This window comes from Tauraco erythrolophus, chromosome 9 (assembly GCF_009769465.1).
Source record: "Tauraco erythrolophus isolate bTauEry1 chromosome 9, bTauEry1.pri, whole genome shotgun sequence".
Lineage (NCBI taxonomy): Eukaryota > Metazoa > Chordata > Aves > Musophagiformes > Musophagidae > Tauraco > Tauraco erythrolophus.
In genome coordinates, this window is record NC_141473.1 from 30,877,801 (window position 1) to 30,946,633 (window position 68,833).

Sequence of the window (68,833 nt, forward strand, 5' to 3'; positions counted from 1 at the left end):
AAAAAAAAAAAGGAAGAATTAGAAAAAAGGCAGTATTCATCTCTTTCCTTCTTGCAAGTATGTTGAATTTATATTTCAGCCTGCGTGTTGTTTCATGATATCTTACACTGATGATTAAGAAAATGTACCCACTTAATCCCTGTCCTTGTTTTGCATAAACATGAAGAAAAACTCTCAATAATCATTTTTTCATCAGTGGAGTCCATCAAATAAAGATTCCTATTGCTACACAATTGGATTTTGCAGAACTACTAAATGACCAAAAGCAATAAAAAAAAACCCTGAAAATTTTTGATCAGAGCTAACAGAAATCTTGAATGCATTTTGCCATTTAAAGCTTAATGTCGGAGTTATACTATGCAGTAGCCTTTATAACCCAAGAACGAGCAGAAAGATACATGCAAAATTACCCTCATCTGCAGAGATATTTTTGGTGTGCTATAATGGTCCATGTTTTCATCAGCACAGCAAAGTTGTATGACAGGTACTGATCAAACCTCCAAGAGCTGCAATCTTGTCCATAGGATGAGTGCGGGAAGAGCAGCAGCCCAGTGTGTGTCCCTCCCAGCAGACCTGCCTGGGGATGACTGCTGCAGCCTGGCAAAAGGCAGGTCATTCTTCACCTCCACCAAGGGAAGAACAAGGGATTTTTGAAGGGTTTGTTTTATTATGTTTGGTTTTTTTGGGGGTTTGTTTTGTTTGTTTGTTTTTAAAAACAAAACAAAACAAAACATGCATTTATCTACCATCTCTCACTCAAAGGTTTCCTCACCTTTTTTTCCAAACAAACCGCGAATGTACTTGCACTGCAAGTGGCAGTAATTATACATCCTGAGCAGCTTTTGCCAGTGGCGTGCATCAGAAATCCCCGGCCACACTGTGAGTTTTTCTCTAGGCCTTGAAGTCCTCAGAAGCTCTGACAATAATTCAAAGGACGGTGTTCCCTTCGCCCTGAGGGCAGGGTGAAGCACCCCTACCCAGTTCCCACCAGCCAGGTCTCTTACTCACCTGTAGAAAGCACCAGCAGCCGGGAGCCCACAGCCCCTTTCCCTCCTGAGCCTTTCCCAGCAGCCATCCTCAACCTCCTTCGCCGTAGTTTAACTCCGTAACTCTTGTCCTTCCTACAGCAGAAATGTTGGGCAATGCCCCACAGAGGCCCACCGCTGCAGGTGCCCAGCCGCAGCCCTCCATTCTGGGGAGAGCACAGTGAAGTATTTAGGGGGTGATGCAAAGGAGATGGAGATGGGCCAGCTGGGACCAAACCCTGGGCTTGAACCAGCTAACCACAGGCAGTGTTGGCTTGGCCGTCACCCACCCTCCCCCCCCCCAAGAGGCCAGTCCCATCAGCCATAATTAAGTAGTCACCTGTGCTGGGTAACTCATTAGCCTGGCAGGTGCCCTGGCAGACCCCCACGGCCCAGCTCCAACCTGAGCAGCTGCCTGTAAAAATAAAACATACTGAATTCACCAAACCAACACACAAAGCAATAGCAGACTTTTTCCTCCATCTTTGACCAGACTCGTTAACTTTACAAAGATATTTCATTTGCTTTTAGGGATTTTCTGGCTCTGAATGATTTTTGAGTCAGCCTCTATTTCATGTTTTAAACAATGTTCAAAGTCATCTGTGCCACTGGCAAAAAGCTGACCTGAGCAACAATAGTTTGTGACACCTGTGTAAAGTTAATAGCAATCAAAAATACTGATGTTTTGATAGATGTGTGTGCATGTGTGTGTAGAGCAGAGGTACCCAAGCTTTCATTTTGTTATTATTACAGCAGTGGTTATTCCCAAACCCGTATCAAGGCGGCTGGCCTGCTGTTTGTGCACCAAGGTTCTTCGAAAAAAAAAACAACCCCAAATCCCACAAAACCACGAAAAAGAAACAAACACTACCAACCAACACACACACATTCATCTACTCAGTTCAAACAATGCACACGCATTCCTGCTTCCTGTCTAATCTCATACATTAATTTTCACCTCCTAGAACAAGCAGAATGGTTCCCTTTTCTGGAGAGCAGGTTACTCCTCTGTTCTGGCAGACTGACTCCAACTGTCCCATGGGTAGAGCAAAGGTTTCCACCAAGCACACCCCTGCTGTTAGCGCAGTTCATCGGGTAGCTACTAGGAAACAAAAATAATTCTGTGACAGAAGCTGCTCTGTCTTAGCAAGTCTTTTGCTGTCGTGGGCGTGCATGATGTGGTATCTCACCCGCAAAGACGATGAAGTCAATTGATTCTAGCATTCGCTGTTCCTTCCTTCTGAGTTACAAAGCTGTGATTTCAATTTCAGTGCAGACTACTTGCGGAAGAGGCTTATATGATTCTTCAGCCCTTTTCCAACACTCTACAAAGATTACTTGATTGCTATTTAGTATGTAAAAAGTGTTTAACTTGTCAGCTAGTTCTAACAAAATACTTGTTTTCTGTGAGATCAGAGAGATACCCTTAACCTGGTTTAAAGCTGCCATTACAGAAACTTGCATTCGTTGTTGATAAAGCACCTATTTAACATGCATCAATTTAGGAACTCTCTGTAAGAGTTTTTTATTCAAGGGGCTTCACTGAAGAAAAGCAGCAGAATTCTGCAAATAAATATAATCTATGCATTCAGCAATTTATGATGCTTTAGTAGCTTTTGAATATTTACTATCTGAAAGTGCAGGCAACAGGAAAAGCAACTCAATAGAAATGTATGTTGAACTAACATATTTACAGAAATGAATTCTAGTCTTTAGAAATTAGGTAAGTTAATTCCAGTCTAGTTCCGGTATTTTAAAAATTCTGCTCGAAACAGAAATCTGTTCACTTATTACTTAAAAAATTAGAACAGACTAAACCAAAATATTCTAATATAACCTCAATGCTATTACAACTTTTAACCCAATGGTTTTGAATAATTATCTTTTTCTAGTCCAAACGCTCCCTCTGTCACTACTACTATATTTAAATAAGCTAATATTGGGAAACAAAGAGAAAATGGAAAAATGAGCTGCCCTAGCACTCTTACGAATGGGATGCTAATGCCAGCACTCAAAGGAGAAACTGTCAAAAAGAACAGCCGTAACAGAGAATTGTGTTCTTACATATTTTTATTTTATTGAGTTTTTTACATTCTTTGATGGAATTTTTATGCAATTATTATGCCACAATCGATGATGCACAATGAAAAGGGAAACCTGTCATTTACCACTTACATTTCTATGTTAATTTTGTTTTCTACCTCTGCACATACTGTGGCATAAGTACATTTATCATATTTCATGCAGCACTGACCTGCCTTATGCAAACTGAGAATACAACAAATGGTGCCAGCAATATTTAGCTGCACTCAATTCTTGCCAAAGAAACAAGCGTTCATACAAGCATTCAAACACTTTGGGTGATGGTTACTGCCTACCAGCTTAATGTTTTGAGCTACAGAAATGGACAGGAGACAATCTTTGCTGCTGTCAACTGCAGTACTTTCCAAGTTCATGAGGTTTCAAAAAACTGAATCAGCTTCACTGTTTCGATGAGAGAAAAAGGTACGGCAACCAGCCTGATTTAAAAGGATGCTACTGAGTTTCACGAACATTAGACTGAGTTTGGTTCTGGATGCCATGGTAAGTACCTACCACGTCAATTTGATGCTCTGACAGAAGGATTATTTTTTCACCATCACGTTGTTTCCAGGCCAAATAAAAAGGCAGCATAAGGCACACGTCCCTTTTTGGTAATCACTTGGACAAGTAGTACCTGATCGTAGCTAAAAGTTTTTAATACAATTTTTTTATTTTGATGAGACAAGGAGCTTTCCAGCATCACCTGACTCTGCATCAGGCATAAACTGTCAAGCCATATTATTCACAGCCAATACAGCAGCAGTGGGGTAAAACTTTGTGCTGTTCCCTCCCCTCCAGCACCTGCTGTGCATCAGCCACCTTACACAGAGCCAGCTCTTAGAGGTGGTCCACTTTTATGTCCATACTGAAAGCACATGGCAATTGATATCCTAATTGACAAGGAAACACAAGGGACAAAAAAAATCAATTACTACTTGTACAAAACCACAGCATGTGCCTTTGGTCAATCAGCAACTGTTGCTTGCCCACCTTCCTCTTAACATAAAAAAGGGTGACTAAATCAGGAATTGCCACTTCAGAGTTGAATTAATATCAGCAAGGAGATTTGAGGCAGGGATTAGCACTGGACAAGGCAGAGAGCCCACTACTTGCTGCACAAACACAGATTTCTCATCCAAACGCAATCTTTTTACGGGTCATACCAGGTCAAAGAAAAGCAGATCCTTGTAGTTTGGTGAGGAAAATAGTGCTCATCCACAATGAGGACGTTCACAGGACCCCACAGTTCCCTAATACCACAGAGCATCAAAACAAGCAGTCCAGGGAGTGGGAGCAACTGGTGCTGTCACCTCTTACTTCTGGTGATTTGATGCTGAATTCTCCTGCTGATCACACACTGCTCTGTCAGCTGTGGTCTTGTGTAGACTTCCTCCCTCCTCAGTTACCTCCAAAAACCTTTTCTTGGTCCCTTTTATTTTTATCTTCATCTTCCCTCCTCCACCTTACACCTAAGGGGTCCACACCACTTTTGTTATCACCCATAGATTAGCTACTTTGCAATCTGACTCCCTATTTCCCTATTTCCAGCCCCCTCCTTGCATCACCAGGCTACCCTACCATCTCCTTCTAACAACCACAGCCAGTACACTTCTTTACCAAAGTGATCATCTATCAACCCTTTGCTTTTCGGTTTCATTACTCCTCTCCAATATATCTAGAAATAACTGTCAACCATTTTTCTTGTAACAATGCATGTTGTTTCCTTAGTGGCACCCAAATGTACTCTCTTCTTTTCCAGGGCTGTGCATAACTATCATGCTGTCCATGCCTGCTCTACTTACTTACAGTAATTAGACATTATCCACAGACTGAGATTGAAGCCTCACTGAGCTAGACACTGCATCCTTGGATAGGAGACTCTCCTTGTGCCAAAGAGGTCCCAAACTAAATAGACAAATGACAAAAAGTGGTGGAAAGTAAGTTGGAATCAATTTTTTTTTTCCTTACAAACTAGGGAGCAAGATAATTTTATCTTGTAAAGTGAAAATAAGTAATTTCCAGTATTTTTCCCACTTTGATTTCCTCTTTCGGATGCAGTGATTCGAGTGACTACTAGTCAAGAGATGGGTCAGTGCCCTGCAGTTAGAATGTCTTTCCCTCAAAGGCCTCCAGGTTGAAAGCTGTATCCAAGAACCTTCTGAGCGACACCAGATGCGTATTCTTGTTGCCTGTGGCAGCTGCAGCAGCAGGCTCTCGGCCAACATACCTTTGTGACGAAAAGAATTGGGCAGACAAATGAGGTGAGAAGAGAGACTATTTTGACACTAACAAGCACGAGAACATGCTGCTAAGTAAGTGCATCCAATTCAGCTTGGCAGTTTTGGACATTTAATCATCAATCTTTCTTAAATAAAAATCAATCTAAGTTGCACCATTGGTAATACCTTCTGGTCACCTTCTCCCTCTTCTCCTCCTGTTGTCAATATTAAGCTGTGTCTTCTCCCCTATCCCTCCCAGTAAGCCAGCTACACTGTCTCATAATTAGAAAATTTCCTTTTGGCAATAAAGACTCTCATTGCTCCGACGGCTGCATGGGCAGATCTGAGAGTCAATCATCTAAAATAAATGCAAAGGTGCCTGGACTGAGCCCTTACAACAACTGTTTCCTCCAGAATCCTAGTATTTTGAGTGAAATTCTTAAAAAAGATAGAATCTTACACAACAAGAGAGAAAAATCCAGGAGATCTAAGTGCTGTGCTAAGAGGCAATTAATACAGAGCTAGTTGCTACTGGTTTTCTTTTAGAACTACATGGAGGACCAAGATACACATGATGTATTTGAGAAATAGTAATCTATACTACTCTTCCCTTCTTCACCCAAGAACCCAAACTCAGAGGTTTTTATCTGTGAAGAAACTCACCCACCCATGAATAACAACCTCAAATCAAAAACAAATTTAAAAGCAAAAAAACCCCAAAGCCCAAGCAAGTTTAAAAGCAAAAAAATCAGCCCAGGAAATAGAGTAATTGTTTAAAGTCTCATACCATATAGGTCGAGTGTGGTTCACAATAGTGCGGAAACGAGGTTTGACATAATCATAATATCCACTGTTTTTGTGTTCCTCCTGACACCAAACCAGGTCAGCACCCGGATACTTTTCAAGTTCTTCTTTCAGCAGGTCAAAGGGGAATGGTGAGATCTGGAAAGAGAGAATAATAACTGGCAAAGCTTTCTCTTACATGGTGTTAGCCTATTGGATATTACAACCAAACACTGTAATTAACCATTTAGTACCTAATATAATTGCTACATATTCTTTCAAGTGAGTCATTTTTCTTTAATTGATTTCATGCTGTCAGGAATGAACACACATATATTTTATAGTTGCACTAGTATGAACAGAAGTAGGTCACAGTCCAGATCTCCTGTATTCCTGCAGTTTTTCTAGTGAAGTAGCTGTGACACTGACAGTACAAGTCCTTAATTAGTGAATGACAATATAGCTGCAAAGTGTACTATTTACAACATTTAAACCTAGTAGATTTGATATAGAAATTTAAGGTGCCATCATATTGTAACCTTCACTTTGTCATGTTGTTCTGGAAAAGTAATCAGGCTTTCTGGATCTCATAGTCCACTATACTACTGATGTTTTCCTTCTCTACAAGGACATGAAGGATTAGATAACGTCTTGTAAGATGAAAAGTGCTATAAAAATGCTATCACCATCCTTCCTGGCAAGTGATATCTATTTAAGAGCATAGGAACCCCTCGCTGAAAGTCTCCCCAAGGACTCTGGCTTCTGAGGACCAGGTTGCTCACCTGTTCAAGTCTGGTTATAGCTACTTGTTTCTCCAGGTCTTGATTTTTTCTCTCTTTCACAAGATCATAGTACACTTTTCCTGTGCAGAAAATCACTCGCTTGACTTCATGCGGTGCATGAGCTGCCAGCCCATTCTCAGGAATCACGCGTTGGAAAGTGGTACCTAGTTAGAGCACAAATTAGGTAAGTGCTTCCAGTGGAAAAGACATTGTAATAGAGCAGCCCAAGAAACAGTCCTTTACTGAGCAAGCAGCAGGTTGCAATCCTCATGGGGTTCTGCTGCCTCTCTCTATTCCTACTTTTCAGACTGATAATTCTGCTAAAGTGACTTTCAGCAGTTTAGATTCAAGAAGTTAAAAGATTGTCAATAATCCACTCTTTCACACTTAATAGACAGAAACATAATAACAGTGGATTCTTTTTTAGCTTTGCATTGTACATTACACCTTTAATTTTAAATTGACTGGGTAACTCACCTTTGCTTACTGTTTTTCTCAGAGAATTACCTGAAATACTGTTTCTTCTTTCCAAGATGATCGCAGCCATGTAACATTAATACAGGCTTACAAAATTTTAGGCAATTTTTATATAAATGCATAGCACATACTCATAATGCAACTAAATCTGGCAATTGCAGAAGTATTTACACAAGCACACACATTACTGCCATATATTTACATGATTTAAACCTCTGTTTGAGAGCTAAAATGGCACTAGTCAAAGGACGAATTACCATAGTACTGAGCCATATGTATAAGTGATAAGATACAATTGCAGATGCACATCCTCACTGGTAGATATCCCCTGTGATATCATCTCCCAGGAGAACAATTTGCTTGGAATATATGAAACTGGAAGAGGGACTTGATGGTCTAAGAGATCCTTTTCTTTGTTTTCTTATATGATTGATTAGAACTATTCCCACATTAACCAACTGCAAGGAAACAGACAGTGGCATGACCTCCCAGCCTGAATCAGCACACCCACTTACCAGGAGAATAAGCCTCTGTTTGAATCATTTATCTTGGGGGTAAAAAAGCAGCAGCACAAACATATGAAAGAGGAACTGATTTATGTTAGAATTAGCCTGTCTCACTGAACAGCAGAATTCATCATTAAAAACGACTGAATTTGTGCTTCAGTGGGTCAGCTGGAGTCAACGTTCCTTCTCAGCTATCCATTAAAAATCAGAGCAAAAAGAGTTAGCTGAGAGTCAGCAATACTTTACTACCTGCTGTCCTCTTCAGCAGGAATATGAAAGTTATGTCAGAATTCAATGTTAATTAGGAGCTTGGACAATATTGAGGGTTAGCCTGAAGTAGAGGGGACTCCCAAGGCAAAGTGACAAACCACAATCCCTACAGAATTTCTAATCTGACTCATTCTACAAAGCTTTTAACCAGTAATCAAAACCAGCAAATGCCTTTGCTTGAAAAGCAAACTTTACTCACCTACAAAAAGGAGAGAATACAATATTTAAGCATGTTTCTACACTGTAACTTGCTTTTAAAAAACTGAGAAGTTACTCTTTTCTGACAGCAAAGACGCCTGCTAGAACTGGAGACAGATCACCACACCTATGCACACTGTCTCGCTCTGAACAATCGCTTTAATCACTCACTCACTGCATTTCACTGCATTTCCTCATGCCACTCTACATGTTCTCACTTTACATCACTGGTGTGACATGGCAGCCCCAGAACTGAATACTGTAAGAAGAAACATGCCTGTCATTCTTCTAAATGGGCACAGTGTGATCACAACCCATTCCTCACATCTCGGGTGTGTGTGGGGGTGCGGTACAAAGCACGATTCAATTTTTACATGGAGAAAGAGTGGAGGGACCTAATAGCCTATTGAGGGGAACATCCCTGCAGAGAGGGGAATGCACTTTCCACTGCCTTTAAGATTAATGGTTTGTTACAAGATCAGCCTGTTAAAGTTAAGAATTCATACTTGAAAGCAGACTTTTCCGCAAAAGTCCATGCTAGATCTCACTACAGCAGCTCCACAGAAATTACACTGAAGGAAACGGCAAATTCTCCAGAGCAGATTCTCTTCTTCACAGTCTGACATGCAACTTGGTATAGCTAATTATTTGCTTATAATACTTTAGGGTGGCCTACCAGACACCATTTCATCAAAACTGGATTTAGCTTCTGGATGCCTCAGCAGTGACTTCGGTGTCAGAACAATCAGCTGCAAGACAGAAATTTTTCCAACACTCAGAGGCTGCTTTATCTACATTATTACATGCAACATTTTTAATACTGTTCATACAAAAATACAAACTGAATACGCTACAGATCAAATTAATGTGAATAGCAAACACAGTAAATTATTTTGTCCTGTTTTGAAATCCTAGAAAGTTTCAAAATTACTCAAAAGATTTGGGTAGTCTACTGCCTTTAAAGATTCTCAAAAACCATTGCTTATGCTTCTCTTTGAGAACAAAATTAAACCACAGGCTATGAACCAGTAAAACATCCAACAGATGTATCTTAAGTTCTTGAAGTTCCAGCAACTAGACATGCAGATTATCGTTACATGACTTGTTAGCGACATAGTGTCTTGATGAGCTCATCTGAAGGTCTGCACAGCCAAAAGGAAATAAAGCTGAAAAAATTAAGCTTTAGAATTGCAGTAAGTCAGAGCCGAGTTTCATTCCATCAAATTAGTGACATCAACCTGTGTTCAATTACGGTTTTTCAATGATTCTCATTCTTTTCAGCAGTGTCACATGCAAACAAAGACCCCTCTTTATGTGAGAGTCAGTATACTTAGAATAATCAAGTCCATTATAGTGACTTTACCGGTTTTCTGAATGGCAGCAAGATCTGTCTTCTGAGGACGTGAAAGTAATTGGCTGGAGTTGAACAATTCACCACAATCCAATTGCATTCATACAGCTGGGAAACTTCAAACTGCTCACTGAACTCCTGAGAGACACATTAAGGGCATTAGAAAAATGTCTAAAAGATCAGAAAAAAGGCTTGAAAGTCATCCTTCTATTTCTGACTCTCAGCAACTCCCTTCCTCAAAAAACTTAACTGGTGGATCTCTGCTGAGATTATATTATTAGCTAGGGAAGCATCCCTACAAATCATTCTCTTCTGTTTCTACTTCTTCCTAAAAATGTATTCAAATAAAGGCAAAAAGCTTTCATTACCTTCAGAAAGCTGGGAAGTCCAGGAAGGAAGGATGAGGAGGACTAGGACTTCAGTAGGTGGATGACACAAAAATAGAACCCCTTTGAAAGAATCTTAAAACCATAATTCATTTTTTGAATTTTTGAGTGTATAGCTAGCTATCCCTCTCTCCCCCTCCCATCCCCCTTTTTTTGGTAGGTGCCCTATCCTCTTACTTTATTTTAATACATAAATTTCATATGGTTTATTTTTATGTATTTTACAAATATAGGAGGTTTTTTACTCATATCTATGTACACATATATTAGGTAAGCATATATACAGGCATAGGTACAATAATCTAATTACTGATTGGTACAGCATCTAACATGATTTTCTGCTACATGGTTTGAGCTCCTACCTTCTATGATACAGTGTATACCTTGCTTATTACATGCAACTGACAGTTCTTAAATGTAGTCAATCAGATAGGTCTTTGTTCTGACAGTACACTGACAAAAATCACTTTTAGATGAGGAGGGACATGGCTTTGTTACCCCAAGGGTAACAAACTCGGGGCCGAAACGGAAATATTCATTTTATTTTGCTTTTTTGTTTTAATTGGTGGGCTTTTTGATTGATGTATAGCAATGTTTCTTAGGAAATCTGCAATGGGGAAGTGGATGCCCAGTATCCTGTAGAGCTATATATTTTTATCTGTAGAAATGAATGACCAACATATGAAGATCTTAGCTCAATCAAATTTAGAAGCTGCTTATTTTCATGCTCCCAGCAGTGCAATTTAGCTCCACCGCAAAAAGCCAGGAGTAGTCTCACTTGGCCTCCTTTAGAAATTAGCTAGAGACACCTATTTGCAGTACACACAGCAATATAAACAAGCAGAATCACTGGCCCTGAGGAACAGCCATAAAAAGATCATGCTGCCAGAGATTAATTGTATATGACCTCAGCTTTGAAATGAAGCAGCACATATTGCATACTTCCATTACTCTTACTGGGATCAAGTTAATGTTACACCAACTCTGGAAGCTAAATCTTAACCCACTACACCTAGCTAAAAGGATGCTTCTTACAAAAAAATATCTCTGAGATGCGAAGAGCGAAAAAAGGACACGGCCTTTGACAAATCTACTTACTGGATAAGCATCAGAATCGTCGTTGCTCATCTGCAGAAACCTCTCAGGCCTGGCTGATGAATGCTCTGGACCCTGGTAAAGGTATCATTTAAAACCACATTAAAAAGCCAAACTAGCACTTAGACACCAGTCTAGGTCACTCACTGCATAAGTGCCTCCTGTCACCCCGGCAGCTCTGCACCAGGCTGCACACCTGCCCCGCCAGACAAAGGCATCAACGGCAGCAGCAGTGCGAGAGGAGAGGATGCATCACAGGGTTGGAATTCTTTGTCTTCTGTAAACTCTTTTCATAGGAGAAGATTAGGTTTTACATGGATTTCCCATGCTTTTACCAGCCAAAAGTAATTTCTAGCTGCACAATGAAGATCAGTGAAAGGGCAGAACATCCATGTGGACACAAGAACGACCTTGCTAATGCAGGGCAAAAAGGAGCAAGAGGAACGTCAGGAGGAGAAACACGACGTGCCTCAGTGTACTGCAGTGACTCTCACTATTAGGGCCAAACCACACCTGCATGGTGAACAGGAGCAAACGCAAAGCTAACTGCTGACTATCTTTGCTATATTAGCAACACAACCAGCAGACTCAAGATCTCCTACCATTGTTCACTGTTCAGTGCAGGACAAAATAGCCTAGATCAATGCTTCAGCTAAAACGGATCAAAATACATGTACACGTTATCTGCTAATCTAACCTGTGATTAATTTCTGCCTCCTCAGGAGGTGGTGAGGCACTGGAACAGGTTGCCCAGAGAAGTTGTGGCTGCCCCATCCCTGGAAGTGTTCAAGGCCAGGTTGGATGAGGCTTTGAGCAACCCAGTCTAGTGGAAGACGTCCCTGCCCATGGCAGGGGTGGCGGAAGAAGACGATCTTTGAGGTCCCTTCCAACCCAAACCATTCTATGATTCTATGATTTTACATTCTGTTAAAAGTACTGAACACTCACATCCGCTGTCTCACTAGCAGTACCCAAGGTAATTTCTTTCAGTGCATAAACATGGTCAGATCCATTTTACACTAGCAAAACGTGTGTGCTGATCACAGACAATATCAGGAATAAGGAGTGTAACAATCTATTATCTTCACTCTCATGTTCTTGTTTATAAAGCATGAGAGAAAGCTGTGAGTAGCATGAGAATGCGGGTGCTTTTTTTATTTATTACTAATGCTGGCAGCCTTTGCTTGTTCAAGTGACAGTTACTGTTAGGAAGGACTTTCAATTTGGAGACAGTTGCAAGGTATTTTAACGTGAAGGCAAACTATTACACTTCTCAAATCTCTCCATGGCTCCTAAGGTAACTATCTTCATAAAGAACTTTTTTCTTTATATGGCTGTCTCTCATCATAACTTCCTCTGTGGAAATCATAACGTATGATTTCCAAAATCACTCATTATTTTGACAGCTAGTAGTCCACCTTGACTCAACACATCATCCTCCCTGCTTCCAAGTGCAAGATTCACTCTATTCCATGGACTAAGGGAATTAAAAGGAAAAAACACTCCACTGGTAACAAAAAAGTAATACAAACAGCCATGAACTGTGCTTTGCATAATTACTCTTTTGAAGTCTGTCTCTGCTTTTGAGGTGCCAAATAATCTGGTCATAAACAGGTAAGAGCTTGAGAACAAGAAGCAAAGTCGCGCATAGCTATGGTGCACAGTAACAATTCAATACTGCAGCAGCTCTGCTGAATACATCCATTTGCTGTAAATCACATCCTACACCAAGTACAACCTATACACGTACAAACATAGTGCTTCACAAGCACACTGAATTCACTACACTGGAAACAGAGATGTTACTAGTGAACAATTAGAGGAGAGACACACGAGGCTTCCCTATCAAACACACGTTATCTGCCCAGCAACAACCTCAATCCAGAGCCTCGATGTTCACATCCATCTTTGATTTCTCTGCTGACACCGCCAGTCAGATTGCCAGCAACTGCTGCGTGGGATGGGGCAGGGTTTATTTCTGCTGTGACCACCTACCCAGTGAGACCTATACCGAATCCATTAGCTATTTTTAGATGAGTCCCCAAGGAGCCATTAGGCAGCAGAGTCTTTCAATCACAGCCAACTTGTCTGTGAATGCATGACCTAGAGGTGAAGGGATCCATATCCCATTACGAATCCTTCCCCAAATCATTCTGTCCCCAACACTGTAGTTAGAGAGAGAATAACACTCCTGTAATGGAAAGCTCCTCTGGGAAGATAACGGATTTCAACAGCCTGGTGGGATTCTTAAATGTTTCAAAAACACCTGACACTAGTAGCAAAATAAGCATGTTTCAGAAGATCTGGGCAAATCTTAGCTGCCAAGTGGGTAAGAGAAAAGAAAGATTAACTCTATTGTAAGTAGCAGAGAACCAGCTCCCTTCAGCTGAGTGCTTCCCTGCAGAGGACCACACCTCCTGCTGAGGGCACATTCAGGCTGTCCCTCAGGATTCATTTAAAAAAAAAAAAAAATTTATCAAAATTATTGAAATTCTATGATTCTAAAATTCTATGATTCTAAAATTATTGAAATTCTATGATTCTAAAACTTGTGAACAGCATCAGATCCTTTATTCTTTATGCACAAATGGGTGCGGAAAGCCATTCTTAAGATATGAGTTCACCCCGGTATATCAGGACAGGATTATAATTGAATAGAAATAAACTGAAGTGTTTGTGGGAATGGAAATGATGCAGTTTGTAGTGAAAGGGTCTAGAGCGTTTATACAGATGGAGATTGCCACTGTGGCACATACTATGCTTTTTTTAATAGAAAACTAGAAACATACATGCATCAATTCATGAATGCTAATGCATTTGAAAAGGAGAAAATTAACCTAGCCTGACATGATGTTCGTGTAACCTTTAAAAATAACTTAAAAGATTGGAAGAAGAATTCTACTGCTGACATGGACTTCATAAAACATAATATACAGAGCTTGCCCATGCCCTTTCCCTCTACGACACCACCCAATTCCTCCTGCTAGCCACCAAAGAGAATCAACAGCTAGTGGAAACATTTTCCTTTCCAGAAAGAAGGAAATTTCTTATTATATGAAAGTTACTCAATGTCAATGATTTCTGAAGAAGTTTTAAAGTTGTTCTGTACCATTTCATTGCAAGCGAATTTAGTGCAGAGTTTACACAGACATACTTCATGCAAAATAAAACCAAGCAAGTACTGGTAGACACTAATGATTTCTTTCTTACTATATGCTAAGAATCTGGCTTTCTAGGGAAAGAAGGCAGTGTCTTAGGGAAAGATACGAAAAAAGAGAGAGAAAAAATAAAAAAATGGGGAAAAAGTCGTACATGACACTAAGAAGGACATAAAAATAAGACCTCAGAAATACTTCTCCATTTTCTTTGGTTCTCATCAATCAGTTTATTCACATTCTTTTCTGCAACACTGAAGCAGTCCAACATGCTAAACAGTGCCTTCCTTCCCCAGCTTTGTATCGCCATCGGATCCCCAAGACACCTTTGGCTTTTACAGCCGCAGAGGAAGGTGCAGTAGCCAGCATTTCCCTTCCACACGCATCAGCCAGTGGCCCTCACCATTCCTTCCATTCCGTGTGGCAAGAGCAGGACGATCCCGTTGTGACGAACCCACTTGGCCTGGCCGGAGCTGATGAACTGGTCTATTATACACTGCGCTGTGTTGTGGAAGTCGCCAAACTGGGCCTCCCAGCACACCAGGGCATTGGGACTCGCCATAGCGAAGCCAAGTTCAAAACCTGACAACCAAACAAGCAGGAGAATTAGAAAAGAAACAGACTTGCTGAGAATTCTCCTCATTTCTCATTTAAAAAAAGTAAAAACAAAACCAAAATAAGAGCATGAACCGGATTTTTGTAGCCCTGTACAAATCACACAGTTTTCAGTAGTAACGTTTCTATCAGAAAGATTAGCAAATAATATTTTTCCAATACTGACTCCAACCCCTCAACTTTTTCTCAACCTAGCTAAGTGAAATGTATCTGTCTCAGTTTAATGACCATGCTTAAATTTAAGGCATTTTTCTATAACATGTTCCATAGTGAACACTTAAATGTATCTAACAATATTTTAAAAATATACTTGATCTCTGCTCATATTTTCCTTCGACACTTTGATAGAGCTGACCCTGGAGTGCTGAGCTAATACCTGTGCTCATATTCTACACCTATAGTTTGGAAAGATTAAAAACAAAAAAGTTAAAGCTCTCAGTAAAACACAGTGCTACATAGCACTGCTCTGGATGTAGATGTTTTGACTGAGAGCAAACTGATCCTATACATATAGAGAATAAATATTTGATGCATAAACATGTTTTATGTTGAAGTTTTTAAGTTCCGCACAGAATATAAAGATCTGTTTTCAAATACAGAACTGCAACATGGGAAGACTCTCATTGGAGGCAATCCCAGCAGAGCAACTAGCTTTGCTGTTGTAAAATTTTATTTAAAAAGCTGCAATAATCAGTTGTAACTCTTTCCTGACTGATTGCAAGACTGTAAACAACCTGACTGAGCTAACAGACTGGTACGGATTTCTTACGTCTTTACAGCTCCTTTATTTTAAGATCTGCACATGTAGCATAAGTTGCAGAGAGTCCCACGCCGCTACCATTGATCTACCTTGAACTCAGCTTCATGGTTTTACTATGTACAAGTCACTGTATTTTCCATTTTTGCCTGCTTTTCTTACTGTGACACAGTATCCACTCAAATGCTGTTCTATAACATAGGCTTGAGAGCTAAACCAGCTTAGGCAAAAACGAACGCAGGTTCTGGTAACAAAATCTGGTACTTCTTTATTTGTCCCACTGACTTCTAGCCTCCCCCCACCCCCAAACAGTCAAAGAGTAGTGTATCATAGAATGGCATAGGCTGGAAGGGACCTTAGAGATCATCTAATCCAACCTCCCTGTCATGGGCAGGGATGCCTCTCAACTAGATCAGGATAGAATCATAGAAATGTGCCTAAGACTGGCAGTTGAGATGCAGAGAGAAATCCCCTCATATCCAAGAAGATGGTACATCTATCTAGACACTATGCATTAACTCGGGTTTCTCCTCATTTTTTAACTTGCAGCCATTCTCAGGAGTACGGAACAAAAATATAAATCTGTAAAACCTCATGTTGTGGATAATATTTCCCAGACTCAAAGGTGACTATGAGTCCAAATACAATCATAAGTCAGGTACCTAATATGCCTCCTAAATACTGCATATCAGTAAAATCCAATACTGCTTTCAGACCACCAGTATTTAGTAAACTCCAGTAAACTGTTGCGAAACCATGATAAAACCCAAAGTCATTGGAACTACAGTTTCTGGCTGATCAAATCCACTATAAAACTCTTTTAACTAGAAAATTTTGAAAAACTTCAAAAAACTCAGGCTTCCTGGAAGAGATGAGCTTAGCATCTTGACATTCTCCACACACAGAAGGCTACTGCTGTGGGGTCACCAGCAAGTGATAGCTGACATCTCTCATATACTTATCATTTGTGATTTACACCCTGGTGACTGGAGGCTGCAGTCCCTCTAGGAGAGCCTTTCTTTGTGGAATTCAGTGGCTAAGAGAATTATTTCAAAGAGAACTACAAAACCAAAAAAATATATAAGCAGTAATAGAAAAATACCTAAAATACCTTTAAGATAGCCTGGCATTCCAGGCATTAAAAAAAAAAATTATTATGAGAGAGAAGAGAAGAACACGTGGCACATACAGCATATGAGTTACTTCAATGTTATCAGTGAAAGGTAACTGACTTTGCTTTGGAAGAAGATTTCAGGATCAAGTCAAACCTATTCAAAGCTTCTTTGTCCTTTTTCATTTTTGTTCAACTTCTACCTTACATTCACTATGAGAGATACTCAGAGCTCTCTAAGATAAGACTGGGGTCTTCATGTGCTGGATGCCACAAACGTACACAACTAGTTCCTTCCTTGAAATTTTTATTGTCAAACTAGAGAGAAAAAAAAAGAAGGAGGCAGGGGAAAGGGTGTGGGGGGGAGGGATTAAAAAAAAAAAAAGACAAGCATTTCCACCTTATAAAAGGGAGAACTAATGAATATGTGGTTACAGAAACTCAACACGACTAGTTACATATCAAAGAAGTCCCTCTGTAACACAAACTACAAGAAATCCTTCCAACACTTGACATGAAGTTTTGACACAGGTCATCTATGCATGAAACTGAAATTGCTTTAGCTTAACTCAATGACTACAGCTAAATTGGGACTACAGGATTTCTTCTGCTCCAGGAACAGAGGATGGGTTTTGCTTATCTCCTCATCACTCCTTTGGTCTGACTGCCTGAATGGCTTTTCTTTCAGAACATATTTTAAACCTCTGTCCTTATTTTTGTGATTCTATTGTTTTTAACACAATGCAAACAGTGGAAAAATTTACACAACTCCTTCAATGTATGTTCCCAAAGGTATCCAAAAAACAGATTTCCCTAGATAGGCTTGAATCCCACTCCAATTTTACACAAGCATTAAGAGACCATTTCTACTGATTGGGTGACATGGTTGAGAAAATATGCAATATGTTCAAGACTTATTTGCGCATATGCTGCTCTCTGTAAGGATGGGGCAACCTAGCTTTTAGAGAACAACAAACAGATCTTGACCTCTTGGAGTTATCAATAATCACCTAGTGCTTTTCAAACAGTACGGAGCTCTATACACATTTAAAACTTGGTCAGAGCACACACATAATTTTATTTCATATACCAAAACCATCCCTCAAATTTCATATGGAAAAAAGTGTCATTTCTCATTTCCCATGTTGTTGTTTACTTTGTGTTAATAATCTCCGCAAGGTGGTAATGTCCCAAGTGAAGCTGCATTGAAAGGTTTCAATACGTTTTGCAAGCTTTCTGACACTCATAAAAATATCTGGGAAAATATATCCAAATGTAATCTATACATTCTGATTAATATTTTGAAATTAATTTTGCAAAGACTACCACTACTGGTGGTATACCAGAACTCATTTTCCACCAGGCAAATGATAATGAGAGTTCCTAACATTAAAGCTATTCCACCAGTGACTATAGCAATTGCTAGAGAGTCTGTCAAGAATTACCACTCCTACTTGCATGTGAAGAAAACTATTTAAAGAGCAAGATCTGAACTGTTGATTAAAAAAAAAAAATAAATGAGGTGCTTCTCCTGAAAAGGATTTATTTGGGCACTAGATCAGTCAAGGTCAGGAAAGGTGATCCGAGCTAACAAGTTCTAGAGATGCGACATGAAAACTGCTGGGGAGCAGGTTCCTACTTGGGCCCCTCATTGAGGGATGAATCTCAGACCAGAGTGAAGGGTTAAAAAAAACTGCAGCAGAGACTTTACAAACTTTTATTGTTTTTGTCTGCAGAGACAAGAACTGAACATTTCTTCAGAATGCTGCACAAACTTTGTGAGTTTAAAGCATAAAGAGCTAGAGAGACAGAGAACACGTTTAAACTGTGAGGAAATTCAGTGCCCAGACAACCAGGCTGCAAGGCATAGCTTTCAAAGAATGACAGGTAAAGAATGTGCACACCCAAAGAGAGAGAGTTCCCAGCAGAGAGTCCCCAGCCAGTTCCCGAATGCCCGGCAGCCTCTCAGGGCTCAGAGCACACCAGGGCACAGGGGACCAGGACCCAACACAGCAGTTTGGTAAACTTCCAAACTGAGAGAAGAGAGGAAAAAAAATACACAGCACTTGACTAAGGTTGCAAAACTAATGTTTTAATTGCTGAAGTTCATTAAGGTCCCTAGATGACAGGCATAGCAGAAAATACTTGTTTCTATTAGTCCAGTTCCTGCTGCGCTCCCTTGCTGTTCTTTCGTCACTCTGGCAGAAAAAGAGGTGTTGTCAAGCAAAGTGGCAGCTTACACAGCATATTACGCTGCATTTTCCCCAAAAGCACTTTTCACGGCTGTCACAAGAACTGTAGTTTTTCAATTAACATAACTAAGGCTATAGCTTAATTCAACATGATTTCAAAGTGACTTAAGGCATGAACGTTAACTAACAGTTATAGAGGGCTTATCAGTGCAGGGGTTTGATGTCAGAATGAGGAAAGTTACACAGACAGATTTGTGCTATGTTTAACAGAAAAATCTAAGCACAGGGACTAACAGAGGGACTGCATCCTTTCACAAACCCAAATACAGCCCAGGAGAAAGTCACGTTAATACCCATCTGGTGGCTGATGCTATGAAACAGAAAGACTTACGCCTAAGGCCAGGTTGGATGAGGCTTTGAGCAACCTGGTGTAGTGGAGGGTGCCCCTGACCCTGGCAAGGGGGTTGGAACTAGATGATCTTTGAGATTTCTTCCAACCCTAACCATTCTATGATTCTTTGAGCTCCATGCAGATGACATTGAGAACCTTGTCCTTGGTTACTACAGCCTGTCCTATTTCCTAACACAATTTCTGATAGGTAATTGTATTTGCTACTCCTAATCTTAAAAATATGTTGTTCTGAATGAGTAGTAATACTACGTATTTCATCCTAGGGGTGTATTGCAAAAAGAAAAAAAAAGTTTAAATCAATACCTGCCCTTTTCCCTTTGTCTTTTGCTTTAAACATGACCTTCCTCCTTGAAAAAGCTGTACTCTACGTCTCACAGTTCAGGACTTTGCTAAGCTACACACTAGTTCCAAGTCTATCTTGCCTGGATGTTCCCTGGAAGTTCCCAGTACGGGATGCTACAGCCCAAGACCTCTCAAAGCCAGTACTGAACCTGACAGAGATAATCACACCTCCTGGATGGAGAATCGACACTACACAAGTCATTCTGAGAGCAGAAAAGACAGACGTGAATCCTTCCAAGTATTTAAAATATGCTAAAGAGGCAGCATGGAGTGCCTGTAAGTTACTGGTGCTTTTCTCTTCTATTTTGATCAGCAAATAAACTCAAAACTTCTTTGCTTATATAACTTCATACAGCCATCACTTATACTCCCAGACACTCAGTTTCAGTAAAAGGGAAAATTTGTGGCTAGATTACAACTAAATTGAAATGATCTGGATATGCCTAAAAATAGTAGACATAGATGTCAAACAAAATTATCAGAAGTTGTTAAATACTCTGATTTAATGCCCCAGTACACACACTCCACAGCATCCTGTATACAAAACATAAGCAATTGTTTGAACTAAAAGTTAACAAGACTGCCTTAGTTTTATTTCTAAGTGAAATCAATCTTGTCAGAGTATCATTTTAATGGAGCAGTTACACCCCAGGGGTTCCTAACCAGCTCAACAATGACTTGGTGCAAAGCTCACAGCTCTGAACAGATGTCAGCTCTTGGCTTATGTACCTGCCAAGGAAATAATCTGTAGTTTTATCATGCTGGGCTGTTCAATCCATTTTTATTTAGCTCTAATTCACAGAAACTAAGGGAATTCCCAAACCGTTCCTTGTAACAGGCTTATATAGTAGAAATAGTAGTTAGAGAAAATAATTTATTGAGGGTTTTTGCTACTTCTGAAGAATTGACTCCTCGAACAGCGAAAGTTCACTTGTTCTTCTGTGTAGTAAAAAGGAGACTCAGTGATGTTACCAGCCAAACAGGTAACAATTCTAATAGCTCCTCTTTGACTGAGATACTTAACTAGAAGAGACATGTTCACACACTGCTGCTTATCCCAACACTGTCTCTCTATGGATACAGAACACAAGAGTAAACATGTTGGAGAAGGCCGATAAGTAAAAGCTAGCAAGGGAGAGGAAACTTAATTATAAAATCACTTCAACATAGAAATATGGCATTTCTAGTTAAAAAAAAAAAATCATCACTCATCAACTATTTCTATCAATTTAATCTCCTTTACTGTTAGAAAATCTCAGACACCAGGGATTTAAAGTTCTTGACAAATTGTTAGTTTTGAAGAATGTCTCATCATTCTGCTGAAGCAGAACTGCACAGAAACAGTACTTGTTTTCAGTGTATGAACAAACTCATATTTTGCCCTATTGCTTGTATTCCAGGAAAGTTATTAAATCAACTTTCACATTTCTGCTTCTGGGGAAGGGGGAAGAGCAATAGTGAGCAGGATGAGATCAAGAAAGAGAAAGAAAGAGAGCCCACTTGGATAATTTTTTGAAGAACAGAACTGTGGCAATAAGAATTGCCTTTCACACCATATCAACACTAGGCTTCCTAGACCTACTGAGATGTAATTTTTGGAACGAAATCAGATTTCAACCATATTTAGACAGTTGTGACTTTCATATTTTGATACATTATTTGAATACAAAAAAAACCCAAACTCAGACACTTATGACCCACTTACCCATAAAATTTGCAGCAACATTGTAAATAGACTGAAGTTAAGAAACCCCAGACAAAACCGTGAGAAACAACAAGAAACTGGAAACAAACAAACAAAATCATTCTCTGAAATTAAATTCTTGGGGTTTTTTATCTATGTTAATTATTTTTCTTACGTTTATACACCTCTTTTGCACTCTCCTACTTAGAGTTTACATTTACATCTTACTATATTAGCTTATAGAGATACAAACTTCTGTTTACATCAATTCTGCCACAGAGCTAACAAAAATACCTAAAAAAATCTCAGCTCTTCAGCCCATGCTCTAGCTATACAGTTTTACACCATTTGAATTTTAATCTTATTAACAACAGGTAATAAATAGCATATGTTGTGCTGGTTTTGGCTGGGACAGAGTTAAATTTCTTCATAGTAGAAGGGCTGTGTTTTGGATTTGTGCTGAAAACAGTGTTGATAACACAGAGATGTTTTCCTTACTGCTAAGCAGTGCTTACACAGTCAAGTCTTTTCTGCTTCTCACACCACCCCACCAGCAAGTAGGCTGGGGGTGCACGAAGAGTTGGGAGGGAATACAGCTGGGACAGACCAAAGCGATACTTCATACCATACGACATCATGCTCAGCAATAAAAGCTGAGGAGAAGAAGGAATGGAGGATGCTTGGAGTGATGGCATTCGTCTTCAAGTCACCATTATACGCGATGGAGCCTTGCTTTCCTAGAGATGGCTGAACACCTGTGTGCCCATGGGAATCAGTGAGTTAATTCCTTATTTTGCTTTACTTGTGTGCATGGCTTTTGCTTTACCTATTATATTGTCTTTATCTCAACCCATGAGTTTTCTCACTTTTATCCTTCTGATTCTCTTCCCTATCCCACCAGGGGGTAGAGAGCAAGTGGCCGTGTGGTGCTTACTTGCTGGCTGGGGTTAAACCATGACATATGTAAAAATGACTACATGATCAAATAGTTCAGGAACTTTGAAGCAAGCAGCTATCAATTACCCTCTTTATCTACTACGATGTTTCATCTTTTTCCTTCACACTAGCTCTGAAATGGATATGAAACAATATTTCATTATTTACCCATACAATCAATAACATTTTTGATAAATTATTAGATGTATTTGTTTTGTGCTCCACATTCCTCTTGCCACCCTCCTCGTGTCCGAGTGAGGTTATCCATTCTCTGCGGCTGAAGGTAAAATGTCTGTTCAGTACCAAAAATATAATTCACTATGATTAATACTATCACTAACAAGAATTTGTTTTCTTGAAATAGCACCATTCAGAGTAGCAGTTCAGATAAGGCTAGAATGGATTTTTGTATCTGTATTACAAAGTGTCCCTGATTTTGTTGACAGTTCCTCCCCTTTTGAGAAAGCGTTAAGTGTATGTTCCAGCATTGCTAAGACCAACCACAACAGATGGACACTTTCAGGTGAATCCCATAATTATAAAATGTAGGGATGCTTGTTTAAGAGATGTCAAAACCTGTCAGTGAGAGCTTTGATATCTGTTTTATATAAGTTTTACAACTTTTTTCCACATTCTCTTTCTTGCTGAGCTTTGCTTCTCATATAGCTACGTTATTCTCTGAAATTCATCTTCTGTCATTACTATGTAATTTCCTGTTGAATACTAATGAAATCAATGCTAGCATACCCTGTGACTTCTGTCAAAAGCTGCTTAAGTCTCCCAGTTTATAGTTTTGAAGTACAAGCATGTTCTAAGCAGCCTAAACAAATAGGTGTACCATTTGAAGAGTGCAGAAAGTTTTGCACTGCAAGTACACTGAAAAATGTAAATTCATATGTCTGATACCACAGGCAACACACTCAATAATTAAAGAAAGCAAAAAAAGAAGAAACAAACCTACAAACGAACATCTGGTTGAAGTTTTCCCCTCTAATTTTTAATTTATGCTAAAATGTTAAAACTGAAATACACATTAACACTGAAACCCATCATAGCACGCTGTAGAAAAAACACAAGAGATTGGCTTAAAGTTTATACTACAATGAGTTTCTAAAACCCTTCAAGATAAGAAGGCAAGAAGGGACAAATCTTACAATTAACAGGGTAAATTTACTGAATCTCTTGGTAGAACTGCTTTTTTCAGGGGGTGAGGTGGAGGGGAAGTCAGTTAAGGCATTTTGATTGGATTTTAGGCCCCTGTTCCACAATTCCTAGTTCTCATCTGATACAAAACTGCTATGAATGTCATAATGGCAAAATACAACGAAGGCAGAGTTTGTTTATTTTTAAACCCACTATCAGAAGGAGACTTTTATTTGTTTGTTTTGATGCTTGGCAAACTCAAGTAACAAAGTAAAATTTTGTAGCCAGGAAGCTTAACCACATTAAAGTAAAACCGGAAGAAAATTCCTCTTAATTACCAGTCACCAGTTCCTACATCTTGTTTGAGACCTATTAAAACATAAGCAGATCTGTCAGATAGTTACCCCGAGACATACCTAAGACACCATATTCGGAGAGGGAGCTGTTGCACACAGTATAGGGGGCCTGCTGCTCCCAAAGGTGATTCATGGGAACACACGTTCTCTTGTCAACTTCTTGATCATGAAGCACATGATGACGATGGCTGCAAATAGGTGTTGAAGTAAATTTATTAGCTAAGAATAACTTTAGGCTTTAACAGAGTTATTTTCAAAGATAAACTATCAAAGCTATGTTCTAGAAAGCATGCAAACAACACTTCGCTTTACACAATACCATGGTTTGATTGAAACCTAGCGATACCTTCACATGTCTAAATAGTTGCTGCATTCTAAGGACTTTCACTGACTATCCTGGCTTGTTCTCAAGCCCTGATAGAAACACCTCATCACTAGTAGAACTCCAAGAGTGGTGGGGGGGTGGGGCTGGCGGCAGGGGAAGGGGTGGTGAGGCAGATGCTGTAAAACAGATTGATTAAATTATAAAAAAAAAACCCCACACACAGAAAAATAAATTGTTATTAAAAACATTTCACTCTGCCTCCCTGGCAAATTCTATTAATCTTTTCCTTTAAACAACTGTTGTTTGTCTTTTATGCAAAATTTAATCTAATCTAATCTCAGCACCAAGACTTGAAGCAGTTGTATCCTCCTTCCTGCTATTTACACTCCCATGCACCATTTACAGCTCTCTAGAACGTCATTAATCAGCATTAGAATGGGGCACTGAGGAACACTATGAAAACAGAGATGACTGAAGTAATTACTGTAATCCATTAACTCCCTGAGCAGACTAACTGAGTGAATCACACCAATATGTCCAGCTGTACAACTGCTAACATAAGGACAGTTACTATACTGGTAACAACTACTGTGTGTTGTATAGCTGTCAAAATTGAACTGAAGACTGAATCTTTTAGTACTTCCCTTTGCTATAAATGAATGCTAGCAAAAGAGCTCTGAAATTTATTTAGAATTCAACAATATAAGCCCAGGAAAAGACAGAATCTTTGAAGAACAGCACAAGGAGGGAAGTAGATAGGGGAAAACACATAAACCAGACAGCCATTAGGCAGAAATAATTTTTGCCACTGTCATTTTATTTTTGTTATTCAGCAAAAAATAGAAGGTCTAGCTAGGCAATAAGCTTCTTGAGCACCAAGTTTTGTATTTCCCCAGCAAAAGCTGATTACAAGGAGCACAGATGGACAGCCGGAAATACAGACATGCAAGTCAGATTTTGCTGTTGTGCAATTGTCTGTATACTGACATCAAACCAGTACAGAATCAAGTGTACACTCCTCCTCCTTTCCTTCCCTTCTCCAGAGCATGTCTCCAAGATGAGAACGGGCCCAGTCCTTCTATCTACAGCTTTATCTGGCTTCTGTCTATTGATAATGTTGAGTACTGAAACAGGAAGAAAGCAAGTCATCACACTGAATACTGACATGAAGTACTATTTTCTACACAGCACTTCAGAAGCTCAAAAACAATGAAAGCATTCCCATCATGTTGTTTTCATTAAGGCAATGCAGTATCTTCAGTTGTTCCCAAATTCTAGCTGATACTCCCTCTTCAGTTAGTCCCAGAGATGTGATGCATCACGTACTTCAAGAATTTTTTGGGGTGAAGAAGGGTCTTCTCAGTACAGAGAGAGGATGAAACGACATATACTTTCTACATGTTTGCAATGTGTCTTTTCCAATAAAAACACACCAGCATTTGCAGACGTCTGCAGTTGGTAGGGAAGTTGCTCACCTTTCTTATAAGTGAGAAAGAAACCAAACTACAGCTAAAAAAGAGCAGCTTCACTGAGAACTGCAGTATCTCTTCGATGTGCTTATACCACAAGTTAACTTTTCTACCTACTCCTCTGATGAAACGAGCTTGAATACAGTATAACAGGCTACATCTTACACATTTTATAGTGTTCTCTTCTGTTTAACAGAGTGGTTGAATACTCTCTGACTTCCTCAGGTCCAAGGCATTTTTCAAATCTCACCCCTTATTGTTCAGCTGCCCTATTACATTCATAACAGAAATTCGTAATCGCACCATAGGCTACTATTTTGTACATCCCACTACCCCTCAGGCAAACTCAAAACCCAGCAGGAAAGCAGAACCAGGTTATGATAAATCAAACATCTGCAGTATCAGCTTCAGTCCTGCGCTTCACAAGAATTTATTTGAATGCCTTTTTACTCCTTTTCTAAAAGACTGGATAATAAAATCCAGATGGCACAGGGATCCTTAGCTAGTCTTCACCAGTCCGAATAGCTTTTTATTTGAACACATTTTTTCTTTCTTCCCCTACATTTCTGTGAGCACAACAATTATTTTTATCTCAAACAAACATCAGGAAATTCTGGACAACAGTTCTGGAAAATCCTTTTCCACCAGTGAGAGATCTGGGAATACAATCAGTATTCTCAAGACAAGCCTATAGGTGTGTGCTAAACATGACTAAGCACTCACCTGAAATAGGCGGGTAGGTTGCTAAACAATAAACACGTGTGTTCCTCTCCCAGGAGATGCTCACCACTTTACAAGACCATGGTACTGACATCAAGGGGGGTGGAGGGAGATATCCCCATTTTTGGTTTTGTTTTCAGGTCTTGTCCAAATGATTTTGTTAAACTGCCATTAAAGGGGTGCAAAAAGAAGAAAACCCGAAAGACTAGGTAGCAAATGAAGCTCAGCTCAGCAACAGAGGACTGCACCAGAGAAGACAGGCGCCAAGATTTATCTCTCTTTTCTGCAAGCATTCACAATGAAGCACAGTGCAGCTGCTAGTTCATTCACCTCCAGCAATGGGCTCCGCATCAAAGGCTTCAATTAAATACATCATTAACATTTAACTCCATGGAGAATCAGGTAAGGCAGCAGAACCGTACGTATTTTTACCAAGTGATCAGATTCTGCATTCATTCATGCTCCACAGTCATTAAAAGTCTCGGTACAAAGGATCGCGCTTCACTTAAAAAAGCCTTGCCAACTGGCAATGTGTTTATTCACAGGATACTCAAGTTCCACGCAGCCACCACTGGAATAGTATTGAAAAGACTTCAGAATCTGCAGCAAATACCCTTCTTTTACTTCTCTGCAATTACATGGATTGCAGCTGAATTTTTAGATAAAAAGTAGGAAAAAAAATTATTTCTGCTTTTCAGCGAGAGAAGGAAGAAAGTACCTAAGAATGTTTCTTCTGCCTTAAATACAATTATTTGAAATGCTGTTTACAGAGACACAGGAGACTTGATTATTCTTGACTGTCAGAATCTGTAACATCCAGATGATGCTGAATAGCCTCAACTTCTCCTTCCCCACAGAAGACCATATTGTTTAAAAAACGTCAAGGTGTTTCTTTAAGCATGGGATAGCACTTAACGGTTATCTCAGTACTCACCTAAAAGTACCCCTCTCCACATCCTGTCCACTGAGTCGGACATGGATCCCTTCTTTCAGAAAAGAGCCAAAAGCCATGTATTCTGCTAAGGCCCAGTCAACAACCCTGTTCTTGGTCATTTCCAAGCGGGCTCTCAAAATCCGAGAGAGTCCTACATTGGAATAAAGATCAGAAATCAATGGACCTATTTCAGAGAAATTTTATATTCACATTACATTCACCATTCTCCTTCTCCACTGGCCAAGTTAAACACAGATCCTAATAGGGTCTACAAAACCTTCTTCCAGAACTGAACTACTAGCAAAGTAAAATAACTTGTTTCCCAGGCAAAGGGTTGCATAATGTTCATACTTTGTTTTAGTGGAAGAACGTAAGATTGGCTGAGTCAGAAACTACTGAGGACAACTAAAAAGACTCATGGTGAATTACTTCTTAAAGATTTATCTTCGCATCTCTAACATCAAGTACTGTTTTATAAGAGACTGAAAATATCAGTTAGCAGGTTCCCGATTTTTTCTTCTTTTTCTCTCTCTCACTTTTTCTTGGCATTTGTCTTATTTGGCTTCTGGAGACGTTACAAAGAGAAATAGGCTGGATTAATCAATACTATGAAAGTCATATAAATAGGAAATCATAGCAGCTGCCAATGGATTTTCAGTTGGCAACCAAAAGCTTTTTTTTTTTTTTTTAAGTTAAGATTTTATAACTTGGTAAGCCAAAACACAAGTTGCAAAATTGTGACTTTTAAAGGGAATAGAGCTTCAAAGCTGCACACAGGTGGTTCCAGCTTTGAGGCTATAAGCTTTATGAATTCAATGTCCCTTGACACCATCTTACTTTCGCATCTGCCTGATGCTTTTGGTAAGGAGTCCTATTTGTTATTTTCCCATACTTCACTTTGTTACTTTCTCCATTTTTTACAAAAATTGTCTTGCTTTTTTTCCCCATATAATAATTTTCTCATTGAAGTTATTGCATTTTAAGTAAAAAAAATATATTGAAAATTTTCTAGTTAATCAATGGTTAACCACTTTCAATGGTTAATCAAGTTACTAAAGGCAGACTGTCTTACTTTTTTAATTAGAATGTCTAATATTAAACTTTATTTACTGACTATAATTTCAAATTTATCAGTGTCACAACAAAGTGCACAAACGTGTAGAAGAGCTTTAAAGTTTATCTATTAATTGTATCTGCTCAACAAGCTTGCAATTGATAACTGGGAATGCCCTATCATCATTACTTGCAATACTGTTTAATTGTCCCAAAGGAACATAAACAGATAGAACAAGTACACCTGACACACTTTATTCCTTGATGGATGACTCAGGAGAAGAAAGAGCTAGAGATTTTACTCAAGAAAAAAAAGCTCTTTCTCTTGATCTTAAGTACATTCCCTACCAGCCAGCAAAATCAAAAAAGATCCCTTAACAAAGTGTTTCCATGTTTCCCCATGGAATGAACATGTTATTACTCCCTGTAGAGCCGTTAGACTTCAGCCTGACCAGGGAGTAAAGAATTAACTCAGAACTTCGACACAGTGCCAGGCGCTCCCCAGTGAGACTGGCACACTTAACTTCTTACCATAACAGACACCAAATTCAGAATTGAATCTCCTCAGACGAAAAGCTAAGACTTTTTGAGAAAACGATAGATTTGTGCTATCATTGACTCTAAATAGTAAGCTGAAAGAAAAACTGTGTCTGAATTTACCCATACAGAGTCCATTCAGCTGTACTAAAATTAGGCTCACAGTGTATCAGCAATGTTGCCAGGTCTGAAAAGACCAAGCTATATTCCTGAGTAGAAAGTTATATAACTACAAGAAAAGTGTCTTAAGTGGATCTCAAATTACCACTGGTTTTAGCATTTAAAAACAACATTATTAGTGCTGCCAGAGATGGGTGCCTTACTTTCCAGTAAGTCCCACAAACGTGCTGCATAGAGGACTCAAAGAACGAAAGAAGGCGGCATTAACTTAATGTTACAAAGAGACTTTTACCTCCCTCAGAGGAAAATCTATTTTAATGAGGTAGGGAACAGAAGTGGTGTGATACAGAAAGAACATTATGCTGAGAACAAGCAGCAGGACCTTAGCCGTCACATTCTCCTTGCCACAAGGTAGAGGAGTTAAATAAAAGTCACAGGCATTTTCCTCTTTGCGAAATGGCGCAACAGCAACTCGTGTGCAGAAATATAAAATCTGAGCAAGAAATGTAGCCACTAGGAGAAACAAAGACTCCAGCTGACCTGCATGTATTTTGAAGTCTTTGACTGGCACTGAGCTAGCTACATTGCCAATGTGAGTCAGCAGGTCTTCTGAAATGCCAGTTGGAGGACAAGACATGCTCTTTGGTTCTCCATCCACGTTAAAGAATCCTGGAAGTAAAAGATTTGGTGAGATGTTCAAGGACTGATTAAGAGATATCTACAATTTATTTAAAAACTCACAACTCTTAGCAGCACCCTAAACCTAGTTCTTCACCTTTCACTGGAAGACACAATCATTTTGATTGTCTGCATGACAAGAGAACTTGATCTTACAGGCACACAATGATCTGTTTTGTTTCTGCTTTCACTCACTGTGAAGTCCAATCGTGTGGGCAGAGGCAGCCAATAAAAGGCACATGGCACCTCAATCTCTCCAAAAAAAAAAAAAAAAGAGCATGAGACGTACTCCTTCTTCCTGAGGGGACAGAAGGGACAGACAGCTAACATTACAGGAAAGATACTTCTCTGCTAAACTGAAAAGACATCTTTTTCAAAGTCACATCTCATCTTTTTTAAGAAAAACAACTCTTTCAAGTTGATCTGGCAGAATGTTTTTTTTAACTATTAACAGAGACAAACCAAAGGTCACATATTTTATTTTAAAGGAACGCTGTCTGATAAAAAGCATTAAATAGTACTAATATGGACCCAAAATAAAAGCACAATAATATTAACAAACACTAGGATAAGCAAAAGGACATTTCTTACCAGGCCAAGGTGAATCAAGCCAGTGCTTTATATGTAGGATCTTGTTATCCTTAGATCTAGTATATGCTTCTTCACATATTCTATCATACTTCGCAATTTCTTCCTGTAGAACAAAAACTTTCTTTTTGAAACAGATAAGCATAACACCTTTGTATCTTACAGATGACAGCTACCATTCAGCGAGACAAAACCAGTTATTTAACTCCACAAGAAAACTTAGTTACAATTATGCAAACAAACAATTTCATTTTATCCAGGATCAAACTGCCTTCTAGAAACACACTTACTCACATTTCTCTAAATATATTATCTAGTTTATTGGACAGGTATTACAGAGGAAAGTGCCAAGAGCTGAAGCTGCAAGCAGTACTCTAGAATGAGACAGAACAGAAGTATCAAATATAATTTACGGTCATACTTCTAAGATTGGCATTATCCAGCGCTCATACTTCAGGATACAGAAGCCACTAAAGGCTAGAAAAGATAGAGAACTAGTCTGGCTAGGAGATTTTAGCTAAGAATCTGCTGGCCACACCTATCAATGGCAACAGATACAAAGCCATATTCTGTAGAGGCATTTTGCCCCTACAATATCTATGTTTCAATCCAAAACCACACTCAAGTTACTGAGCTAGTTAATCTTTAAAGTAATTAACTGCAATATTGCGCTCAGCCTGTACAGCAAAACATCCATCCAGGATCCTGGATCCAGTCACCAGAGCCCACGCCTCTACTAGCACATTCTTAACACAATTCAGGATAGCTAGTTCTGCATGAGCTGTGATCGTTCTTGCGGATAACAGAGTGCACCCACACAAACCACTTTTTTGTTGATCTGCAATACTGTGTCACTACGTAGTTAGCCGCACCTTCTCAGAAGGTCCTTTGCTGCATCTGCAATCCACACGTCCACTTTCAAAAAGATTAAGGTAAAGACCTAACAGTTTAATACAGGCACCAGACTCTACACTTCATCCTTCTGGAATATTTCAAATGATATCAAGAAAATGAAAAGGTTAAATTGATTTTATTGCATTATTGCTGGATACAAGTCTGCCAAGGTTATCAATATGAAGCTACAGTTATACCTATGAGCATACAAATACAGTCTTACTGCTGAATCGAGATGCTAGACATGAAGAGGTGACAAATGCCCCCAACTCCAACATTCTCATCTGATCACCTTTTACAAATCTCAGAACTGAAGCAAATTTTTTTCCTGTGCAATATGTATTAATTACTTCATTGCACTTTCAGTCCTTTTGTTACAACAATGCTATCTGTTTTACATGAAAATCCAAACCGAATCGAATCAGAAAGTGTCAAAGGGTGAAGATATCACAGTAATGAAAGGAAGGTTTTTAAGCAGACAACATACAGTGACAGCTGTGTCTTCCTACTGACAGCTTCTTAAGCGCCTTTTAACTCTGTTGACGTGTACCTCAAATTCCTGCAGTGTTACAGTCCCATCTGCAATCAGTTTGTCAGCATACTTCTTCAGCACCGGCACCTGCTTATGAATCTGCTTGTACATTAGAGGCTGGGTGAACATTGGTTCATCCATTTCATTGTGCCCTCTCCTACGGTAACAAACCTACAAAGGGAAAGATTGTTCCTGTTGGTAAGGAAAAACGTAAAATGAAATCTTTCAATTTCATAGTTTTACAGAGATTTTAGGAGGTTTATGGCATAAAAACACTTATGGATTCTTGTGGAGTGGGTTAGTTTGTTTTGTTTTTTTTTTTAAATGAAGAAACTAAAGGCCATTAAAATCAAAATATGTTTCTTGACTGGATCTTCTAAGCCACAGGAAAAAAAGAGAAAAGTACATAACACATAGAACGAAAAGTTAAGAAAACTAAGACTTACCAAGTCAACCACCACATCTTTATTGAATGTGTTTCGCCATTCTGCAGCTACACTGCACACATACATCACTGCTTCAGGGTCATCAGCATTCACATGAAAAATGGGAGCATTGACCACACGAGCAACATCAGTAGGATATGGAGATGAACGGGCCATACGGGGGTCTGTGGTGAAGCCAATCTAAAAATCCAGAAACTTTCATTAAAATGTGGGCATCTCCCTCTACTTTGTTTTGAACGCACGAGGTTTTCATTTAATAGTCATTTACACAGCAGTAGTATCAGCTTTTCATTCTGGCTATCTAGCTTCTTTTTGCTCCCTTCAAAGCAAAACAAAGCAAACTGTATCCAATTAAGTGTTATAAATTGAATGAAAAAAATGTAAGCGATAAAATATTATCCACTCAAAATTGCTAGATATTATCATAATTTTCAGAAACATCCTAACCATTCTAATGAACAGAGGGGACACTGCACCCAGCTAACAACAAACAAGAATAAAACCAAATACACTAGCAACTATTCAGCAGACAAATTGATTGGAAAATGCTCTACTTGTTACCTGGTTGTTGACCACAACATGAATAGTGCCATTTGTGGTGTAGGATGGGAGGTCACTAAGATGAAACGTCTCATAAACCACTCCTTGTCCTGCAAAGGCAGCATCTCCATGTAATAATATGGACATAACCTAAGAGGGAGGATTATACACACATATCCACACATAACATTAGAAAGTAAAACTGCAAAAATTTCAGCAGGATTGCTTTGCTCCATATTTCTGCAGTGCTTATAAAACTGAACTGTATTTTTATAATAAACCACGGACTTGTCAGCATTCTGCTGCCTTTGCTTGGATTGCAAATGAAAGAAAGTTTAAAGCCTACTTCCTGAAGTTACCCTTGAGGTATCATGTCAAAAACCTTATCTAGTTCAACAGGTGATACATCCCTTTTGTGAAGGGGGGGAGAGGAAAACTCTCTGATACAAAACTACCGGTAAACTATTTTTATTAAAAATAATATGAAAAACAATGAGTAAGAGTGACCATATTAAAAAAATCTTTACCTTTTTCCCTGCTGTATCCCCTCGATAAAACTGTTCAGCTTTTGTCTTCCCTTGCACAACTGGATCAACTGCTTCCAAGTGAGAAGGGTTAGCCATCAGGGACAGAGTGATTTTCTTGTTTGTTGCTCGGTTGATCCTCTCATGGTACATTCCCAGATGATATTTTACATCCCCAGATCCCTAACACGCCAGATGCAGTAAAAATTAAGCAATGTCATCCACATCAGCTGCATCCAATTGACTACAACTAAAATTTGTGCTTCAGTCTGAAAAATGCATCTAGCTAATTGTACATCAGTATGCGCTATGAGTTTGACACTACAATTTCTAATTGGAACACTGTTCCTGTTTTATTATCCTAGTGTCACTATCCAATATCGGATAAATATTCACAGAACGTCAATACTCATTTCATTTATACAAAACAAAGATGCTTAGAGATTACAAACTCAGTCATATGACCTGGAATTTACTTATCTACAGCCATTCCTAAGACACCTTCTGCACATTAGAGATACAGTACAGTCTTTAAATTTGTTAAGAAATTTCACCGAATCATATTCCTCAAACTAGAAGAGATGACAATACATTTCAGCAGCTATTAATGCTATTTTCATAATAACCATGACCAAAAATGACTAAAAACTACCTTGAATATTGACCTTTCTATGTAGATTTATTGAAGAAGCATCTTACCTCATCAGCTGCTTCAAGTTTGGGATCAAACTGACAGAAGATCTGCTCCAACTCTTTTCGGATTACATTAGCCAACACATTCAGCCTACCTCTAAAAAAATTCCAAACATAGTTATATCCTAAAAACGGTAATAACAGAGTTAACGGCATAAAACTTCTACAATTAGCAAGCCATCTCTGTCAGAAATTTCCAAGAACTTCACTTCAAACTTTTGAACTTGAAACCTTCTACCCTACTTGAAAATTCTACCCTTCTCCCCTCATTGCAAAGTTCCTCCAATGCATTCCCACAGACGTTTTGTAATACCTAGTTATCCAAGTACAAGCAATGAATTTTCTATCTATCCAGCAGTTTTAAAACGACACTAATAGTTAATTAAGGCAGACTGCAAAAGTAAGTTTGATACTATGTCGCCAAGCTTTGTCAGTTGTAGACTATGCAATGGGATAGATACCACCATGGCTGCTGCCACATTTGCTTGCAGCTTCAAAGTACACTGAAGAGAGTTTTGCTAGCTTTTGCCTGTGAAGCCTGTAGCCTCTCACTGACAGTATCTGTTACAGTTCTGTGTTCCCATTATTTGCTACGACTGACTCTTGCTACTCTAGCTTCTCTAATATCAACCTCGTTAGTAAAATTCTAGAACTCAAAACTTGTCTAAGACTATAAGCCCATTTGTTGGAGAGTTTCCATTGACATTACCTATGAGGCATTCCCATTATAACATATTCAATTCCCATTTCACTGGATTTATCAATGATGGTCTTAAGTGCAGGAATCATTACTTCACATCCTTCCAAACCAAATCTCTTTTCGGAAGACCACTTGCGAGCAAGGAAGTCTTCAAATCTTTGTCAAAAAGAAACAAACAAAAAAAAGAGTGTTTGTATTAAGATAATGTAGAAAATACTAATTGTCAAACATCTTTTAGCAAATAAAATTACATTACACTGTTTTAAAACATCTGCAAATACATGTTTTTAGGCTGCTGGAAGTAAGCCACATGTACGTAGGGAGACATAGGAGAGAATTAAGTCTTCTTTCTCCTCCATCTGAGAAGTATTTACCAGGACTTTGAAATAATTCAGACGGGAAGAACAGTCTCCACCTCAGACAAAATTCACTTCCCAAGTTAAACTCTGCTCCTTCCCATGTATACAAAATGCATACCGACCACTAGGAAGGTAAAGTAACAGCAATGAAGTCTCTTCTACAGATTGAAGATGACATGACAGAGAACCTGTATTTTCTGAAAGTAAGGATTAAAAACTTGTAGAAATACAGTCAAAAGCACACCTATTTCATAGGTCCTACTCAATGGCAGGGCTCCTCAGACTGTGTGATGTAACAGTTGGTAACATGCCAAGAAATAGGACACTGCAGCAGCAGAAAGATGTCAATCCTTGACAGCTCTAAATTCTTTCATTCTTTAATGCGTTTGGGCCAGAGGCAATGTGAGTGGTTAAAAAGTACCTTTCAACAAACGCTGAAAGGATTATATGTTGTAAAGCTTGGAGATACAAAAGGCAAAGAGAATACATCTTCATGAAAATAACTGTATTGGTTACATCATCTGTGCAATGTCTCGACTCAGAACACTGCCATAATCCATTAATACTCAGCTTATTCCTCACTTCGAATGGTGACATTTACCTCTTTAGATTGAAGTCCTAAAAGCAGTGAAATGAAGAGTTGCCAAAACACTCTCCTTAGCTCACCCATCAATACCCTTACAATCCAGGCATCTAAGCAACAAGCAAGACCCTCAACTGAGTTATGCTGCCAGAATTCCTCAGGGAAGTCTGTGGGGCTATGCCAGCTTATGTAAACTGAAAGCGAGGTCCCATGCGAACAGCAAGTCCTACAGGGCAAATCAAAGCAGTGGTTGTACGTGCGGTTTTCCTCCTCTTTGCAGTTGCAAGTTAAGCCAGTATTAGACAAGCAGAAAGTTCCTTATTTGAGGTAAACTGCCACTGTGTAGAACTACAGTATTTCACAGTCACACCTTGCAAATCCCCCACATGCCACTGTGAGTTCACACAGGCTGGCAGCTCATCTGCTGTCACTGCACGTGTTCAGTATACAACGTAGGGCAAGTCTTACAAGGACGGTTACTCTCAGAAGGGATAATTTAGAAATGCTGGACCCTGCACAGGCTTAAGAAGATGCCTACATCAGAGTACAGGGTCTAACATGTTTACTAATGCATACACAAAGTAGCTCAAAGATATACAATGAATAATTTACAGGAGGAAGAGTGAAAAATGACTCTTTGTTCAATAACCTATCAGGGAACACCACAAAGGATGAGAAATCCTACTTTAAAATTCAGTTTCAAGTACTTGAAGTAGGTAGTACTTGGAATAAACATTTTTGAAAATGGTATTCTTGGGTAAAACAATAACTATCTGCTTTACAAAGCCACAAATCTCAAGAGCACAACCAGTTTTCTCCAAATCGGATTTTTTTTTGATCATTTTCAGACAAAAATAAAAGTATGCTAGAGACAGCTGAATAGAAATCTATGTAAAAAAAATTTTTCTTCCATTTTCAGCAGACGATTAATTTGGCAGGTGAACATTCAGCTCCTTCGTGCTACTAGAAACCCCAGATCTTTCCACAGCTTAGACAGACAGGAATAAACACACAAATCCTTGTCTCAAGATAAATGGAGATGCTTCATACTGAGGGCTTGTTAAATAAACTTACTCAAGTGTAGTATTCATTTGACCATTAAGAGACTTCTTTATTTCTGTTTAAATGAAACTTTTAACCAAACAGTCTTGCTATAATACTGGCAAACAAAACCTGGCAAAAATATCTTTCAACACCTCCAATGAGCATTTTTAAGTCTTTGAATACAGAAGCTTAATAAAAACCCATGTCTTTATAAATGTCTAACTCTTGCATTTATCAAAGGGTATGCAAACTGTTTCACATTGTAAGAACTGTAATAAATCTTGTGCCTGAGAAGACAGTCTTGTTCTAGGGGTGAGAGTCTCTGGGATCACAGTATTTCCATACAGAGAGCCACAATGGGAGCAATCAAGAAGCTGTTTCCAAATATGCTTTCCTATATTGCAGAAACCAAAACTCCCGCTGCCAGGTCACGCAACATTACAGCACATCTAGGCATACCTCAAAAGGAAAAGGGCAAAAACAGGACTTGAAATCATATTACACCTCTCAAATCTAGTCTGATCTTGACACAGCTTTCCAAAGAGACTATCCCAGCGACTCAACACACTTGTCAACATCTCACCTATCTAAAAATTCTCCTTAAGCTGACTGCTAGGATGGCTTCCTTTGATTATGTGCTACTAGAAAGATACACAGTAGACAGAATATAGCAGAAGATCAATATCCAATGTTGTTCTGACACCTATTTTCTGAAACAAGTTATGCATCTTTAACACAGATGCATATTACTAGTCTGTTGAAACAATTTTTTCCCAGTTTATCTCCACCAGCCAATGAAAACATTGCCAGATATGCCACTAAAGGCTATGTTCATTCGTGCAATCTGTCTTTTAAGAAAACAGAACACTAGAAGTCACTACACAGACCCTGACATATCTCTCAGCACAAGCTTTCCTTTGATATCACAGCCAGGTTAACTACACCCACTTGTACTCCAGATTTCACTTAGACTGTTCACCTTCACCTCAGCAGTTTACAGACCACACCAGCTTACACCCAGCAGTCACAGAGTAGTTTCCCAGAACCACCCCAGCGTACCTCATGGAGCGCACGAGCCTTGCCAACAAAGTCCTCTTTTCCTCGTTAGTAAACTTCATAACTCCCGGTGTCTCAAACTTCTGCCGGATCCACTGGCACTGCTCCACATCATTGATGAACATAAACTCCAAGCCAATGTGTTGGCAGTAGGTATTCTAGGATGTGAAAACACCAACACAGAAGCTTTAGGAATTTACAGGCCATGAGGAAACAAGTATGTTTTTTAAATTTTATTTTCTGTATACATTACTCTTCTGAAACCTAGCTTGTCCTCTTCCTCTTGCACTACATCTTCCCCACAGCAATCCTACAAGTGAACAAATTATTTTACTGAATCTAGTTTTGCGCCAGAAAGCTTTCTCCACAAAGTAAGATTTCAGAATTTTGATTCTGGAAGATTCTTATTTGGGAATACATTCAAAACAGGCCAATAAACCTGCCTTACACCAACTGGCATATTTCACCTAACTCGCTACTCTTCTTACAGGCACAATAGAGTCTTTTTTGAGATGTACCAGCAAAGATTTCAAGTCATTTATGAAATTTTACCCTGTCTTTTTTAAATGTCACCTGAAATCAAGCACTAAAGACAATGAGAAGATAGCTATGAAACCTCATGCAAATTATCTGGTAACTGTCAAGTCTCAGAAGGCTGGAAATGTGAAAAAGGATCCAAGCAGTTGAGAGCAAAAAAAAGGACAAAAAAAAATAAAAAGTCACTTCAAAAATGTTATGTCCTTGTTGCGGTTTTTAATTTTCTTTTTCACACCTTAAAAAGAATGTTTCATCAGAAAAATGCGTCCAAAACATAAGTCAAGAAAATAAGACCTATTTTTAGTTTTAATTCGAGATAAAACCACTCTGAACACATAGTATGTGCTCTCTACTGCCTCTAAAAAGGAATTTAATGTTAGCTTCAATGAAAAAAATAAATCCAAAGCTCTGGAAAGAGAGAAACCAGAGGGTTAATTCTCTTCAGCACAAATCAGTTCCTTGAGGCTTTTAGATTTTGTTATTGATTTTGTCCATTTATTTGCACATTACAATTTTAAGGATTATCTCTTAAAAATTACTGCACAGACATGCTAGAAGTGCAAATATCAAAAAGCAAACATAGAGCTCAAGTGCACAAGAGAGATGTTGTGGCTTAATAACTTACCATGCTTCTGCTAAGCCAATGTAATAATCAAATGTGCAAGTCAACACATTCTCTCACACTCACAACAGGTTAAAGCCATGAACTCTTATATGCTCAGTAATTATTTTACTTTTCTTTTTACATTCCTGTAACTCAGTTCTGTATTTAATCCTTTAAAATATTTCCTCACCCCTAGCCCTTTTTACTCCAAAGGATGTCATTATGTTGTAACAGAAATTTCTACAGCTTCAGTACTCCAAAATTCTGGAAAAAGCACAATCAGCAATATCCAATACTTACTAACTCAATAGTTTACAAATTCATTACCATTCCTACTTGCTGTTTTGCTATTTGGAGTTCCCTTCTAATTATATTTATTCTTGTAAATTATTTTTGCTTAAAATTACTTCAGCTTTGGTGACTTCACATGGCATAACCATTATCACCTGTCAGATAATGAAACTCTAGAAAAAGGATTGGGGATAGCAAACAAGAATCATCACTATCTACAAGCTACAGCTGGGTTTTCGTGAATTTGGTAACCAATCCTCATATTTTTACTCAAGTAGAAGTCTGACTAAACACATGGCTCACAGCAACTCTTGCATGTCCCGACTACTGTGTGCAAAGGTGGTTTATTTGTGGCAGGACACTTAAAAAACAAGTTCTAAAGGCTCTGCTCCTTTCAAACAACATGAGATCTTTATAGAACTAGGTCCTGAATCAGTATTCTACCATATTCATCTCTTTTACACTCATCCTTAATCTATGTATTTCAGATATTCTGGCAATGAAACAATGGTGTTGCCATCTCTAGAAACAGTAAAAGGGTTACTTTTAATGTCATTTGAATTCTTTACATTATCTATTAACAACTGACAAATGATAACTTTTTTGACTGACAATTGGAAAAAGTTCACTTCTGTTTAGATGAATACAATCACAAATCAAAAAACACCCCACTGACCTCCAGCCGTTTGATGATCTCTCTTAAAGAAAGACTGTTCTCCTTTCCTCCTATGAAGGTGGTTGTAGGCAGTTGAAAGACTTTGTCCAAATCTGATTCATGCAAACCATAAAACCCTACAACAGGTCCATTATCAATTTGCGAAGCAGGGCAGGAGACAAAAAGGAAACTAGCATTGTTTTTCAAACCAACATTAATTAAATTTAATAAAGCAATATTAAGAAAGAAGGTATCAGATTAAAAACTGAAAGTGTGAGTATTTTGGAGGCATCTATTAGTACAATGCACTTTAGTCTGGATTTTTAAAAGATATGTTTCAATTAAATAGTTATTGTTTTATTAGAAGTATCAAACCATTTTTCTTAAATGTTCAGACAGAACAACTGAAATTAAAATCACCTAAACCTTCTTATATTTTAGCATATATGCCATCAATTCTCCATGTTATATCTTGCATTTCACACAACTAACTGTAACAACTGGGATTTCTTCCTTGCACTATCATGAGCAACAAAGACAAAAAGAACCACTTTTCACAGACAGAACCAGTTGGTAGGAAGCATTCTAGATTAATTTATACAACATTAATAGATAGACTAAGAGAAAATACAGAACACGTTCAATGTAACGCTGTGCAAACACTCTGGTAGAGCTTCCAAGGTATCACTATTCACCCTCGTGCTCTTTATAGGGAAGTTAGTTTGAAATAGCCATGTAACGACCTGTACAGCTCTATTTCCCAATTTGTGACTTCTTATAAAAGACTTCCACACAAACGCACCCCAACTAAAACAAGGGCTTGGTTAAGCATACTGTGCCATCTTGATTTAGACATATCTAAACTTGTTCTGGCTGAGAATATGGTTTAAGAAAATATTTGACTTAACTATTATGCAGTTTTAAAATACAAAGTACACAGCTGACAACGCCAAAAGACTGGTATCAATACGAGTTAAAGGCTTTGCATTATTAATCTAGATCTGTTAAACGAAGAAAGGAAAAACAGCTTCTTACAATTGTAAGAAGCAAATGTATAAAACTTATAGTATGTATTACATACAGTTATAGAAACATATATACATAAAAATTCTATAAGTGTGTAAATGTGCACATGTAAAAATATTTTTAAAACTAAAAACAGTTTGTCTATTTCTAATTTTGAACTCTTTATCTTGGTTCCAGAAAAGCTGCAGGCATCCACCTCAACACTGATACGACAACCTGCACATAACTCTGAAATCAATACTGAATAGTGCTCAGTATTCCCTGTTACATGAATTTTCTGAAGATGAAAGTAAGGAAGCAATTTAAAGATGAAATAATAACGGAACTTAGCATATAGAGTTGAAGTCAGGCCATAGGACTGCATTGCCACCACTTTTACCATACAGCATTGTCAGTAAGCGTTGTATTTTAAAATATTTTGACTTTAATAATATATTAAAACGGCAAATCTGGAGTGACAAAAAAAAGTGGTTGTGTACCACTATTTCTCGTTTTTGATTCTGTAATAGTTTTTTCCAGCATCAAACTAAATTTGGTTTTCTATAAATGCTAAAAAAAAAGAAAGAAAAAAAGGAGGGACACAGGGGATGACAGGGGCTTTAGTGTAATTTGAAACAAAGGAGTGTCAACGTCCTTTTTCTTTTTTCTTTTTTCCCTTTTCTGACTTTCAGACATCACAGGCTCTTCATGTTCTGTCATGCAAAAAACAGAACCTACAGGAGTGATATGGGCACACAGAACATCTGTGCTTTGTACTGCAGCACTGCATATTTACTGAAGCATCATCTCATGTTTAAAGAGATACAACCTTACTGAAATCCAAGAGTTTCTGAAAGCAATTCTGTAACTTGAATCGTGCAGTAGGTACACCTGTAACCAACTGCATTTTTAGAAGCAACTCCCAGAATAAACTTCCTACCAGAAGGTTTCTCAAAAAAAGAAACCAGAAGACAGGACAAATCAAATGCACAGAAAAATCAAAACATTAAAATATTTTCTGTACTACCAGAGACCTTTCGTAACTTCCCTGCCTGGAACATTCAATGATAGGCAACATTTGGGATCCTTCTCTTTTTTTGCTGTGCCAAGACTAGGTTAGAAATTGTGTTTCCTCTCAGAAACTGAAATATCACCTCAGTTACAACCTCAGACATATCCCCCCCATCTCATTCAGAGGTCTAGCATGTTTTTCCTATGCTCATGAGGGCTTCAGTATGATGTCTTCTCATCAGGCACAACACTCTGCACTAAACTATCTGTAGAGTTTAAAGAAATTTGTACTGACGTGCTAGCAATCACCCAGGCTCCAAAGAAATCATATGAACTCTGTAAATGTCTAATGTTTTTTCTATTAGGTACTTTCTTTTAATCAGAGCTGACAAACATCAAAGAGAACCTCTGATTTGTCTAAGCACCTCCCTATTTACAGTCTTAAGCACTCTGCTGCCTTTACATGGATCAAGGATCAGAGCTGCTTCTTTTCCTACGACCAGAAATAGAAAACACAACAGCAAAGAGTCAGTAGGTGTACTTACAGTAAAATTAAGCAGAATGTGCTTTATCTACTACTTACACTACGTTTTACATCTGGTTCAAAAAGCTTCCCTACACATCGAAGGCCAATTGATTCTCAGGATCTCTATCAAGTAGTAAACCACCTTTTAGATGTACCAGGCAGATTGAAGAGTAGAGAAAAATCAATCAGATGTTTTTTTATTCAAGCAGAGAGGATCAGGGAAATTGATCAGTGCAATTTCTTGAAGACATACTCTCTTAGCAACCAGAACCACCTTTGCAAAGCAAACCCTAGTGTATTACAGTCTTCCAGCAGTAAACTAAAATGATCACCATCGGATTACATACACAAATAAAGAATTCCACACATTCCACACTTTCTGTGTTTTCTTCTGATAACTTCAAACAGACTTCTTCAAGTTATAGAAGAAATAAGTATCAGAGGCTAGAATTCAAATTTGGTAGGAAATTCACCCTAAATTCCTCTATCCAGCATCTTGTTTATTGCTTGTTTTTCCAATTGACTAGGCTTCAGGTGCACCCAGTCAAAACAAGTATCAAGCATAATGGTATAAAAGCAATTAAATTACCAGAATCTTGGCCTAGTGTATTGATTAATACCAATTTCTGGTGTGGTTGAAAACCATAAGATTCAGGGGGTTTATGAAGTGTTTATAAGCATCATTCATCAGAAAGTGAATTCACAGGAACCTCACCTGTGATCTCAGAGTAGAAATTCCATTGGCCTGAAATCTGAGCCTCCTTACAGATGCTCAAACAAACTATTTCATGATACCAGCAAGGAGAAGAGATAGAAGCTTTCCCGAAACATCTTATGAAATCACCTCAGCCCAATGAGACAAAAGAGACAAATGACCGTTTGCCAGTAACAAAGCACACTGTACACACCAAGTTTATCGATTGTAGTGATTAAGTCAGATGGAATAAATGAATCCAAGTCTGCATCCAGTATTCCAAGGGGATCCAGCTGAGCCACATGATGACCGCGGATCTGAAAAAAAGAGGAAAGTGAGAGAAAAATGAAGTCGCACTAACAAAAGTCAGACAAAGGGAAAAAGCCACAGATATCTCTCCATAGTATGTATATCAGCTGTGAAGTCAAATAAGCAAACACCATTAATCACAGAATCCTAGAACAGTTTGGGTTGGAATGGACCTTAAAGATAATCTAATTCCAACTGCCCTGCCGTGGTGGGGGGGTTTAAGGGATCACTCTTCACAAGCTCTGCTCCACATCAGATAGCATTTATTTTCATTTGTGAAATTTCGGGAATCTCATCTGTAAAAAAATTCACATTCAAGACACCAAAGTACACAAATTCAACAGGGAATGTAGCCAGCTTCCAGTTATCAGTATGTCCGGTGTTAACACCTGCCACAAGTTGCCCTAAACTAGTGCCTCATATTAACATACAACATTACTACAGAAGAAATAACTAATTGATTCAATAGAGTTACAAACAAAAAGCAATTTTTTTTAATATAATGTCTCTCAGATACCAAATTAGCTCAGTAAAAGTTTTTTTATAGATGAAGGTATTTTCTCCTTAATATTTTTCTTTTTAAGGACAAATTCAGATCACTTGGGTAGAATTTCATTCACACTACTAGTATCCTAATTGTCTCTGGAAAAAAAAATTAAAAACTGCAATATCAGTAACAAATAACACCACACAGTAATAGAATGTGATTAAAGTGTGGTTCATCAAGAAGTGACTTGTAAAAACACTATTCAAATGTTCTGTATTTGCAGAAGAGTTCACAACAAAATGCTTTCCGGTCATAAGCAAACAGAAAGATGGCACCTTTTTAGAACCACCAGCCCTGTAAATCCAGCCTGGCCTCCAAGATTCTTTGCTTCTCATGAATCACCAGCAATAAAACTCTGACAGGCCAAATGATGCCCACGGCAACATCTGTGCCACCTCATTGTTTACAGCGGCACAAAGCCTATCTGACTGGAACTAAGCAAACAATTCTGTCTCAAGCATCATCAACAGGAAAGAATTCACCTCCCTAAGCTAAGTCTTCTCTGCAGTATTAGTAGGAAGAGGATTACCAAGAACACCAAAACCCAGAAGAGCAAATCAGTAAAGCACTGTGCCATATTACACTCCAGGAGCAGTTTGGTCTTTAACTAAAAGACAGTATTTTTCTCTATATCGAGTTGTTTTTTAATAACTTCCACTTCTTTCACTGGATACAGAAAACAGTAACAACTGCAAAAAAATCAGAGATCAACCTTGTGAAAATACACGCATGGAAAATTTTCATCAATTGCCATAAATTTGACTAAATGCCAGTACAGGCTACCTGAAACGACTTTAAAATCGTATTTTCTAGACACAGATACAAAAACCACCAATCTATACTAAAAAAGAAGATTCAAGAAATTAATTTATCTAGACTCATTTTTGTTAAGCACACGGGAAATTCTTCTTCCAGTGTTTCTGGTGCCCAGCATTAGAAAAAGCAATGGATTAACTGCCTTTTCAGAAGACCAGCTCAACAGACCACAAAGCAGTTTACCACAAAAACCATAAAATACTGACAGGTTTGAGAAATGAAAATTCTGTATCCTTCTCCATTTCATTTCATTATCAAGCAACGGAAGGTCACAAATTGATTGCATCCCTTCAACACTGAATTTAGGGGGTATTAAATACGTTTTAAAAACAGACAGTTGCCTTAGGCAATCCTCTTTCACTGTTTGTCACAGACACAGGAGTGCCTGCCATTTATACAGACGTTTCTGTCCCATCACCTCAGTCAGACAGCACCCTCTTTCAAACACAGGAAACAAAACAGCAATCCCTGAACTATTTTCAAGTGACTGGTGTCAAAGGACCCTAACATTCTCCAATTTTCTCCAATTCTTCAACAAATTTTTACTGCAAGCAAGTGTGAATGGGCTGAAGTGGTTGTCTCCTACATAGCCATTTCTAAGCAAATTTCATATATTCTTTATATTCGCAAACCTTTCTACTCTTTCACAACACTTTTCCAACAGCTGGATTAACATGGTTGATATCTGAATCAATGATGACAATGCAATGTGTACAGAAAAAAAGTTTTAAAAATGTTCCTCTTCTATTCCTCTGATGATAGCAAACAGGAGTTAAAATTCTCAGTACAGGGCAGAAAAGATCTTCTCAAGTCAAACTGTAGCAAACTTCCTTGAAGTTACATACTTATTTAAAATAAAAGCAAAAAACCACCCCCAATTTAAAAATCAAACTGGACTATTATGCTCAACACCGATTTACATGTTTAGCACAGTTTTTAAGCCTTTTATTGAAATTAAGATATTAAACACAAGTCTAAATAAAAATGTTCAAACTTGTTTTACATTTAGAAAACATCTAACCAAAACCAGTGCTATTTCCAAAATCCTCCTTATTTTAGAGGAAAAAAACGAAATTAGACTTAATTTCTTAATTTAATAAAAGGATTAAAAAAATCTGACTGTGAAGCAAAGTCAACTTTGATGAGCAGCTCTCAGAGAAATTCATCAAAGCTGACCCAAACTCAACACCGTCAGCTGTCCAATATCCAACTTCTGGTTAATCTGTTATTTCTCCTCTCTTTCTACCTGTACTTCTGCTCAAATCAGGGATCTCAAAATTCACACTAGATGTATGAGAAGGCAAGCACACTTCTTCCTTTCTTAAAGAAAGGTAGTAACTTTTAGAACTGTACCACAAACTTTCCCAGAGGCAAAGACAGACTTGGATACTGGAAAAGTTTGTAGATGAAGAGAGGGAAAAGTTGTTATTTCACCACACACATCAGAAGATTTACTATTACCAGTATATCCAGGACAACTCCCTTCATTTGAAGCAAAACTATTTCAAATAACTTAAATTTGGGCAAGTTAACTTACAGAATCAGACACACACACAAAATCTCAATACAGTCGAGTAAGCCAAAAGCTTTGACATGTTGGCTCCTGGTAAACAGGCAAAACCCAATAGCTTCACGTTCCCTTTCACAAACAACTATCTCCATAAAGAGTTTTCAGGTTAAAGTCAGACAACCAGCATTGGGGCTGTGGATGATTTGAATCCTGAGTTTGCTAAGCCAGAGGAGCAACCCCCTCTGAATCCAGGACCTCAGTGTTCAGACACTGTGCAGGGAAGAAAAGACTGCCTAGTTCAAGGCATTTTGGATCAGAAGCAAGACAACGGGCAAGAGTTAAGACCAGAAGACAAACAAGACGTAAAAAGGAAGAAAGAGGTTGTTTGCAAAGGAGAGGCCCTCCCACACCTATGCCAAAGCACACTTACCTGGTATGCTCTTATCAAAGACTGCACAGCGAGGTGATCCTCAACAAGCTTTTCAGCTTTACCTGGCGTCTGGACCAGGCCATGGCTCTGAAGAAATGACGCCTTTCTTTCCAACTGATCTGGTAGATGGGGATCATATGCTTGGCCAGCATTAGCATTTCGGAAAAACAAATCCCAGGACTGAATGTGTGTACAGTAAAGGAAAGAAGAAGGAAAATTTATTACCTCAAACAATAAAGTCTCAATCAAAAGCAGCTCCTTCAAGCTGCAAATGGTACCTCACTACATCAGTGTTAAGGTACCACTAATAGCCAGCAAAAAGAGAACACTGATACCTCCACATCTCAGTAGCAACTGTGTGTTTCATTTACACAGAGACCTTTTAATCTCATTTCTTACACTGAGCTTGTTCAGTGGAAAACTCTCCAGTACATATGAGTGCAAAGCATCTTCGTACATTATTCATTCACACAGCTCTTTTTAACTGTGATGTCTATTCAGGCAATCAGTAATGGGTTATGCTGCTGATAAAGAGGTATAAAGCCTATAAACAATTAAAACCTTATAAATGAAATTATCCATTCCTTTAATGATACTTAAAGAATTTATGATACTTCAAGACACTTACTGACTATGCTAAATCAGATTCAGTCCTTAAGGGCTTTTCTTGAAAAAACTGTTTAAAAGCAATTACAGCTTTTCTGAGTGAGGCTTTTGGTCTAAGATACTTTTCTCAACAGCTTATGTTACCTTACTATGAAAGAAATTATAGACCTGGTTTCAGATGCAAGTCATATAGAAGACTACGTATTTCAGAAACTGAATCACAACAAACAAAAGATCCTTTTACTTCCCTCTGCACTTTTACACAATCCACTTCCTCCACATATGTCTAATCTGTTTTTTCCCAACTGTTTCCATTCTGATGAGGTGGTCACTGTCCCAGGTTAGAGTGGTACTAGATACATGGATGCCAACAGGCAGCAGCAGAATGGGATAAAACATCTGAGATGCTTATACCCAACAAAGAAGTAAGCCTGCACTAGCAGAGGACTGATCAATACTTGTGCTTAGCTCATAGTTTTCATAAAACGTAATGAAAGGTCATAAACCACTTTCCTCAGTTTGGCTAATTAGGAAAGACAGAAGCTATTTCAAAATTTTAAAATCTTTATGACTGGAATAGAAGAACTGTAAAAACTAAATTTCATTTTGTACAGTTCCTGTTATTTACACTGGCTGTGAGCTTGGAACTAACACATTTCAAGGAACCAGTGCCAGAAAAGACAAAAAGCAGCCCAAAGATTTGATTTTTAAAAGTACATTACTTATATATTCATTATAGAATACAAAAAAGAATCCAAATAATGTAATACCAACACTGCACAACAAAGGTATTTAGAAAAGTCTGTCTTCATTAACAAAAAGTTCAGAATTGAAATTTCTACAAGCTTTAAGGTGTTCAGAAACACTACGAGAGGGGCAGCACACATGAGCTAAACATCACCCAACTTTCCAAGTTCAAATGGGGGGACTCACTGAACCTGTGGGCAGCAACCTCATCATTAGCATGAAGCCACTGCCCGAGAAACATTGCTTTAATGCACCCCTCTCACTTCTTTATTAGTACAAAGATGCATTGACACAAATACGATAAATTTACTTAACTTATCACCATTTTCCTACACAGACTTGATCTAAACATAGCCTAACTTTCATATGGCATGACAAATTAAGGCAGACAGATCATGCTTGGTGGTCAGTTCCAGACACATTGATGAAGAATTCATTCCTCCTCCCTTCTCTCATTTATGCCCATTTCCTATATTCTTCTTACCCTGACACTTTCCTAGCCACACTGAGATTAGAAGTCTGAATATACACAGCATCCTATAAATGGTCTACGAGAGTCTATTAGTGTATCTGCATTTCCTCTGGTATTCTCTCTATACACCTTCTTACTCTGTATTAAGAAGAGTGTTGTGATTCCATGCCTACATAGCACCTAGTCTGAGACTCTGCAGATCCCAGACAGTGAAAACAGATATAATCCCTTCGTGTTACAACCAAGGCTACTTAGATTGAAGGGATTATTTTGGCAATACACAGTAAATAACTTTCATTAAATTATGAAATTCCAAACACACATTTGGATCCATGACAAATCTCATATTTGGTATTCATTCAAAGTTTTAATAAAGAACATGCTTTGCTTACGTTAAGGTTCCATCCCCACTTTTTCCAACACCATGATACACATCCAATGATGGTAACAATAGAACTATTCCTTCACTGCGTTAAAAGCTTCTCATTTAGATGTAAAAGTTACCACAGTACAGTCCCATAAACAATTGAACATGTTTTTGGACAAATGCTCTGCTGAGACAGTCGCTAACAAAATCCAAACAGACTTGTCCAACAAGCTACTTGTTTGAGGAGAATAAGCATAGGATCCTTTCTTCACATAAACTCACAAATATAAAGAAATACCTCTAAAACGTTTATGTCTCAAGATGCAGCCAGCTGGGACAGAAGGAACCCACATGATTTTTTCCTATCGCATTTTTGAACTTATTGATTTGTTGGGCAGGCTTGACATTTAATCAGAAGGGAGGAAAAATATATCATTTGGCTACAGAAAATTAGTTTTTTCTAGATACACATCCATCAAAGCCTTTACAAATTTCTATAGTGTCTTTCAAGATTGATACCAGATTATAGTCTTCAAGTCCTCTGTATCAATGTCAGTCTTTGGCAACAGCATTTGCCATGTGACTGAACAGACAGAAGACCTTCTATGATGAGGTTACAGCATTGATGGATAAGGGAAGAGCAACTGACATCGTCTACCTGGACTTGTCCAATGCATTTGATACTGTCCCACATGACATCCTTGTCTCTAAACTGGAAAGACATGGTTTTGATGGATGGACCACTCAGTGGATAAGGAATTGGCTTGATGGTCACCCTCAAAGAGTTGTAGTCAACAGTTCCATGTCCAAGTGGAGGCCGGTGACGAGTGGTGTTCCTCAGGGGTCAGTACTGGGGCCAGTGCTATTTAACATCTTTGTTGGCGACATGGACAGTGGGATCGAGTGCACCCTCAGCAGTTTGCAGATGACACCAAGTTGTGCGTGTTGTGGACACGCTGGAGGGAAGGGATGCCATCCAGAGGGACCTTGACAGGCTGGAGAGGTGGGCCTGTGAGAACCTCATGAAGTTCAACAAGGCCAAGTGCAAGGTCCTGCATGTGGGTCGGGGCATCCCAAGCACAAGTACAGGCTGGGTGAAGAATGGATTGAGAGCAGCCCTGAGAAAAGGACTTGGGAGTGCTGGAGAGCAGCCCTAAGGAAAAGGAACTTGGGAGTGCTGGTGGATGAGAAGCTCAACATGAGCCGGCAATGTGCACTGGCAGCCCAGAAAGCCAACCATATCCTGGGCTGCATCCAAAGAAGTGTGGCCAGCAGGTCAAGGGAGGTGGTTCTGCCCCTCTACTCTGCTTTCACAAGACCCCAGCTGCAGTACTGCACTCAGCTCTGGAGTCCCCAAGAAGAAGGACATGGAGCTGCTGGAGCTGCTGTCCAGAGGAGGGCCAGGAAGATGATCCAAGGGCTGGAGCACCTCTCCAATGAAGACAGGCTGAGAGAGTTGGGGCTGTTCAGCCTGGAGAAGAGAAGGCTCCGGGGTGATCTTATTGCAGCCTTCCATTACTTAAAGGGGGCCTACAGGAAAGCTGAAGAGGGACTTTTTCCAAGGGCATGTAGTGACAGGACAAGGGGCAATGGCTTTAAACTGAAGAGGGGAGATTTAGACTAGATATAAGGAAGACATTTTTCACTCAGAGGATGGTGAGGCACAGGAACAGGTTGTCCAGAGAAGTTGTGGCTGCCCCATCCCTGGAAGCGTTCAAGGCCAGGTTGGATGGGGCTTTGGGCAACCTAGTGTAGTGGAGGGTGTCCCCACCCATGGCTTGGTCTCACAGCAAACCTGCAGGTTCTCAACTAAATTAGTAAAGTTATTTAAGAAAACAGTAGAGGAGACTTATAATACAAAAACACATCTGTAAAAAATAAATTACTGTTGTGATACATGATACATTCCTTTTTTTTTTCTGTCAGCAAATCTATATTGTAGTTAACCATTATTTTCTCAAGTAATATAATACAATTCAAGTGATTCAGTGCCAATATTCTACTCTCATATAACAAACAGTGTTGCACTTTGAATAACAAGTAACATATTCGTTATCTGGATGGTTTGGTTTTTTTCTAGTGACATCACAATATTTATCAACTGCAGCGAGGACAGTAAAGTCTTAAAAGACACACTGAGCATCACTACCTCAATTAAAAAAAAAAAAAGACAAAAAAAAGATGAAGTCAAACCAAAACAAAAATCCCACACTTTTTCCAAGTACATAAAACAAGGAAGTGATTACACACTCACGGTAGAGCGGCTGCATACAGGATAACATGGCAGGCGTTATGTACTCAATATCCAACCACGCAGTTTTGTAATTAATCTTGTGATAGTAATAACTGAGCCTTGTCAAGCTTCTCCCTTATGATCTATGTCCCTGACACCATGCTTCACGGAGAAATAATGATGCCTTTTTCAGAGCCCACGTCATTTTATTCTGATTGTTGTTTTGGCTACTCTAAGGATAGGAAATTCAAAAGACAAGGAAAAGCAGGAAATTATCAGGAATGGATTTGCACAAAGAATAAAAGTTCTGATGCATATGGATGCATATTCCTTGATACATGACCATGGTATACATAGAAAGGAAAGAAAAAAGGCTAGTAACACCGAATACGCTCATTGGAACGCGACAGCCATATTTCAAACAGTTCTAAATAAGCACACATGGGAAGACATGTCCAGTCAAATCTTCTGAGATGGAAACAATTGAGGAGCCTAGATTAATTGGAGTTTCTAAGTAAAAGTGAATAGAGTATGATTTTTAAAGCCCAGGAAAAATAAATCTTTTTCATCTCATCAACTAGAAGGAGGCACATCCCCTCTGATAAGAAGGAGATATCCAAGAAGAAATATGAGGAAAAACAGAAAATACGAGAGGAAAAAGATGAAAGATGATGTAATGTCTAAACACTTCGCACAAATTGGCTCTCTAAACCATACTGGACATACCAATGAAATACGAGGGGCCTGCAGAGAGAGTAAAATTATTAACAATATCATAACCAACACCACATAAACTGTTGGTGTCTCTTGACATTATTTTCCAACACTTCCATCACTTTGTGTAGCAGAATGACAAATTCAGAACTTGCCTATAGTCATACAACTCTGGAATTAATTTTTCTGTATTTTTAAGAAAACAGAGTGAGTTCAACTCTCAACATTTTTAACCTGTTTTATTAAAGCCCAAATTCAACAATTTCCGTCAACAAAAATGATCAAATGAGATGGTTTTCAAGAAACCAAAAATTAATTTTGTTGATGAAACAAAGTAAAATTAATCAGCATCATTCTCCTCCCCCTCTTTTTTCTAAGCTGTTGAAAAACACATTATTTAGACAAGAATAGCTGTAAAGTAATCCATGATGTCCATCAATCATATTCCTTTAAGCCTCATAAACCAGGCACACAGTGAATTTACTTCAGTTCATTACTGTTGTAAGTATTACGTACAATTAACCCGAAAAAGAATTCACACATTTTTAAAATGCATCTTGATTTACCTGGGATCCACTCCCTAGGCCACACCCTACTCCACCAGTACCATTACATTCGTCTGCCAGCTCACTTCCACTATTTTGTCTGTCATTGTTCAACCTACAAACTCCATCACCCCATCAAGATCCATTGCCCAATTGTGCCGGAACAGCCAGTCGAATTGGATAGCCTTCCAGCAGGATTTTTAGCATCTCTGCCTAACCTCAAGCATCAGCAAAACAACGAGCAGGTCTAAATTCAGCCGAATTCAGGTATTCAAATCTTCTTAAAGGAAAGAAAGTTCTCACAAAGCAACATAACTTAAACAGAACAAGTAAAAACAAGATGCTACCACACACTCTCCTTCTGCATGACTTTATTTCTTCGTCATCCTCAAAATAAATGATTAGTATCGATCTATAGCACCAAGACACCATGAGGGCTTCTCAGAAATTAATTCAACACATCCACACAACATGCTACCCTGCTCTACGCTGGTTGGAAATTTAGCTGGCAGTTACATGATGAAGAACCAAAGACAGATGGAACGAGACAATGGACCGCTGGAGAAGGTCTCTTCAGTTCCAAGTTAAAGCGTTACACAAAAGACTTAGGATTGATCTGCTATGTGAACAACATTCAGTCTTCAGAGTTGTCACTGCATATGTCACTTTCCAACAAGACTAAATTCATATGTAATATAAAAAAAAACAGCTATAAAACTGCTTTTTTTTGTCTCTTTTTTTTCCCCCCTCAACATGCATCACTTCCTCACACTCTAGATAGATTATCAGACTTAGAGCAACAACTTCTAAGTGACATTTTGATATATGTGCCTCAAGTATGAGGGAACACACAACCAATTTGGTAAACATTTTGGGCACAATTCACATTACTTCTCTAGAAAATGACTTGACTGTCTTAGAATTTATCAGACTTCTCATCAGCTTCTTAAGTTACTATACATGTATCACCATAACAGAGCCTTCCTTGTCAGCAGAAAGCTTGTTAAAAAATAAGTCTATATATTTTGCCCACAAGAAAGGATTTGGGCAATAGATTTAAAGCTTAAAAAAAAAAAGAACACAAATGTATGTCGACTGGAGAGAGAGGGAGAGAGATAGAACAAAATACTTTTCAAGATACTTAAAAAGGCTTTTCTGACAAATTCAGATTCAGTTTTAAGGTTACTTAGAATCAGAAATGGTTTGGGTTGGAAGGGATCTTGAAGATCATCTAGTTCCAATCCCCTGCCATGGGCAGGGAAACCCTCCACTACACCAGGTTGCCCAAAGCCTCATCCAGCCTGGCCTTGAACACTGCCAGGGATGGGGCAGCCACAACTTCTCTGGGCAACCTGTTCCTGTGCCTCACCTCTCTGAGTGAAAAATGTCTTCCTTATACCTAGTCTAAATCTCCCCTCTTTCAGTTTAAAGCCATTGCCCCTTGTCCTGTCACTACATGCCCTTGGAAAAAGTCCCTCTTCAGCTTTCCTGTAGGCCCCCTTTAAGTACTGGAAAGCTGCAATAAGATCACCCCGAGCCTTCTCTTCTCCAGGCTGAACAGCCCAACTCTCTCAGCCTGTCTTCATTGGAGAGGTGCTCCAGCCCTTGGATCATCTTCCTGGCCCTCCTCTGGACAGCAGCTCCAGCAGCTCCATGTCCTTCTTGTGTTGGGGACTCCAGAGCTGAATGCAGTATTCCAGGTGGGGTCTCACGAGAGCAGAGTAGAGGGGTAGAATCACCTCCCTCGACCCACTGGCCACGCTACCTAAAGGCAACTGAATATTCATCTTCTTGGGACAGTTTTAGAAGTATCAACATCAATATATACTACTGAAATATAACACATCCTTTGATACAACCTTATTACAATAAACTAAACAATTAAAAGTATTTTGTTTCTTGGGTCTTCTTCCAGATGTAAATAATTACTTAAAAGATTGCTTGAACAGCATTTCCATGGAGGAATGCTGAAAGTTTCTGAGCAGCTTACTACTTCTGGTGTGGACGTCTCCTTCTTTCTCCTCAGCTCACCATGCCTGTGGCTCCTCTGTACTTTTTCTGCTGCAATATCACATCTTACAACAATCAATACATGGGAAATTAGTTTCACATTTTTCATTTCACAGAAGACCTTTTTCTGGACTTTTAATAAAACAAGTTAAAAAAGGAAAAAAAATCAATTCCACTCTTAATCTAATGTTATCATTTCCAGTCAAGTTTTAGACTTACCTTATGTACGCTTTTAGGGTTTTCAAGCCATGCATAATACATTTCCTCCACGTAATTCGAATTACTCCCACTCAGGAATGGTGCTGAGGATCCTGATGAAGCATTCCGTTGGCCATGTAAAAATACCCTTCTGGCTATATCTTGCTTTTCCAGAAGTTTAATGCCATGCCACTTCAGCGTAGCCGAGAACAACTTCAGATGACTCATGTTTGTTTATTAGACAGAAGATCCAAGTCTATTAATAAAGACAAAACCAAACCTAATCAGAAAAATAGCCAATAAACTGCAGATGCATTTCAGCCTCACAGTGAAAACTGAGGTTTAGGGCTACAGTGCTCCTCAACAAAGCTCAGGCCGAGGCATGAAGGTCTTTTCAGGAGAGAGGCTGCTCCATGGCTGACTGCAGAGCTACACTTACAGCAGTGGAAGCATTGCTGATGGCCATTCCCACATCAATCAGTTCACTTCACAGCTTCTGTAACTGATACCATCATCCCAGTTCCTGAAGCAATCCCAATACCACTTGTACCACCTGTCCCCTGAGCCTCTGCTCCCTGGGAACAAACGAGCCTGCTAATCATTGACTTCTCTGGAGCTCTTGCCAGCCATAAGTGCATCTCTCAGATGTAAAAAGCTGCGGCCCTTTACCAAGCCAAACTGGGGCAGGTTCTATGAACAGCCTTAAAGGCAACAGTGGCTGAAAAAAAAGCCTGCTGCCTCAAATTTACACCATGAATAACAGAGCTGACAAAATAATTAAAAGTGTTAGTTAAGTGTTCATATTGACATTAGCCTTCAGTCAAACAGTGCTACACTAAGAAAAGGCTCAGTCTAATTTGCTTTTCTAACTAGCAACATTTATCTTGTCCTTCCAATGACCTCTTGTGAGCTTTTCAACAAGGAGAGCAGATCTTCTGTAATTTTGAACATACTGAGAAAAACAGTAAGGCTTGAATCTTGGGAATGTTGAACACCATCAGCTCCAGTGCTAACAAAGGGAATCAAAGCTCACCTTCAGAATAGAAAAAACAAATGTAGCTTACAAGTAGACCAAAAATAGTACAATCTTAATGCTGAAATTGCTAAAATTGCAAAGGAATAGCAATAATGGGAAAAGAAATTATTAGTTTCTTTTCACTTTAGAACTATTTGGAAAGATACAAGAACATGAAGGGTAGGATACTAATTAAGAGGAAGAAAAATTCAAATTTAACTCTGAGGTGTCTCTCATTTGTTTTGTTGTCCATCCAGAGAAATAATTTACTTAGTCAGAAGGTAAAATCCAAGCTTTTTGATGCTTAGTGCGACTAGTTGAACAATTGCTAGGAAAAAAAACTGAAGTACTGAGCTGCCAAATGAACTTTGAAGTGCTTTAAAAACAACACTGTCATTTTGAGTCACAGACCAAATTTTATGTTACCTACTACACACAAAGATTATTTTATCTCCAATTCTACAAGTAACAGATACCTTAAAAATTCTGTATAAACATTTTCCGCATATAAATCCCATTAAATTATTCTCTCACTGTTTTTCCTCTTCCTCCTCTCCTTCCAAAAAAGGAAATATATGGTTACAAAATTCCTAAATTTGTAAGGGACAGGAAGAACTATATTTTTCATCATCATCCAATTAAAAAATTAGTATTGGTCTTAAAGAAGAAAAAAGCTCCTACTGAATAAAACAGTATTACACCATGCTCTCCTCTGACATCACAGTTTTAACATGACATCTTTAACTTCACATCTACTTTGAAAGCTGCTGAATGGGTCCCTTAGTCACTGACTTTAACGATATCTCCCCAGCAGTGAACTCTCCATCTTTATCGCACCAAATTCCCCTGTCTCCTCTTAAAAGGCTTCTGCAGCCTTTTCACTCTCATTTACTAGCAGATCTGATGCCTAGCTCATAACACAGCTACCACTGGTGTTATTCCACTTACTGAATTTTCCAAACAAGCACTTGTTCACATTCTCTATCGTGCCCAGATACATGGAAAGTATTCTTCCAAGGCAGTATCACCAAAACTAGTACATAACCCTCCTTTAAACCTACAAAACCCCCAAAATCTCAAAGCCACATGCACTTCTCTCTCCATTTGGCATTTTCAACAAATTGGCAACGGTTAGGCTCTGCATATGCTGAATCCCCTATGTTAGTACTATTTCCTGTTTACCTATATTCACTTGTCATTTCACAGATTAAAAGCTTATTCCAACACTGATTTCCTCCTGTGTCAACACCCTGCCTATGATTACAGCTCCTAGGCAACTGTAGGAACATAAATACCATCAGCACCATTTTGAAAGCAGATTACATCCTGTAAAAGCTCAGAGCAACTGGGACAACACTGACAGTTAATATATGTCTGCATACTAGATCATCTTTAAGGTCCCTTCCAACCCAAACCATTCTAAAATTCTATGTAACAGCACTAAAACCACTATGTATGCATCAAGTCATTTTGCAAAACTTAGAAAGATTTCAATACATTATAACAGCAAGAACTGAGAGGTCACCATGGCACTTGGGACTTTATGTCTGTGCTCATTCTGATAGAAATAATTATTCCACTTATCTATTCCCTGCGAATCCCACCCTTTACTACCAAACTTCTGCGCACATACCTGAGGGGTGGACACTTGTTCCTAAAGGGCTACCTACCCTCGTTTAAAGTACTTTGCAAAGAGTTGGCAGAGAAGGGAATGAGAGGAACATTTCTGTCAGTTTATCATACTACAGCAGCAAGCTTCTTAAGTACGGGTAATTTCACAGTCTTTCTTTCTTTCTTTTTTTTGTCTGCCTGGAGAATGTGTAGATCTTTCTTCTAGCAGTTAGCAAAGAATGCAGAATAAAACAACAGTTTGTCAGGGAGATTTGAAAATGGATGCAAATCACATAACACATAATAGAAGCAACGAGCTTATAAGTGGTATCAGTCACTTCCCTTCAGTTCCATTTAAATTTCAAAATGGGGTCAGAGCCACACTTGAAGTTGTAACTACTGCATATGCAATCTATAAGAGCGGGTATGGTCTTTGTCACTCCTGTGAAGATATGAAGATCACAGGGGAAGAAAACTTATCACAGACATTATTGCCATCTCATGAAAAAGTAATACCTCCATTTTTACGCAGGTGTGAAACAAAGATGTACAAAGCGACCAATCATGTAATTCCAGCCAGATTTCAACTACAGATTAATTTTGCTCAGCAAAACTGACTTCTTCCTCGCTCTTCCTCTCACACACACTGCTTTTCAGAACAGATGTCGGCTGTCAGCAGCTAAACGAATTGGAGACCACCAGCATGATCATAGACCATTCCGGCCCACTCAGCCTTGAGACTGTCAGTCAAAAATCAGCACATAGGACAGCAGGCAGAAGTCAGAAGTAGTTAGGATTGTTCCAGTCCGCTATGTTTCTTAAATCAAAACTGAAATCAAAACAGTGATTGGCAAGGAATCAAGCTGAGCTAAGAGCAACCTAAAGGAAGATACTAATTAAATCTCTACCAGAGGTCAAAAATAAGAAAGAAGCAGTGAACCAAAAGAACAACCTGATATTTAATGCACCAAGGCACCCTAAAATAGTGGAAGTAAATGAAAGCCCTAAGCAGCTGAAAATTTCTGCAGCTGTTCTGCAGTACCGCACATGTGTATCAAGGTACAAGCTACCTTCACCTTGGCACTTTCACTCTAGAATTACCTAATGTCATGGACAGTCTTGTGAATTATTCTACCCAGGTTTCTAGAGGGTAATAGAGACACATGAAAGAGACAGCAAGATGCTTCTGATAGTGAAGTGTTTATCTAGATTAAGATCAGTTTAAACATAAATACATTGCACAGGCTAGTATCATATGACTCAATATTCTCCTGGTATTGTCAGTACCCTTACTGAGTTTCTTAACACGTATGTGAAGTCCTGCTACCAATACTAACAGATGTTCTTTACGCTTTGCAGAAGTAACCATTAAAATGTCTGGTCCACATTTCACAAAAATGCTACTTCATCCGCTACCAAGGTCGTTTTCTCCTATATTCCCCATACAACTCACTCATAAAGCTCTTCTTAAGATTAAATAATTCCAATAATCAAGGCTGGCAGTGAAAAAAATGGATGAAGAACATAAAGTATCTCCAACAACCTGTCATGGATAATTGAAACTAGAGAGATATTCCATGTCTCCACACTCTATGTTAAGAAACACGGCTACTTGAGGAATATATACCTCCGCATGCTAAATGTTTCTTTTCCTTCCAGTACAGGTGTGTCATACCATAGAAAAAAGCATAATTCTCCAGCCAAGAAGTTGACCTGGAGCAAGTTTACAAGCCGTGCATTCACCACAAGGCGTACGCTGTAAGTCTTGGCCAACAGAGACATCTCCAAGCAATAAAACTACCTGATATATTACTCTCCCTGAAAAAAAACCCACCTTCAATGGATACCAAAGAGATAAAACATCAGCACGGACTCCAGGTTACCAAAACGTTGTAAAAGAGCAAGGGGGAAATATCTGGAAGGGGTCGGCTCTACTCTTCTGCTCCTGCCCGTCACACAAGGACACGTCCTGCCACGGCCGCCCGGCAAAACCGCGCCACGCCAGCGTCCTGCTCACCTGGGTCGCGACCAAAGGCCGGAGCCAGCCAGGCTGCCCAGGTGCTCCCGGCTACGCGGGGCTGCGGTTTCACCGGAGCCCGGGCCCGGAGGGCCGCCTTTCCCCCTCACCCCAAGCTGCGGTGCTCCGCCGGCAGGCCGCGCTCCGGAGCCCGGCCCGGCCCTGCGACGCGACCCCTCACAACCGCGCGGCAGGCGGCTCCCTCCTGCGCGGAGGACGGTGACCCTGACCGACCGGCACGCTTGCACGGGTCGGGCCTGGCTCCGCCGCGCCGCCCGCAGCCCCGCCGCCCCCAAGCCGGGCCCGGCCTCGCCGCCGGCCCCACCGCCCCCCACCCCTCGCCGGCGCCGACAGACCTGCGGGGACGGAGCGGCCCCAGTCCGCCCGCGGACATCGACGCCGCGCGGGACGCAGGCCGCGCCGACGGAGCGGCGGGGCGGGGACCGCTACCCGCGTCACGTGAGGTGCGCGCGCTGAGGTCACGGCGGGGCGGGGCCGCGGGGCGCTGTCCACGGTACCGCCGCCGGCACGCGCGGCCGAGGCCACGCCCCCTCCCCGCCGCCCCGCAGCGCCGAGCGCGGGCGGCGCCATCTTAGGGTCGAGGCTCGCGCCGGTCGGGGCGTCTGGCGGGGGCTGTGTCGGTGCGGAACGCTCCAGCAGGGAGCCGGGCGCTCCGGGAGCGTACCGCGTTGCTCCAGGCACCGCTGCCGCTGTACCGGGAAGGCACTGCTGCGCGGGATGCCGCCTTGTCTGCAGTGCGTGACCCTCGGGTAGGGCCACCCGCCGTGGGGTGACCGCAACAGCAGATCTACCTGGCAGGAAGGAAAACAGGATTAAATGAATGTTCATCTGCAGAATTTCCAGGTGGTTGCCGAGAAACCGGACGCCTTTGCAGCTGCGCAGTCTGAGGCGTCGCAGGGACATGAAAGGTTATGCTGGCCCTGAAGATGCCCTCCTCATGTTACTCTTCAGGCCTGCAAAGGTGCCAGCACAAAGAAAGTCATTGCACTTGGCGTTAATGGCAGAGGGCAGCGTTAAACTTTATGTGTCCCTGCCCCACGGTTCTCATTAAGAAGAAAATCTAAGTATAAACGAGAGCACCGATCGGATGAATAGCTGTGAAAAAGAACATGGAAGGAAAACACATCTAAAGGACAAGTTGTTCAAATGACTCCTGCACAGGAATGACTAGAAGTTTCGTAAAAGAGATGTAAAGCATTCCAAGGACTCTTGTGCTTTTTCTCCAAAGCTTGTACATAAAGTAGACTGAACGTAGCAGACCTTGACAAAATTATTGGAACTACGATTGAGGCATTTTTTTGAGTGAGTTATTGTCCCAGGTTATGTGTCCAAGTATAAAATGCAAGACAATAAAATTCTAAGTGTTCCTTTGCTGGCAGAATTTTTATTTATGTCTTCCAAGCCTTCTTCTGTCCTGGTTATCTTCAAATTACAAACATCTGTCCATTTTCTGTAATAATTCACAACATGACATATTTATTATTTACCTGTGCTTAATCAAGTTGCAACCAAGGACAATCGTCTATATAGACACTGAAATTGATATTTCAGGTAAATATTGACACCATTGCATAAATACCAATGTTTGATAATTTTCTGGATAAGTTAGAAGATATGAAGGATGGGAAAACTGGGCACGCCTTAAAAGGAAAGAGGAGAAAAAAAGAGCTATAATTTGTTTTGTGCTAAGGATGTACTGCAAAAATGAGTTTATCAGGGTCAGGTGGGCAGAAAGGGAAAGTAAAACCTGTAGGAAGGAACACAACAGGCTTCACCTGGGGCTTTGTCGCCTAATGGTCACATAGATTTTCATGAGGCTTGTTGGTTATTACAGTTGTTCATTAAACTAAAATTAATTTCTTCTAATATAAAAAGTATATAAATAAATCAAACCTTATTATCATGTCAGCAGTTTTTCTAGCAGGTGTGTGTCTTCCAGAAACTGATAAATACTGCAAAGTGAAGATGCAAATCATTCATTGTTAACATTATTGTGATACAGGACTTAGCGCAGGGAACAGATTGTGCAGCGATGGTGCAGGAAGCACCGCGGGACAGCCCATCCCATGGACATTGCTGCTGGGGCGGGTGACTGCCACGCTGCCTGGGGGAGCCCATCACCGCCGCAAAACGAAACGCGTGCTGCACCGGTTGCTTGCAGCTAGCCAGATGCTGGTTGAGCCTTCTGGCAAGTGGTGAAATATCGTTAGATGCTGCAGTTACTAATTGAGTTTTAACCTTATTATAAGCAGACAGAAGCCATCTTTAGAGCAATCATGTTATGCTAAGTGAACATAAATTCAATTAAAAATTATAGTGAGGACAAGCAGACCTCCCCGCTACTTCAGAGGGAAACCCACATGTCAAATCCGACTTTGAATACCAGTGCAGCGAACCGGGTGAATATGCTTGGATAGACACTGAGATACTGCAGTGTGTTTTAAGTGCTTATGTTATTCCCTGAAGCCTTTGCCCAATTTCACAACACTTATGTTCTTTTTTTGGTTTTGTTTGGTTTTTTTTTTAATTCTTTACACAGTGAGAATTTGTGTGCTTGAAACAGCAAAATTCTGGTTTATTGTGCTTTGGAGCAACTCCCAAATTCTCCAGTATTTACCGCAACTGGATTTCCCTCCTACCTCTCCCTCCCAGCTTTTGGTGCCTGCCCCACCAGCTCTCGCTGTAGTAAGACATCGCCTTCCTGCTGCTGGCTTTCCTTCGTCTGGTGTCACTTTGCCACCGTTCCACACCTCCTGAGCTATGCCTTCTTACTGCTCTCTATTTGCTCTTCAGTGAGCCCCCATGATGGACAATCAGCTGCTTCCTCATTCTAGTTTTAATTCTTAAAATTTCCAATTACAGTTCACATTTACCTGCCCATTTATGTGTCCACTCATATATTACGTCTCCCTCCCACCACCCAAAGGAAGATACATACAGTGGCTTTGCTTCCTGCAAAACTATCACGCTTTGAAATCGGATGGAATCAAAGTCCATTTGTGGAATTAAAACTTTGGAAAATGGCAATTCGTAGCAGACACAGAGCCCAGTTTGCTTAGCATCGTTCTCGGGCCAGCCCCACCCTGAAAAAGTGTTATGCATTAGAGAGTTTTGCACTGGATAAAACGTGTAAAAGGATAGTAACGACAGGACCCTTGAAAAGGAAGTCAGGTGTGAAACTGCCTCTTGTGTTGAAAGACACACTGCCTCGCTGTGATTTATTTTTATATTTATCATTATTTTCTGTAGCATGTCAGTGTTAATCTGACATACATTCTTACTTATTTCTGCCTCTTTTATGTCTCAACTCAGGCATGAGTTAACAAAACTAGAACCAACCAATTTGCACCAAGCAAAGCACATCTTAACAAAACCAGAACCAGGAAGTTTTTGGAAACACACTGTGTTGCCCACTCGGGGCACAGTGTGACCCATCATTTGTTCCACACTATGGTATTGCATGACTCTCTAAAGCCTTGCCTCTGTCTTCACTTGGTTTTGGTACATCGGTTTTCCTTGCCGGATCAGCAGCTACTTGCAATCAGCATTGCGGTTCCTGTGGTTAATTGCCGCACACAACTCGCCCTCCAACACAGCATGACTTCTCAGTAGGCTTGTTCCTTCAAAGGGTAATCTCATAGGAGGTGGTCTGGATACAGAATCACTCATAGAAGGACAATCTCATTAATAGCTTCCCCTCCTGAGACAGATATATTTACGTATTTTTGGCAACTCTTCATTGTTATTGGTAATGTAATTCCACTGGAGACAATGTTTACCAGAAGTTCTCTTGAGCCAAACACAGAAACTCCATTTTGGTTCCTTTCCCAATGTGTTCATTACACATGAAAACTATGGACTAACATAGATTAAAAAAGTATTCTAAAGTATTGTCTCGTCTTAAAGCAAGGCAATTTGGAAATGGTAAAGCATCCTCTCGCTTTGAGCCTGACAATAAACACAGTTAATATCCTGTGGGGCTCTGGTCATTGGGCTTGTCTAATATTTAAATCTCAGATTTAAAATACTTAAGCCATCCTAGACCAAACAGCTCCAGCAAATGATTCAGTCTGTTTTCAAAGGTGGGTTTTTTGGGTTTTGCTGCTTATCCTAGGTAGACATTTCAAATAAGTGCTAAAAGACACTTAAAATCCCTGTGAGCAGTAGCAGAGTAACGGCACTCTCTTCCAGTTGGGATTTCCACTAATTCCTTGCACAACATTTCTCCTTCTTTTCCACAACCCTCTCAGTTGGAATATCTTGAAATTTTTGGGCAGGCACCGCCTCTGCTAGACACAGGAGCCTTTCCTGGGCGGGGTACATCACTTGAGGTGGTCGCAGCCACTTTGACCGTTCTCCCAGAAGTGCTCTATGTCTCAAGCAGCTCACACAGGAGGGTAACCACAGGTTCTTGTGTCATATCTCAGGCTGGCTGGCAACTGAACGCCACACAGCCACTCACTTATCCTCCCCCACCCCCAGGGGATGGGGAAGAGAATTAAAGGGGAAAAGGGAAAGAGACCCGTAGGTGATGATAAGAACAATTTAATACTATTGCTACTACTACATGAATACGCATGTGTGTAGAATGATAATAATGTATATGAACAGTGTAATTGCTCACCACCCCTTGGCCAAGGCCTGTCCCGTCCTGGACTAACGATCCTGAAACAGGTAAGTCCTGACATCGCAATCCCGGACAAGTGAAAGGCCCAAAAAAAGAGCAAGAGAGGAGGATAGCTCTCAGAGTGTGAGAGCGAAAGCCCCCAGAAGAGCAAAGGCTCTTCTTTCTGGTTAACCCTCATCTTTTTACTGGGTCTGATGCTGCATGCTATGGAATACTGCATTGGCCAGTTTGGCCCTCAATCCTAAATTCAAATCATACAGGGAGTTGTGGACCCTTTGTCCCGGCCATGCTCCCCGCCAGCCTGTTGTGCTCCTGCACACTGGCAAAAACATGGGAAGTTGAAAAGTCCTTGACGCCTCAGTGCCAACTATAAACATCAGTGCGCTATCAACATTCTTCTCATAACACGTCCCAGACTAAAACCAAAACACAGCGCTCTTCTAGCTATGAAAAAGAACTAACTCTGTCCCAGCTGAAACCAGGACATCTTGCTTCAAGCCACATGCAGCAACAATAAAGACCTTTCCCCTTCCAGCCTCAGCCCAGCACTCTCCACTGTCATCGCATGCCACTGTCTCCCCATGCAGCATCCAGTGTCCTGCCTGCTGTTAAGCACCCTGTGCTGTCAGTGCTCCACTTACGTCCATTAATGTGAAAAGATATTAATTGTAAACATAGTTTTCAGCCTGGAGTTCAAACCACGTTTTCAGGAGGAACCAAATTACTTTTAGCAGGAACTGACAACTGCCAAGTGCTGCCAGGCAGCCCCTCTGGCAGACTTCTAATTCAGACTTCCCTGGGTTCACTCCATGGCTTTTGCTCTTATTCTAGCAGATGTGTCTGCATTGAATGGAGAATGCATTTTGGTAGCACTGGTACGGATCTGCTTTGAGCAGCTGTGTAGCCAGGGTAACAGTACTACATTGGTGGTGAACTCATTACGCTCCCTAAAACAGCACATGCTTCGGCACTGGCAGAAGGCTTGTCTGAAATAGCACAAGGCAGTGCTTCATGCTGATGTTCTCAACAGTTGGCTCAAGTGTGTTCCAGCGTCTGGGAATATCGTCCCAGACGCTTCCCTGTAGTAGCTACACAGCCATGTTCAGCACATTTTACTACTACAGTATCAACAGGTGAAACAGTGACCCTAATGAATCAGCAGCAAATTTCCATTTATTTCAGTGCTTTCTCCCAGTCTCTTACCTTCCTTTTTTTTGGTCAACTGGTATCGTTTATCAGGCTTTTCTCTGTCCCCAGTCCTACAAGGGAGAAGCACATCAGTTACCTCTGACACTTCAGGCAGTGAAGTTTATGTGGGAAGTTTCACATGGATTATTTCCACTCCCTTTGCTTGCAGAAACCTTGGCTTTTTGTGCTACAAACTTCAGTAATACCCCTGACTTTCCAGAATAGACTTTCCTTGGTGGAGGAGACACAGGCTGCTGGGTGTCTGAGGGACAGAAAAATCAGTCCCAGTTTCATGCTGCCTCTTGGGTAGGTTAAATATGAGGCAGCGAGGAAAGCCAACAGAACTCTGGGCTCTGCCAACAGAAGCAGAGCCAGTAGCTGGCGGGAAGAAATGACTGCCCTTTCCTCAACCGTAGGGATAACCTGGAGGGGTCAGCAGGAAGGCAGAGCCAGGCTCTTCACAATGCTGCATGGGTGGAGGATGAGAGACAGTAAAACAGGAATGGTTCAGTCTAGATACAAGGAAAACATTTTTCACTCGGAGTATAAAAAAACAACAGGGGCCCAGAGACATGGTGGATCCTCCATCCTTGGAGGTCTCAAGACCCAACTCGACAAAGACCTGAACAGCCTGGTTTGACTCCAGTGTTGATTCTGCTTTGAGCAGGAGTTGCCCTGGAAGACTGCCAAGGTTCCTTCAAATCTGACTGAAGCATCTATGATTCGTACCAATTTCACAACAGAAGTCATATCAGATCTGAGGTTAAGCATGCAATCGTTATTTGGTCAACAGACAAACTCGTATTGATAGTTTTAGATGGATAGCATCTTCTTGGTTTTAATTATTCTCTATTCTAAAATTTCAGGCTGTATTGCTCTGGAGAAAACAGTAGCTTAGAAGTACAGAGCGTTTTATGGGAAGACCAAGATCACTGAAGACTGCTCCTCAACAGATTCTGGCCAACAGGTTATTTTCAAGTGACTTTATCCTCCAAATATATTCCTGGGTAAAATCAATGCAGGACCCCATTTGTCTGGCCACAGATCCATTAGAGAGAGATAATAGGGCCAAATGAAAAATCAGTAAAATATAACTTCCACCTGGCTGTTTCACAGGACTGTGCTAATAAATTAGCACACTGCAACCACAATAACAAAAGCAACCGTTGCTTTTTCTGTTGTTGTTGATTTCTCTGCTATCTCATAGTATTATTGTTAAAATCTCAGCATAAACAAAGAACTATAGCATATACAAAGCAGCAAGTGAGTCAATAAGAAGGTTAGGGAGGACCACTGGCATACAACATTTATTTTAGCTGCCAAATAACAAATTCATATTGAAACTAGCAAGAACACTGAACTTAACTTGTCCTAGTATTTAAAGGTAAGTTAGTACATTGGCAGGAGAAATAGCAAGAAATCTTCACACTAACTGAGGGAGCAGATGACTGCTGGTACTGCAAAAAAGCCTGCCAGCATTTGGCATGTTGACAATGAACGATGCACTGGCAACTGCCTTTTCCTCAACCAAGAAAGAATTAAAAATACTGTTTTTTCTATTTTACCAGTGGATTAGGAGAAAACTGCTATAAAATTGTTTTCAATATTTGCAGGTGTTTCGTAAGAGAATCCTAACAAGAATAGAAACAATCTTTACTTTTGATAGTTTTCTTTTAGCTACATCAAAAACACACTGCATTTTTTTTAGATTGTCCCTTTAGGTGAAAATAAAACATCAAGGTGTCCTGACTTCATCATACTCAACTTGAAAATTATCCTCATCTCTTATTCTGTACCACTGGCTGTGTTTTCTTCAGGAGGATCTATTTTGATTTTTTAATGCTATTTATCCTGATGAGAGAATGTGTAATTATCTTCTCATTTCTTTCATTTAGAAGAAAATAGATAAGGCAAGACAGTTCTCCATCAGTTAAAACTTCTGGGGTATCTGAGATTTGTAGCTCTCACTGGGAGCAGGGTTTGCTAATGAAGCTTTTGAAGCCACAGTGGCTGTGTCTGATTGTAATTGCTAAAAGGTGACTCTTGAAGAGGTTTATTTGCACTAATCAACACCATGTTGTGCCTCAAAGCTAGAGTTCCCTTAGATGCACCGTCCCTACTGAGTTTTCCTGCAATAACTAAACAGGCTTTTCTGTTTACTTCTGTTCTGGCACCGTATCTGTTTTGTTAATGGGATCCTTTGAAGTTGCTCTCCAAACCTGTTATACAGTTAAAACTTCATAATTTCTTTCTAACACTTTCCTCTTGTAGCCCCCAACCCCTTCTCCTCAGGTGCCTGATCCAAAAGGACCTTTGGCAAAAGTGTTAATGTAAAATATCCAAGGGCTCAAGAGTGGGCTGTAAACATCGAATCTATTACACACAGAGTAACAATCATTTCTTATGTTTCTGATGGTGGCCAATTGGAAACATTACATTCACAGCACTGGACGCAGCTGGACGATATTAGAGTGATTCCTGTTCACAGCTGAAACAGCTCTATGCTTCCCTTAATTTTTGTTGCCTGTGTTTTACTGTACAATTGTTCTCCAGTAAAGTAGAAAATAGTCTGTCTCAGTTACCCATGTGAGCTCACTGTTCACGCTTCACGTGGGCTGTTGATCTGTTAGCAGCCACCATATCACTGAATAGATTTTTCAGAAAAATGATATTGGTGTTATAGGAAAAATGCAACATCTCACCCCAAACTTACCCCCAGTATGATGTTTTGTGCTTGTTTTATCAACTCAGAATAAATTGTTCTAACTTTGCTCTAAATTCCTTTCAGACTAGATTGCTGTGGAGCTCAGGCTGCCACAATACACAGGTCCTCCTGTTTTACGAAGTTGTCACTGATTTGTATTAATGCTTGTTGAACAGGAGGCAGAAGTGGTGCTGAGGACACGGCACCGTAGCAGTGCCCAGCTCTCTAGTCTCTTTGCAGGCCAGTTACCAGTGGATGCCTGGATGGTGCTTGTTTCACTAACGTGAAAAGAATATCACTACAGCTCCATTTTGAGCTGCATGAAATCCTAGTCTGGTTAATCATAATATCACCTTCAACGCACAGTACACTACATGAAGAAGAACATCATTAAGTGAAAGGCAGAACCCATAGTGAGATGAGTTTTGGATGGTAATGATGCTAGGGTTGGCTTTTTAGCACTATTGCTGTGGCAGCCTAAGGCAATTACAAATGCTGCCTTAACGAACAGACCTTTCCTACACAGACCCATTCCCCTGGATGTGCACAGTGCCGGTGGAAGGCTGTCACTGAAGCCAATTAAAGAAAAAAATTGAGAACTCTGTAAAGGTGTTTGGAAAGTGAGAAATAAATCCCACCTGTCATTTCTCACTCAATCCAGCTAGCAAATGATGATCCTCACTCATTACCACCCTTGCACGCCGTAGCGAGGGAAGGGTCCAGCTCTGAAGAGCGAGGATTGCACGTCACTTTGGGGGCTGTGATTAGCCCGAGCCTTAAGTAAATGAGTTTGAAGCTGACAGTTCACTCAATACTCTAAAGCCACTAAGCACAGCGGGCACACGCTGTCACCACGGCGCTCCGCGTGCGACAGAGGCTTAGCGGGAGCAAGCCGGGAGGCTGAATTATGACTCCTCCTGCAGACAGGGTGAACCTTTTGGGCCGAGGCTGAGATCATCGGCTAGACAGTGCTGAGGAGCCGGGCGGCAGCCAGGCCCCACCAGACCAGACCAGAGATACAAACCGAGCGCTTCAGGAAACAAAGAGGCTTTTGCAAGGAATGAACACCACCTCAAACGCGGCACAACACATGTGGGCTTCACCCACCAGGTCTGGGTTTGCAGCTTGTGTGTTTTACCTCTGTAAGGAAA

At 39.8% G+C, this 68,833-nt stretch overlaps 1 protein-coding gene across 5 annotated transcripts; it reads right to left on the minus strand.

The window, feature by feature from the left end:
* Positions 1-5,210: 5,210 nt before the first annotated feature.
* OGDHL (oxoglutarate dehydrogenase L) lies at positions 5,211-54,727 on the minus strand. Of its 5 annotated transcripts, none has more exons than XM_086616331.1 (23): positions 54,521-54,595; positions 46,608-46,787; positions 43,201-43,312; positions 41,402-41,431; positions 39,781-39,896; positions 37,676-37,830; positions 34,640-34,786; positions 33,937-34,027; positions 33,241-33,420; positions 32,735-32,863; positions 32,174-32,353; positions 31,746-31,898; positions 30,305-30,407; positions 29,576-29,704; positions 27,326-27,476; positions 23,938-24,065; positions 14,733-14,911; positions 11,178-11,249; positions 9,706-9,831; positions 9,019-9,091; positions 6,892-7,055; positions 6,114-6,268; positions 5,211-5,334 (listed from the first exon to the last, which is right to left on the minus strand). In XM_086616331.1, exons 1-23 carry the CDS (start codon positions 54,560-54,562, stop codon positions 5,211-5,213), a joined length of 2,919 nt encoding a protein of 972 aa, XP_086472457.1. In that variant the 5' UTR covers positions 54,563-54,595. The 5 variants fall into 5 exon arrangements, with proteins under 5 accessions (XP_086472457.1, XP_086472456.1, XP_009987581.1 ...); XM_086616330.1 differs by lacking the exon at positions 41,402-41,431 and adding an exon at positions 40,245-40,278 and having other exon boundaries at positions 43,199-43,312; XM_009989279.2 differs by lacking the exon at positions 41,402-41,431 and having other exon boundaries at positions 43,210-43,312; positions 54,521-54,727.
* Between the last annotated feature and the right edge of the window lie 14,106 nt (positions 54,728-68,833).

What these genes read in the sequence shown, in the direction of transcription:
- OGDHL (XM_009989279.2), bottom strand. Translation starts at nt 54,727, where the DNA reads ATGAGTCATCTGAAGTTGTTCTCGGCTACGCTGAAGTGGCATGGCATT. An exon ending in AGATCATCAAACGGCTGGAG is followed by an intron (nt 37,831 to 39,780) that starts GTCAGTGGGGTG and finishes TTCACATCCTAG; the next exon opens with AATACCTACTGCCAACACAT. An exon ending in ATAATGGGAATGCCTCATAG is followed by an intron (nt 34,028 to 34,639) that starts GTAATGTCAATG and finishes GAATTTTTTTAG; the next exon opens with AGGTAGGCTGAATGTGTTGG.